Source organism: Dermochelys coriacea, chromosome 4 (assembly GCF_009764565.3).
Source record: "Dermochelys coriacea isolate rDerCor1 chromosome 4, rDerCor1.pri.v4, whole genome shotgun sequence".
Classification (NCBI taxonomy): domain Eukaryota; kingdom Metazoa; phylum Chordata; order Testudines; family Dermochelyidae; genus Dermochelys; species Dermochelys coriacea.
This window is the reverse complement of record NC_050071.1, coordinates 129,437,369-129,509,457: the sequence shown is the minus strand read 5'-3', so window position 1 is coordinate 129,509,457 and position 72,089 is coordinate 129,437,369. Positions and strand designations below refer to the sequence as shown.

The window sequence follows — 72,089 nt, the reverse complement described above, 5'->3', positions numbered from 1 at the left end:
GACTCACTGCTTCTGGGAGTTGTGCCACGAACTGTGGGATAGGTACCCAGAATGCATTGCAGTTGAAATGATTTAGAAGAGTACTACTATGGAGCAAAAGTGTGAGGGTTTTTAAAGTGATTCTGCAGGGCTAGTTTGAAAGCAGTGAATTGCTTGTGCTTAAACAAAGTCTGTCCAACCACTTCATTTCTGTAGGATAGAAATGGAGTTCACCTGTCTGATGGGCACTTTACCTGCCATGGCTTCATCTCAAGCAGGGTGAATGGAGCATTGAACACAAGGCTTCAAGGTCGGGGATGAAGTGCTGAGCAAGTCAGGGAGGGAGGGAGGGAGGGAGGGATGTGACGTTTAAAGTTGTATTTTCATGGGTACTACATATGAGTTTTTGATAAAATACTGAATCAGAATTGTTTCTCCTGCTCTGAATAGCATTGGCTTAGTCTGCTCTTGCCTGTTTCAGGTGCTCTTCGAAGTATTAAAAGAATTAAAAATCTTCAGTCTAGCTATAGACCAGATCTGAAAATAGCTAATTTACAACTTTGGCAAATACATATCTTGACATGTGCAAGCACCACTTGGAAAGCAGTTAATACTGAATCTTGGTAGTTTATCTTGAAGTGGTTTGCAGCTTGGGAGACTTTTCCTTTTTCTCTGTGGTACAAGTACAAGTTAGAAGCTAACTAAATCACAACTAAAGTTCCAGATATTTCATTGGGATTTTGGAACCTCTAAGGCCTTGACTACACTAGGAAATAATGTTGTCAGTTAGCCCAGCTGACTAGCCAATGAATGCAATTTAACTGTAAGCATAGACAAGAACAAATTATGATCAACACTGGATTAGTTGAATCAACCACTTAAATGTTTCATCTGCTGGCATAAGCAAAGTCCTGTGTTTGAATGCTATCTAGGTGATTAGATGCTGAGTGATTGTCGTAGAGCAGGAAAAAATGGTCGAGTGGTTAGGGCACTGGCTTAGGATATGGGAAATAAGAGTTCAGGTCCCTGCTCTGCCATGGCCCTCCTTCATGATGTTGGGAAAGTCATTGTCTCAGTTCACCATCTGTAAAATAGGGATGTAATGGATCCCTATCTCATAGGGAGTGTTTTGAGGATAAAAGTTTTTGAAATGCATGGAGAACTACTGTTCCTTTTGTGGGTCCTTAAAGGAAGAACACACGGAAACTACTGAAGCAAGCATCACCATCATAGCTGCCCCGGCTATCCTCAATGGATGTCCTGACTAGACCGGGCCAGATAGAGGGGCCTGGATGACATCACATATCTACAAGCTCTAGGTGAATCCCAAGCACTAACTGGGATGAAAGGGGATTGGACTTTAACAACAACAGCTCCAGCCCATCTCAGGTAACTTATCTTTCCCTCAAAAGGACAGTTATTACCATCTAAGAGACTATCAAACAAAGGAGGCTTCCTTCTAAAAACTTTCCACATAAAGGGAAAGGGAACAAGGAACAATGTTAAAATGAAAGCCTTATTTAAAACTTAACATTTCAAATTCTGTAACTGTTTTCCCTTGTCTTTATTTTTTATTAAAGATGTAAAGGATTTTTAATGTTGTGTCTGCCATGGTAGTCAGGCTGAGGTCTCCGTATATCCAACCCAGGAGATTGTTTTACTCTGTTCAATGTTGGACAGTGATTGGGTTATGTTAACACCTTTGGTCCATTTATCTCAAATAAATTAGTACAACAGAATTTTTAGGAAGGGGATAAAAAATAAGACAGAGCCATAATGTAAATCCATGGTACGCCCACACCATAAATACTGTGTCCAGTTCTGGTTGCCACATCTCAAAAAGGATACATTGGAACTGGAAAAGGTTCAGAGAAGGGCAACAAAGATGGTCAAGGGAATGGAACAGCTTCCCTACGAGGAAAGACTAAAAAGATTAGGACTGTTCAGTTTACAAAAAAGATGACTAAGGGAGGATATGATAGGCATCTATAAAATCACAAATGGTGAGGAAAAAGTGAATAGAGAAGTGTTATTTACCCTTTCCTACAATACAGAAAAAAGGGTCATTAATAAAATTAATAGGCAGAAGATTTAATACAAACAACATACCGTTAACCTGTGGAACTCCTTTCCATGTTGCTGTGATTGCCAAAAGTATAATGGTTCAAAACAGAACTACATCAGTTTATGGAGGATAGATCCATCAATGGCTATTAGCCAAGATGGTCAGGGATGCAACTCCGTGCTTGGGGCAACTCTAAACCTCTGACTGCCAGAAGCTAGGAGGAAAAGATGATTGGATCACTCCAACTGCCCTGTTCTGTCCACTCCCCCTAATGTGCTGGTACTGGCGACTGCTGGAGACAGGATACTGGGCTAGATGGACCATTGGTCTGACCCAGTATGGCAGTTCCTGTGTTCACTGCCACCTCCATTTTGAAGTTGGATATCACCACTTTCAAGTGGGACCTATTTTGATGTTTTGCCTTGGAAGCTTGAGCAACCTGAGGGGTTTCGGAAAGCTCTGTAAAAATACACTCCACTATAAAATGCCTTTGCACCAGCCCAGACATCTCTGAACATTGCCATGCATCTTCCCCTCATTCACAGTATTCTACCTGTGTATTTAGGAACACATTTCTCCCCTCCCAGGTTAATCCATCATGCCATAACCTCAGAATATTTTACTATGAAGAGAATTCATGGAGCCAGTACATACACACCAGATTTCATAGAATATTAGGGTTGGAAGAGACCTCTGGAAGTCATCTAGTCCAATCCCCTGCTCAAAGCAGGACCAACACCCACTAAATCATCCCAGCCGGGGCTTTGTCAAGCCAGGCCTTAAAAACCTGTAAGGTTGGAGATTCCATCACTTCCCTAGGTAACCCATTCCAGTGCTTCACCACACTGTGGTGGTGATCACTTTCAAGATCACTTGCATCTGTAACCATCCCCTCTGACTTTTATCAGTCAGTTTTATACCAGCACCTATCATTGGAGTATCAGAGTGCCGCTCACTAATTAGCTTGGCCAAGCCGGGGCCCACGTAGATTTCATGGAGCCTTCTGTTCATCTCCCTTTCCTGGATTTGGGGTCTGTTTTAGGAATAGGTTTTGAAGGAGGGATTCTATCAGTCAGAGTTTTCTCTCTAGCTGTTGCCTATGTGTTCTCCTCACTCTTGCATCAGTAGAAGACAGTTTGGGGAGCAAAGAGAAAGAATCTTCCAGAAGCAACCAACCTACTCCTCAGACCTGTCAGTTCTCTCTCCTCTCAGCTATCAACTCTCTTTCCCTGACTGTCAGTGATTTGCCACCAAGAATTCACCCTTCAATCAAATACTTCCTGTTGCTGAATCTCCTTCCTCCCCCCCAACAAAAGTTTGGTTCCCTCCTAGTTACTGAAAAATACCAGCATTAATCGCTATGTATTGGTACCACTTTTTCTATCCAAACTTTCCTGGGTGTTTTATATGCCCATTGTTTCTTAAAGGGAATGCACTCGAGGAATCTCTGTGCTGGATACATCTCTCTAACCTAGCCAGCCTCTTTTTCTGTGAGCTATCTTACAACTTTTCTTATTTCTACCTGTCCCTTATAATCTAAGCAGTATCTACAGTATTACCTGTATATCCCTACCTGGCCCCAATCAAATTTGCAAATCAGTAGAAACTAATAATTGACCAAGAGGCTTAATTTATTTCCCCAATCATCTCTGCAATTCCTCTCCAGCCCCACTTCTAGAAGAGAATGTTTCAAGATGCTTAAAGAGGGGTACCGAATGGACCTAGGGGTTACTCTGGAAATGTGGACATATTTACACAGGGCTCTGACCCTGCAAATTCTTATGTCTGTGAGTAACCTTAAGCTCCGTGTAGTTCTTCACATGTGTGGGTGTTTACAATACTGGGGCCAGAGTGAGCCAGTCATTCACAGTGTAACTCCACTCATGGCAGTGGTATTATGTTAGGAGTGATTTGGCCCATTGGGTTTATAACTAAAAATCGGTATGTATGCCAAATATCCCTGTTCGTGCATCTTCCTTGCTTGATGAAAAGAAATGGTTGGTTAGTTAGTTTCTCCACTATCAATAGCTAAAACATTCAAGCTGATCAACTTGGAAGGGAGCTGTGGCCTCCATTTGAGGATTCCACTGGCTTTTATTTTTTAAGCCCTTGACTATGCTTTGGACATTTCAGTGTTAACAATAAAGAAGGAAATAAACCTCAGTAACTGAGGACCAGCCTATCACATACCCAAATAATCTAACAAAAATCAAACAGCGTAGTAGGGAGCTGTCTGATAGTTTCCTGGATATTTACAATTGCAAGTAACTGGAAGCATAAGTTATGCAAGTGCACTTGAATGTGTAACTATGGGTGCTTGGATCATACCAAAACAGGAGAGTAGCTGTAATAAAGGTTGAGTGTTTTGCCCTCCTGGAAGGATGTGGTGGCCACTGAGCAGGGAACAGCCACACCTAACCAGCTGTGCTGTTTTAACTATAATATAAGGAGGATTGATGTCATCTGTAGCTTCTCTCTGATGATTCTTACCTGAACATGCAACTTGCTGCTGGGGAGTGACTTGTAGAATGTGAAGATAGCAGCCATGAGTTTGCTGCTGCTGCTGCATGGGGTCTGAAGGAAGGGCTTGGCAGAGGGCAAGGTTAGAAAACTGATCATTTTCACTGTTAGCTTTTGTGGGTTTGAAATAGAGCAAAAGAAAGGAAAATGCGTGGGACTCATCCCCACCGTGCCAGAGCAGAGTGTTTGCTCACTCACAGTGGGGCTGTGCAATGCAGTCCACTTGTGATCTACTCCAGGTGTTGCAAACATGAAAGGTCAAGGTGTGGGGTTAGCTTTTTACTAAGCATAAATATCTGAGAGCAAATATATTCCTGTACTCCCCCCCCCCCAGTTTGCTCTTGGAAAAGAGGTGCATGATTGCTTTCCAGGGTCCCTATTTCTAACCTTTGGAAGTACCCAGAAGTCACCTACTACAGGACAGGCCCAACAAAGAAAACAACAGAACGCCACTAGCCATCACCATCAGCCCCCAACTAAAACCTCTCCAACGCATCATCAAGGATCTACAACCTATCCTGAAGGACGAGCCATCGCTCTCTCAGATCTTGGGAGACAGACCAGTCCTTGCTTACAGACAGCCCCCCAATCTGAAGCAAATACTCACCAGCAACCACACACCACACAACAGAACCACTAACCCAGGAACCTATCCTTGCAACAAAGCCCGTTGCCAGCTCTGTCCACATATCTATTCGGGGGATACCATCATAGGGCCTAATCACATCAGCCACACTATCAGAGGCTCGTTCACCTGCGCATCTACCAATGTGATATATGCCATCATGTGCCAGCAATGCCCCTCTGCCATGTACATTGGCCAAACTGGACAGTCTCTACGTAAAAGAATGAATAGACACAAATCAGACGTCAAGAATTATAACATTCAAAAACCAGTTGGAGAACACTTCAATCTCTCTGGTCACTCGATTACAGACCTAAGAGTGGCTATACTTCAACAAAAAAGCTTCAAAAACAGACTCCAACGAGAGACTGCTGAATTGGAATTAATTTGCAAACTGGATACAATTAACTTAGGCTTGAATAGAGACTGGGAATGGATGAGTCATTACACAAAGTAAAACTATTTCCCCAAGGTATTTCTCCCTCCCACCCCACCCCCCACTGTTCCTCTGATATTCTTGTTAACTGCTGGAATTAGCCTACCTGCTTGTCACCATGAAAGGTTTTCCTCCTTTCCCCCCCCTGCTGTTGGTGATGGCTTATCTTAAGTGATCACTCTCCTTACAGTGTGTATGATAAACCCATTGTTTCATGTTCTCTGTGTGTGTGTATATAAATCTCTCCTCTGTTTTTTCCACCAAATGCATCCGATGAAGTGAGCTGTAGCTCACGAAAGCTTATGCTCTAATAAATTTGTTAGTCTCTAAGGTGCCACAAGTACTCCTTTTCTTTTTGCGAATACAGACTAACACGGCTGCTACTCTGAAACCTATGATCAAAGGATGATGACCACGCAGTTTAAGGTGTCGGCTTAACTTCAAGATAGATTGACACAAGCTGCTAGGAGGGAGGCTGAGTCCCCAACACTGGGTTTGCATGGAAAGCAGCATTTTGTGTTTGCTCAAAGGCAGAGAGAAAGGGGGGAGGAATGGTAATGGTTGAGAGCTACTGCAAACCACGCAGGCAAGAATGCTATAAACAGGGTGAACATGGCATCTGTGAGATATCTGACTGAAAGCTATCCTTCAGGCTGGGTACTTTTTAAAACTACTGACCTAAGATGTCAAGGGCCATATTCATCCCAGCCTGCAGCCTTAGAGATTTCAGTGTTGTTACAACTGCAGCTAGTCGTGGCCTTAGGAATCTAGTCCTAGCTGTAGCTTTCAGTTAGGAAGCTGTAACCCCGCAAGTTTCTTAGCTGTGATCTCTAGAAGTAAATTTTCCCCCCCTGGAAGCCACTTAGGGCCCCCATCCTGCACGGGGCTCTGTAAGAACATGGGATCATTCTCCAAACTTCTCCATGTAGCATCCGAGCACTAGTGGGTTACCATAAATAGCCACCAAGAAGGAAAGCTTTTCTTATTAAGGGAAAAAATATATTTTCCATTGAATAGAATGCTAAGAGGCTGATAAGCATGCTGTTGACCAGGCCCTGATGCGTGGCATTATTGTCAAATCAGCCCCGTAACAGGAAGAAATGCTGAATCTCAGGAATCCATCCTGAAACTAGTTACAGCATAACTTAGGGGGCTGCTCCCAGCTGGGATTGATGGTATAGCCAGGGATTTCATTCTTATGATTGTACCTTTTAATTTTCATTTAATTAGCTTTCTCATTTTTGTCTAGTTCCCCTTTCTGAAGTTAAATGCTACTGTGGTTGGTTTCTTTCATATTTATACACACACACACACACACACACACACACCACAAAGATGTTAAATTTAATTATATTATGGTTGGTTTTAATTATATATTTTTTCTGTTTCTGGGGTTGTCCATCACCCACCCAACAGACTATGGGGCTGGTCCCAAATCTTTCAGATCCTCTGGGATCCAAAGGAGATTACAGGTTTCAGAGATTAGTGTCACACTGTCTGGAGTAGTTTTACAAGGGTGACTGCCAAGCTCAGGGCAGACTATCCAGGAACAGGGCAAAAACCAAGTAACGAGCATGAACTCCTAAAGCCCTATAACAGCCTTAACACAGAGACACAGACAATCACCTTGGTCACTCCAGTCTATTTTGCCACCCAGGCAAACTAGTCTTTGTGATAGATGGTACCTTACACCAAAAATCACAACTATATTCAAGTTACTTTGTCTCAAAGGACCAGTCACCTACCCCAGGTCAATTGTATCCCAGATCTCTCACCAAAGACAATGAATGTAGCCAATCCTGTAATAAACTAACTAAAGATTTATTAACTAAGAAAATAAATGAGTTATTTACAAGGTTAAAATTTGTAACATATGCACACAAATGAGTTACAGTCTTAGATTGCAAAAGACCATAGAAACTTCTATAATAAGCAAATGCTAAATGTCCTTTAGGGCTAACCAGGCAAAATAGCTTATGCTTATTGATTCTTGCCCCATTCTAATCCAAGCAGCAAAAAGAACCAAGTTTTCTCCTTGTCAGAGATTTTTTTATCCCCTTCTCCACAGCGTCCAAGCTGATGGGATGAGTTCATGCGCAGATCTCCTCTTCCTGGAGGGAATGAGGAGTGTAATTAACAAAGTCTTTGTTCTTTTGATGTCTCATAATGGCTCATTTGGTTTCAAAGGCCTTCTCACTGGGCAGGACCCAACATCATTTGTAGGAAAACAGCATTTGCATTAGAGAAGGTTTCTTTCCTGTCTGATGAGTTATACAGTTACGGAGGCTTACAAGACAAACATTTGCTATTGCTTGAAAACATGGTGTACAGATAAGTGAGACTACTACATGCAGCATCCTACAAGCTATTCATAAGTTCTGAATGCCAAACACCTTCTTACAAACCTAACACCTATCTTAACAACACTAACATACAGGCGAGCCAGACTGGTTTCCAGCTGTGCAGGTGTCAGTGTTCAGCGAGGCCTAGGGGCCTTGGCACGAGCTGCCACCTGGCCTGCCAGCATTGCAGCTAGAACCAGCTGTCCTGAGGTTTTGTGCCCTACACCAGCCCTCCTACTTCTTGTCATTGCAGCTCCAGTGGTGCCATGCTCCAAGAAACTGCTTGCCCCAGGACTCCTCTTAGAGAAAAGTGCCCCACCCTGGAATGGAATCCATGGGAAAGATGATAATATAGCCTGGAACTGGGTTGCCTTTCCCAGGTAATCTCTGGGGGGGCTGGAGGGAGACAATGTGAATCTAGGTAGTCTAGCCCCACTCCATACATGGCCACCCAGGCCAGGCCCCTTCCTCCACATGGATCCCAACATGCTAGATTGCCCTCTGTGGGGAAGAGGTGACTACAGTACTGTGGAGATAGCCAAGGTCTGACATGGGTCACAGCGGAGAGGGACAATCGCAGGTCATAGTGCCAAAAAACTGGCAGACATTCACACACTGGTGATATATTCTATAATTTGATTTAACCAAACCAGCAGTGTGTGTTCCTGGATCAAGACAATGTCCCTTAGATACTCCAGCCCATAATATCACCCAGACAAACTGGACTTCTGTGATGAAAGGTTATTAAAACTAAAAATCACCACCCATTAGGTTCTTCCAGCCCCAGGGAGCCAGTCACTTACCCAGGTCAATGGATGCTCAGGATCTTACACCAAAGACAACGATGCAGCCAAGCCTTTTGTAAATTAACGAAAGAGTTATTAACTAAGCAAATGACATGAGAGTTACTAAAAGGTTAAAGCAAACAAAATACATTACAACTGGACCAAAGCATGTTGTCCAAAATGATAGCAGGGATGTTAAATCTGCTAGATTTCTAAAAGTCTCTCTGGGTTGCCCAAATAGGAACTCAGTCCTTTTGTTTGAAATTTCCTCAGTTAGAATTCACCAAAGGTAGGGATAGAAAAAAGGTGGCCAGGGGCATTTGTTCTCCCCTTTTATATTTTGACCCTTTTTGCTGAGAAAATCTTGGCTGTGTCTTGGGACAGGCAGTTCCATGGCATAAGTGCTTTGCCATCAGTCCTTCATATGAATTGCAAATTTTGCTGGCAACTCCAGCGTATGTGCCCTTTGAGGCATCTTCAGGAATGATATGCAGAGGCCCATGTTTACAGGTCTTTTGTTATCCCTGAAGAGCTAACCTGTGGGCATTTCTCAGACTCGCATGTTTGAGTTCCAAACATATAGCAAAATGTCATAACTCCACCCACAATGTTGATCTGGACATTTTGACAAGATAATAGTCAACAGATTATAACTTTTCCAGTGATACCTCACAAGGCATACTTTGTGCAAGATTTATCACAATTTTGTTACAGTGGTGACCATATTAGTGTAGATGGTCACCTTTCCCTTTAGACAGCATTGCACCTCCTTCCACAGGGAAAAGGCGGGACCTGTGCACCTCTCTCCACAGATCTGGGGAGCACAATCGGGCTTCCACCTGCTCTGACTCTCTCCACTCTTGTGTATCTAATGCGAGAGCGCAGCTGGTTGGAATCCTCTGTTGCAGTTCTGAGGACTGAGCCCCTTAATGCACTGAGAATAACCCCAAAGCCCCTACTTGGAGCACGAGTGCCTTTTTGTATTAGCATCCCGACTCCTGGAGTCCAGGGGTTAAGGAAAAAGCTTATTAAAAGTGTTTAAAAATGGTGCTAATTAACGTAGCCATAACAAGCGGCATTAGGTGTCTGGTTACTTCTGAAGGGATTGTTGAATAACTATTTCTGCCGACATTCCAATTTGCATAATGACAAGGTGTTGGCATTGTATCCACCATTTATTTGCTATATTTATAATGCCATTATGGAGCTCTCTTATCCCCAGGCGCTATAAAAGGTATATGGAAAATATGATGAATGATGCTGCATGTGTGGAAATTGTTTAGGATATCTTGGGTTTTGTTTTTAATATTTTTGACATTAGCTGAAAACTACAACAGCCCCAGGAGAAGCGTCTGTTACAGACTGTTAAAAGGGCTGAGACCAGGCACTGCTTTACAGTGTGCATGAATCTTTATTTTACAGAAGGGGAGCGGGGGTGATCATGTGTGGTACTGAGCCCCCTTGACTCTTAAAAAGCACTCAGCACCGCACAGGATCGTACCTAAAGCAAAAGATTAATCTGGTATGTCACTCAAACTCTTAACTCTGAATTGTGGTGGTGGTGGTGATGGTCTCCTATAGCACTTTTCATCTGTGAATCTCAAAGCTTTACAGAAGTGGGCAAATATCATTATTCCCATTTAACAGATGGGGAAGCTGAGTCATGGAATGGATGAGTGACTTGTCCAATGGCCATGGCAATGGCCATGCCATTAGTATTTCAATACCTGATTCTCCTCTCACACTGGATTTACACTCGTGAAACTCTCCTTACTTCAGTAGAGTTGGCTCCTGATTTTCACCAGTTGACATAAGAAGAGAGCCATGTCCCAAATCTGGGCTCTGTCATGCCTCAGGAGATGCTAGGAATGAAAACTGCACCAGATGTTTCATCTGCTTCCTGTTGTTTTCTAGATCTTACCTGAATGACATTCCAAGATGCCTTCTACATGGGAGTGACAGAAAGATATTTGCTCATAGGTTACATTAATTTGTAAGTTTCCTGGGGCAAACTTGCATTCACAGAACCCTTTTGCATTATTTACATTAAACAGAAGGACACTGCTTCCTTCCGACCCGTTTTATCTAACCCTGGTTTCACACAGTGTGTGCTCAGCCTGCGGGAAGTGCTGCTGCTAGAGGTCATAGATTCAGTTCTTGCCACTGAATTTTTAGAAATGCTGGATAATTTTTGATCAATTATAACTGTAGTTGCATCTGGGAAAAAATCTAAGGATAACAAACCTTGTGCTGCTCTCTGGAAAGATGAAGAGGGAACTATCCCCTGGACAACACTGTGCAATAGATCCAAGATATTTTTTTTTTTTTGCCACCACGTGAGGTATCAGGTATTGGCTACTGTTGAAGCCAGAAGTCCCCTTGTTTTTTGAACTGGGTCTGATCCAGTATGGTGAACTGTACATTCCCCCTCTTCTGCTGCTCGCTTGTAAGTCAAGGGCAAATGGGGAGTTCACAACTACAAAACTTCATTAAAACAAAAAGCTCACATTAGGTGGATGCTTTTCCTCTGGAGGGGGTGGGGGAGGCACATTTGAAAGACGAGCATCCAAACAGCATGTTGAAATCCTGCATTTGGAGGCTCAGCTGGGTACTTAGGCATGTAAACGCCCGATTTGCAGGCATTGGCAGTGATTTGAACTTCTAAATGCAGGATCTGGGTGTCCTGTAAAAATGCCCTTGTTCGAAAATTGGGCCCAGTGTGTGAAAGTTGAGTTTGACTTAGAGCTGCCCAGGCACACGAGTGAAAACAGCTCTGCTAAGTTGACCTGATTATACTTCCTGTATCACAAGGCTAGCATATCTAAAGATGGGGACTTTTTCAATGGTGACCTAGCCCAGCATCTCACAATATTCGGGGATATCCCTGCTAGGTGTTTGTCAGTTGTCATCTGTAACCTACTCTGGATTTATTTCCAGTTATCCAGCTTCTACCCCAGGCTTCTGAAGAGACTTTATGATATTCTGCCTTCTGTGGCTGATGTATCGGTGTAGCTGGGCCATCCCTGCATGCAGATGCCCCCCCAGCTGCTTTAATAATCCTTGGGACTGTTAGCAGCAAGGGTAGGTTAGAGTAGTCCTGAGGCTGCTCTGACTTATTTTGGGGGACCAGTCCAGCAGTTAACTGGCCCAGGATCAGGGAAGCAGAAAGGGGCTTTGGATCAGTGTGATTTTTGTTGCGCTAAGCAATCATCTCAGACATTTACGTATCATGAGCTTTTGATTAGCGTGGTATATTCAGACAGAGAAGAATATTATTATTGTAAAGTTGGTTTATGGCAAGAGACTGGGAAAGACTGGTTTATGGCAAAGAATCTTGGTCCAGTTCCTTTGAGTCATAGAGTTTAAGGCTAGAAGGGATCACTGATCTGGTCTGACTCCTGTATATCAGGTCACTTCCACCACCCAGAATCCACATACTAAATCGCACAGTTGAAATGAGACGAAAGTTAATGAGACCCTGTAATGGGGTTCTTGGTGGGCCACAGGGCCTAGCGGTTAGTGTCCACTCGATCATGGGGTGGTGGGAGGGGAACCTGGGCCTGCCCGCTCCGCCGGGCTCTGACCCAGGGCCATAGGAAGGTCAGCAGCATTTGGCCTTTGGGAGGGTCTCTCTGAGCTAGCTTCCATGGCTCACTTCCTACCACTGCTTTCTTCCATCAGCTTCTGCTTCCAGGTAAAGAGAAAGGAAAAAAGAAACCAAACTGCCAGCCCCAGCTGGGATCCACATACAGTCCTGTTCCTTCAGGGAGGCTTTGCCAGCCCTTTGTGGCAGGAGTCTTCAGGGTAGGTCTGCACTCCTCCTGCTTCTGAGCTGGGTTGCTCCTTTTTCAGTCCTGTCTCCAGTCAGAGCATATTCCCCAGGGTTGGAGGGGTGGGGCTAGCTGGGCCCACTATAGTCCTTTTACCCTTCCATCCCAGCATGAGCTTTGGGAACATTGGACATAAAGTGGAAGTGAGCCCCAGGATGCTACGCCCTATCTTCCTCCCTCACAAGCAACTCCACTTATATATTTGTCCAGCTCTCTCTCAGAATGAATTAAGTTGTTTGCCCCCACAGCTCCACTTGGGAGTCTGTTCCAGAACCACACTCCTCTGATGGCTTGAAACCATCTTCTGTTTCCAGCCTGAATTTGTTTGTGTCAGTTTATATCCATTTGTTCTTGTGCCAACTTTGTCCTTTGTCCAATAGCTCCTCACCCGCCCTGGTATTTACCCCATAACATATTTGCAGAGAGCAATTGTAGCTCCTGTCAGCCTTCTTTTTGCTAGGCTAAACAAGACAAACTTTTTCAGTCTCCTCTCATAAGCTAAACCCTCCATTCCCCTGATCAACCTAGTAGCTCTTCTCTGCACCTGCTCAATTTAAATTAATCTTTCTTCAACGTGGGTGACCGGAAATGTGCACAGTATTCCAAATGAGGTCTTACCAGTGCCTGGTACAATGGCATTAATACTTTATCTCTACTGGAAATGTCTTGCTTAGTACATCTTAAAATCGCATTTGCCTTTTTCACAACCACATCACATTGTTGGCTCATAGTCATCCTGTGATTGACCCACACAGCCAGGTATCTCTCCTCCTTTGTTGCTTCCAACTGATAAACTCCCAGCGTGTAGAGGAAATTCTAATGATTGTGTGCATGACCTTTCATCCTAGTTCTGCCACTCCATTCCTCAAGGTTATCCAGATCTTCCTGTATAACATTCCAATCCTTCTCTGTATTTGCAATGCCACCAAACTTCATATCATCAGCAAATTTCATTAGTGCTTTTCTACTTTTTGTCCCAAGGACATTAATACAAACATTGAATAAGAATAGCTCCGAGACCAATCCTTGAGGAACTCCACTAGTAACCTTGCTCCAGTCCACTATTTCTCCTTTCAGCATGACCCACTGCCTTCTCCCCATTAGCTAATTCCTTATCCATTTTACAGTACTTGTTGCGAGCCCCATCTTTCCTAAGTTAATGAATACTTTCCTATGTATTTCTTAACTGGTGTCTGTTATGATCTGTGAATGGGTTTAACTCCCAGGGCTTTGCTGGATTTCCCAGAAATTTAATGAGTTCTATATGTGGTGGTTCAGTCTTCAGAGAGACTCCACAACAACCACATCTGCCTCGTTACCTTCTGAGCTCTAGCTCCATGACCAGTGCATAGATGCTTAAACTATGGGTGCTCGGGGTGCTGCCACACCCCCTGGCTTGCAGTGGTTTCCATCATACACAGGATTTACAATTTGGTTCAATTTTGTTCAATTGTACAAATTGGTTCAATTCTCAGCACCCCCACTATACAAATTTTTCCAGCACCACTGGACCAGTGTGAACATTCTAGAGCTGATTGGCACTGAAAAACAATGTCTGAAAACAATCCTTTGATTAATTAAATGGACGGTGTTTGAGCCCCTGTTGTGTTTTCTCCCTGTGGCTATCCTAGTACATGAGTACCTGGGCCAGCAGCCCAGCAGATTTTGCCAGCACAGCAGATTTTGAGCAGGCTTCACAGAGTATTCTCAGAAAACAGATTCCAGATTCATGCACATTAAACCAGGAAAAGAGGAAAAGCATGTCATGGGACTTGAGTAGCCAATCAAAACAGCTCTGATTTTGAATATTGAATACTCCCAAGAAAAATGCTAATGACTGAGCTACCAAGACTGTAACCACTGAACCCAGTGAGATTTCTAATCATCCTGAGACTAAGACTGGCACAGATCCCACTGAATTAAATAAGAAAATGTATCTCTTATTAGTGGTTGACTACTTAAGTTTTTGTAACATGGAGTTTTATATGTGAACTCAGTGAGTGCAACTTGACAGTTTTGCATAAACAGTGAGAGAAAATGTACATCATTAATTTAACACTACATATCACCTGATGATCTTTCTGAACTAATCTGTGTGTTTCTTCTTGCTTTTTCCTCTCTGCTTTTGTGATCAGATAGTGATTGATGGGAGACATTTTGATTTGTGAGCATGGGCACCTGAAATTCTTTTTAAACATTCCAGTTCAAATTTTCAGAGGCCTGCAAAATGGGTGTAGCCCGCTTTCCCTCATCTGGTTCTGTGAAAACATGAACATGCAGCAGCGTGTTCAAGCCACTTGAACTCAAACCCGCAGCATTCGTGATTAGTCTGCCAAACACTTGTTTTGTTGTCTCCCACATAGTCTCACTGAATATAGACAGACATGTTCCCATGCTGAACAGTGCAGATACTGAACCTGGGCATCTATCTGATCGCTTTGTACTACTGCTGATGAAGGTCTGATGAGCCAAAACAGTAGTTTCATATTTCATTGTTTGACCCACCTTTGTTTTCGGACTATGTAGTCTAATTAAGAAAAGGATTAAAGTATTACCAGCAGGCCTGACCCTTATTTAGGCTATTGAACAGCCATCAGTAGTAATGACTTTCACTCACTACCAACCTGAGCCATAGTCAAACCAGTGCCCTAGAGTTGAACGGCTCCAGATTCTATTATGAAAAGCCCCTCGGCCATCCAGTCCTTCACTTGCTATCACTGAAAAAGTGAATTTAGACCATATTTCACCACCACAGTTTCTTATTCCAGGACTTGTTCTTGATCGTGAAAACTTGCCTGGGATGGCAACTGTTGATACTTGTCGTACAACCTCTCAGACCAGGGGTGATGAATATAACACCACACAGTGTGGTTGAGAGAGGAGATGGAATACCAGACCCTGACCTTGGACAAATCACACCTTCTCTGACTTGCTTTCCCCATCTGTAAAATAGAGATGATAACACCTGTGCACCAGATATGTCATGTGAGGATTGACTAATGTTTGTAACAAGCTACATTAATGCTAAATAATATAGAGACACAAGGTGGGTGAGGTAGTATATTTTATGGGACCAACTTCTGTTGGTGAAAGAGAGAGAATTCAAGCTCCTTGGAGCTTGTCTCTTTCAGCAACTCAGGTTGGTCTAATAAAAGATAAAGATATCTCACCCACCTTGTCTCTCTCATATCCTGGGACCAACACGCTCACAACAACACTGCAAAGAAATGATATGGACTCAGTTCTACTCCAAGTTACCTTCTGCAGTAATTTGTTACTGTGCTAATTGTTTTACTTCTGTGGAGGGTTACACCTGGGAACCTGTGAGCAGAAAAATTGGTTTATATTTTATTTTCACAACAGTGGGGAGGCGGGGAGAAGCAGTCTGGATATTTTTTAATTTACAGAAGTCCAGAGAAAAAGTTTATTAGCTCAGGCTGTTGTAGATCTTTCACCCAGCTGTTGGTGTGTTTTACTCTGTATTTGGTACTGAGGATTTAGCAGACACTCAAATGAATAGCGTTGTTAATAGGACCCCCTCCTGGAAGCTCTGCACTGGTTGGCATGGGGCTTCCCTGTGGACAAGGTGGGGTCAGTACAGTCTGGTCCTTAACTGGCAAATGCTTTTGTGGGCGCAGGCCAGCTACATAGTTGCCTGTTACCGCATCTGGGTAGAGGGCAGGAAACAAGCTGGAGCTGCAAAGTTTGGATCCACCTGGGATGTGCATGTGTGTAAATGGGGGGCTTGAGTCCCCCGTTAGTCTGGGGTTGGCGGGGGCTGGCCTGGCTCAATATGGGCCTGAAATAATGAAACTAGATCCCGGGAGGGACCTGCCCCTGGGTGGCCTGCCAGCTGCTGCCCGCGGGGAGCTCTCCTTTGCATGGACCAGACAGGCCGTTTGCTGCCTCCCCTCCCCACGCCTTCCCTCTAAGGGCGGGGGGAGCTTTCCCTCTTCTGTGGCCCCCTCTGCTGGCTGAGAGCGGTCACTGCATCCCGTGAGAGGCTCCTCCAAGGGCTGCCGTCTGCCCCGCCGCCCCACTCCCTGGACGTTTCCAGCCAGCTATGGCTGGGGGAAGATGTAATTTCTCTGTCAGAAACTATAACTTCCTCACGCTTCAAGCGCCAGCAGCGGCAGTAAAGGGTTGTCAGAAACGCTCACTGGGGGGAAGCAAACCAGAGGAAGGCGCTAATGGGATTAGAAAGCTATCGTTTAATACTGTCACCCCGCTGGGGACGGCTGAGCCGAGCCCCTGAGCCCTGGCCGGGAGCAGCCTTGGGTGTGGCCGGGGAAGAGGGGCGCTGCCTTGATGGCTCCCTCCGAAAGGGTTAGTTAATTTCGCCCTCTTCTGAGGGTGGCTCAGCTTTAAAAGTCCTTTTCTAGCGCATCCTCCAAAGACAGCGGGCTGCTTCTCTCTGCCAGCTTGCTCCTCTTCCCCCCTGGGCTGGGACCTTTCAGAAGAGGTGGTGGGTGAAGAAAAGCCACCCTGGGTTGGGGGGGGGGGGAGTGTGCAGGCAGGGGGGAATGGTGGGGGTCCCATGGAAAATGGGGCAAGCCAGTCCATTGCTGTCTGGAATCGGCTGGACTGGAACCGATTAAAGGAGGACAAAATAATAATCTACAGCGCACTCTCCTGTTTGCGTTTCTTAACATTATTCGGTGCCCTGGAAATGCAGCAATCAGCTCCCTGGAGTCAAGGGATTCTAGACATATACAGTTCCCGTCCCCAGAGTGAAGTATAGGATCAGATAGGAGAGCTGGGAGCGAGATAAGAACTTTGTATCCTCTTTAAAGGGAGATTTATAAGCTTTAGTTTACCTGGCAAACTATCTTTAATAGTCAATGCCTTTGCTTTGCTTTGCTTTTCAATTTCCTGGTTCCATGACACAACATCCATTATCTTAAAAAATATAAAACCGGGTAAGGTTTTTTTTAAGCAGGTAATATTAATTTTGAAGTTCAATAAAAAGATAATTTACAGAAATCCACTTGATGTTCCGCTATTTTTAAAAGGTGCGCTCATAATTCAACAGTTAATTTATGAAATGTACATAAATGCATCCCAACCGCCGCCGTGTCTACCGCCAAATCGCAGCCCCTGCAGCCCCAACACTTCGGTTTCTATTTTATATCGCAGAGTTGAGGGGCTATTATTGAGCTCAAACAAGCTAATTCAGAAAATAAAAACCAGGCAAAAATAGCGAATAAGGTAAAGTTCTCTCTCACAGCAAAGAAGAAGAAAGTTTCTTTGTGTATAAGTAACTAAACTAGCCACGTTTAATAGGGGTCTCAAGGCAAAGGGAACAAAAACCTGATCCCGAAAGGCATTGCACCAGAAGGTGAGTTATTAGAAAGCTACAGAAGGGAAGTGATTCTGTTTAGTTATTTGTTTCTCCTCCAAAATGAACTGAAACTTGCCGCCTCACGGATATCAGCGTTAAAAAACGAGGCGCACACAGAGCCTGGAGGACACTGTTTACTTAAAGTTTATTGAGTGATTTAAAGTTGTTAGCAAACAAAGTGCTTTCTCTTTCTCTATAATTTTGGATCCCCATTCTTCCCAGACCTTATACATTAATTATAAAGTTAAAACTTTCGTAACGACCAGAAATATACATAGATGCTTAATGTAAAAAAAAAAAAAATTGCAACCAATAACCGTCTCTCTCCACGTGGGACTGACCCGACACGACTCCTTCTGCGGTCCGTGGACTTGATTTGATTTGTACCTGTTAGTCGGGTTTTTTTTGTTTTTTTGTTTTTTAAAAAAGGATCAAAGTATGTAAAAATCGTGAGATCACGAAAGAAAATAACCCATTGTCTTACCAACACTGTGGCGGAGTGACAAGCCTAGAGTTTTCCATTTTACCCTGAGAGTCCAATGGGTACATGATCTTTTCAAGTGGCCAGACAAAAACAAGGAACCGTGAAAAAAATACAGCGAACGATGATGTACAGCTACTTCTATTTACAAAGAGGAAAGCGGGAGGATTTCTTCTCTTTCTTCTTCCTCCCTGCCAGAAGCCAAGTCCGGACACGGCGTGTATAAAAAAGGGTCGTCGAAATGATTGTAGGGCAGATGAAAAGTTGTTGCTGTGTGCCCCTGGGGAGGAAGCGATGGGGACTGGGGCCAGACGGATCCTGCTCGCCGAGAGAGCACGGGGCGTTCAGATGGGAGCCAGCGGGCTGCAGCCCTTTGACACTGCAGCGCAGGGCTTTCCCCGGCCACCTCGTGTCCCGTCCAGCGGCGCGGAGCGGGGCCGCGTTCCCACGGTGTTCGGATGGTGCCAGGTTCCTCTGCCCAAACTCCCAGCTGGTTCTGAGGCCGAAGCCAAGCGCGCTCCCAAGAGTGCTGCTCGTTTTAAATGATAACCGGGGTGAAAGGAGCCATCCAGCTGGGGGGGGGGGGGCTTTTAAAAACAAAGGGCCGAACAAGAGGTTTGTCCGTCTGGGAAATGCGATTTCATCAACTCTCTCCTCCCCCCGCAGTACCCATTTCCCTCTAATGCCCCTTCCCCCCCCCCCCCCCCAGACTCAAGGGCTAGAGAAAGAGCGGCGAGTTCGTCAGGGTTTGATCTCAGACGGGAGACGGTTTTCGGGGCTGGGAGGAGGGGGGGGTTGGATGTATTAATTAATAATAATAATTAATAATAAGGTAGCGTTGCTTTGCGAAGTCCTCAGTTCACTGCGCTCCGCGGGGCTGCCCCTTGGCTTCTGTAGGAGCCAGGCGCGCAGAGACAATTCAGAGGCGTCTCTTCCCCGTTAAGGTGATTGCGAGTTCGGGGCGCGCCGGGGGGACTCGGAGCGGGCGCGGCGCGCAGGATCTGTCCCAGGGTCTGCTGCTCCAGCGGCTCGCAGTCCCGGGGCGGGGGGAGGTAGGTTTATAGGTGCGGGGTGTAGAAGGCCGGAGCCCCGTAAGTCTGCGAGCCCAGGACAAAGGGCGAGAGGACGGCGGGGCTGGGCAGGAAGGGCAGCTGGGCAGCGCACACCAGCCCCCCGCTGGGGTGCCCCGGGTAGCCCCCGGGGCCGTGCATGGAGAGCGGGTTGCCCATGGGCGGCGAGTGGCTGAGCGGGCTCAGCCCCCCGCCCAGGGCGCCTCCCCCCAGGCCTCCCCCGGCCCCGCCGCCGCCCGCCCCGCCGCCCGTCGGGGCGCTGGTGTCGGCGCCCGGGTTCTGCTTCTTCCACTTGGTGCGGCGGTTCTGGAACCAGATCTTGACCTGGGTCTCGGTCAGGCTGAGCGACAGCGCCAGGTTGAGGCGCTCGCACACCGACAGGTACCGCGTGGACTTGAACTTGTTCTCCAGCGCCACCAGCTGCTCGTAGGTGAAAGCGGTCCGCGCCCGCCGGGGCTTGCCCGACTTGGAGTCCGAGCCCGTGCGCTTCCTCTTGGGCTTGGCCTGCGGGCCCCCGCCGGGGGCAGGAGGCTGGGCCGGCGGCTGCGGCTGGTGCTGCTGGCTGCCTGGCTCCCCGTCCTCCGGGTGGTGGCCGGGCTCTGCCTCGCCGGACCCCCCCCCCGCCGCCCAGGCTGCTGCTGCTGCTGCTCTCCTCGCTGCCCAGCTCCTCCTCGTCCTGCAGCTCGCTCTCCGGGCTGGGGCTGGGCCTGCTGCCGTAGTCCAGGTCGCGCTCCTGGGCCTTGCACCGCTCCCCATCCTCTGCGCACAAGCAAGGAGAGGGGTTAGCTTAGCAGCTCCCAACCCGCCCTGCCCCAGCACCCCGACCCCCACCTACCCAGCCAGCCTGGAGAGGGCCCTGTGGGGCCCCAGCTCTACAGCCAAGCTGAAAGGGGTAGGAAAAGATGCCCCCCCACCCCTAAATCTAGGCTGTTTAGACACAGACCTACCGGGAAGGGAGGTGGGGGGAGCAGAATCCAGGCTTCAGTGGGCACAGAATGCGAATCTGCCCTCCCAGCCTCCAGCCCAAGCTCCTTAGCCCAAGCCATCCTCTAAAGGAGAAGCAGAATTGCTAGAGGGCACTGGGAAGTTGGCAGTAAATTGCCCTGTTTCAAGGTTGCTGCTGGGCCTCAAACTGGGAGGACTTGGAATGGAGGTGTTGTGAGGTTTCCTTCATTTTTGGGGGGTAGGGGAGCATCTGTGGAAAGACCCACTGATACACAGCAAAACCATACATCCTAAGAGAGGCACTTTATAAACCCTGCCCTCACATTCTTTCAGCATGAGGGAGTCTCCCATATCCCCTCCCCAAGGGAAGGAAAGGTGGCAGGCCTGGAGCAGATTCACCCTTTGCAAAGAGAAAGTTTCAGGGAGTGCCCTCTTGACCTGGAAGGTTTGCGTTGTAAAGCTCTCTGGGAGAGGATTTTCCTTTGAATTGTGGGTGGTTTCTATCCCTTGTAGACGCCATCCAAATGTTCTGAGTATTTAGATAATTTAAGCAAAGGGTAAATGGGCATGGGAGAAAAGAAGATATACTAGGCTTGCAACAGTTGCTTTATAGGTCAAGGTTTATATTTTCCTTTTTCGCTGTAATCGGATGGCACAAATATTGCAAACATTCAGAAAAATAAATATCAGTAAGTGTAACTTTTGAAAACGTTAGGGGTCTGTCTATATTGTAACCACTCTAATGGAGGAATCTTCCATCCAAAAGGTTCTCCAAATAGGAAGTCCCGAAGTGCTTTTTAGTAAGAAACCATCTTTGTCTAAAGCTGGGACACCGTGTATAATAGCTTCCACCCCTAAAACCCTAACTAACCAAGCTAAAAGCTTTACAAATATAGAACATCATTTAGTGGACAACAATGAGAAATCCTACTTTGTAATCATTCTTCGTTCATCTTCCGAATTAAAAATGATTGTGAAATGCTAAGAAATAAAATTAATCTTATTATTATTGCAATCGCAGTTAGTATCTTCCATGGCACTTCTTTCCAGAAGCCTCAGGAATGCTAATATTAAAATATTAAAATCATTTGACATTTTAGAAATTGGACATCTCTTTATGCAATGTCTTCGGAATAGAGATTTGAAAAATTAGGGTTTGAGAAATGAGCAATAACTAATATGGAACATTTTGGAAGAAAAGTCTGTGAATGACACGGGGGTTTGCTGCAGGAAGAAGAGAACACCATTGATATTACTTTTTATTTTAGTTATTGAATTATCTGCGTTGATGGAAGATTTGCTGCCTTGTGTGTTGGCATGTTTTTAACCGTTTCTGTGCCTTGTTTGTTCTCGTGCTGTTCCTAAGGTAGAAGTATTAAACTGGAGTAAATACTTGTATTGATTAGCAGAGCAGATACAAACTTAATTAAACTCATTCTGTGTAACGTACAAACTAGTTAACGGTCATTTAATTTATTTGGGTTTATATTATGCTCCAATTAACGGGACTGCAGATGAAAACAAGGTAATTATCCGATATTTAGGGCCGTTGTACATCTGGGGCAGATCAAGTCGTTATGAAACCTGAAATATAATTTGTAAAGAAGCCGCTTCACCCCGTGGATCATGCCTTAGCCATTTCTGACAGCTTGAAGGCCGGATGCTATATTCCTTTGACCATCCCAAACTCCCAGTAAAGTAAAAAAGGAATTTAGGAATACATGCAGGATCGGGCCTCAGGCTGGAGTAAAATAAATAAAATACCTTGTCCTTATCACATTTAGATACTCCTAAACTTCCTGAATCGGTCTGCGTTTTACACCTAGATAACCCAGTATAGCTATTATCTGTAAATCCCCCTCCTTCCCACAAATTAAATAGTGAGTTGATCATTATGACTCATTATGTGTTTGCTTTAGTCATTTAAATTCCATAAATACTAAGGCTGTACCGTCTCTCTCAAACTTTGCCAAATCTTAAAACCAAATGCTGCATATTCAATTACGTGATTATTTTTAATTGAGAAATTTTAAAAAGTGAAAAGATTGTGTTCTGTGAAATAAGCTGATTTCGGCTAAACCTTGGATATTGCTTGCTCTCCACGAGGAAAAAGAGAGGGAGAAGTTTATTATAGTCACCTTAACCCGCAAAACTAATGTTTAGTAATCTGGGGACTTCTAAACAAATAATACTTTCCATCTTGGTGTTAAAAATTAGAAAATGGAAATCTGGAATTATGACAGATATATAGAAATATAACAACATGGGTAAGGGGTTTTTCAATTTAAAATAGTATATGAAGATGGAATAAAGTTCAAATAATCTACATTGAGTAGAAATTAAATTATAGATGGATGCCATTGTATATGATAATTTTGTACATACACCTTTCCATATATTCTTGGTGAAAACACACAGGAATGTTTATGTGTGTAGGGGTAAATATAACTACATACAGTACGTACGTTCAATACAGATGACACAGAATGTATGTGATGATTACTTTAGAAGGGTTTTTTCACCAATAATTTGTAAACATTCCCCAATAAGGGAATATTATAAAATATTCCCGTCAATAGGGGAATATTAAAATATTTTCTAAAACACAACTGCACTGGTAATTGTCCAAAGCAACATCATTCTGGCTTTGCAACTGTTAATGCAAAACAAATTAACTGGAGGTTTCTCAATTATTTCTAAAACGAAATGCGTTTTGCGAGATGAACTTAAATATTTTCTATTTTCAATGTACTTGCACTTTGTCTGGTTGTAGAGAATCAATGATTTTCGGATCATTTTCCCCACCCCCACCGAACTAAACCAACTGCTTGATCTACTGTTACCCAAGGTGATGGTGATGATGGGACCATAATGCGATTAACTTTCATTATTTCTCAGTACTCACAAATCTATTTTTTGGGTGTTTCTAGCTTTACAAAATATTAGCATAGTTACAACTGAAGAGATAAATCGTGCAAAATCCCTGGCAGCTTGTCAGTAAGCGAAGTTTAGTATGGCATGTGTTTCTAAATATATTTACTGTTAGAGAAATGAATGATAGAATTGCATTTCTCTCCTTGCCTGGAGATAAAGTATAAGATTGGTGATAGGCTGACCTCGTCGGTCTTTCTGATTGAACAGACCTATTTAGTATGACAAAAGTCAGATCTGTTTAGACAAATACTTACTTTAGGTGTACTCGGAGTTTTAAAAATCTCTTTGATTTCTTTACGTCTAGCTCCTGCTATTACTTTGATGATTAAAAACAGCTCTACTGTAAAGGGGCTTGTGTTAAAACAGGTAGAACGAAAACCTATTTTATGGCCTAATTTTAATTGATATGGACATTCTAGCGCAGAATTGTAAAGATGCCGCTCTCTCTGGTAATCCTAGTCCAGACATTTATTTTCCAGTCTTTACAGTATCATACACAACCCACTGCTGTCCCACCCCTCACAATACAGAATATCTAGATATATTTTTCATGTGTGCCATCTTATCCCGAAAGTGCTCTAACATCTCCAGAGTCACAGCGTTTAGAGGTGAGAAAGTTGGAATATTTGGACCTGGAAAGAAAAAGCAATCTAGAGCTTGGGTCGAATGCAATTCCCGATCAATAGCGAGCCCTAATAAGTGTAATAGGTTTTAATCGAGTAATTATCCGAATTTTGACCCTATAATTTAGATGTTAGGAGAGAGTTTGCAAGGTGCTTGAAAGAGATATGCACAATTCGATAATAGGATATCGACCCAGGGAGTCCTACATGCCACTCTGGGGCGATTTCCCCCATTATCCAGCCTCTTTACGCTGCTAAGCACATTTTACCTTAAATGTAATCGAAGGAATTTAATTGTTTTTCCAGAGATAACCAGCATTTTGTCACAATTAGTCTGATTTGTCCTAAAAAAGCCAAGGGGAGAGAGAAAATTGAATCTGTCGCCCAGAGCAACGCTCAGCAGGCAGGGGGTGGGGTGGAGAGGGGAGATGGTTCTGAAGGCTGTGTGTGTGTGTGTGGGGGGGGGGGGATACAGAAAAGTCGTGAAAGCGACTTTGATACTTGGAAAATCCAGCCAAAGTGGGACTTATTTGATGATCTGAGAATGAATTTTAAATTCTGTTGGGCCTGCTCATTCAAATGGCCTGCAGCCCCCTCAAATCTTCCCGCAAGTTTGCTTCAGCAGAAACTTGCACATGCCTGTTACCCTCGAGGGCAGAAATGAGACACCAGGTCGGAAGCTGTTATTACGTGATATAATGCAGAGTCCGGTTCCATTCGCCCCCCAAGTAATCAAATGACTCAGGGACGCGTGATGGACTAGGTACATTTAATACAACTTTACCCCTTGAAATGTAACGCTTTCTAGCCAGATCGCAAGCACCAGAGCCCAGGACGAAGACGTTTGACTTTTGCAAACTGTTCCTGCCCCAGATTTGCGTTTGTATTTCCTTGTTTGCAGAACAGCAGCTAAAGTTATTTATCGTGTGTCTGATTGAATCGTCAAGGCACCTGTTCGGGAAAATGAAAGGAAGGCCCAGAGGGGGCATTACTGAGAGTACATGCACATCACAGAGCCTCCAACTTGGAAGTAGTGCCCAGCGTAAAACTTTACGCTACTGAAAGGAGGGCCAGGCCAGAAAAGTTTCACCTTGCATAGGGCATATAAACCAGCAGACATCACATTCTTTAAACCAGTCAGACCTCGCTACACCACTGAAACCATCCACTTTAATAAGTGGGAAGAGGTGCTTATAAAAATGTTACATGTTAGTCCCTCCGCATGCTCCCATCTCACTCTACATTCTTAGCCAGGTGTAGAAGCAACAGGTAAGGAACATTTGCCCTTTACAGCAGACTCCCTGTGTCTACACGTGCAGTTGCGCCCTTTATTGTATCTGACAGAAGGCAGTGGGGACGGTGCGCGTCTCCGAGACTCACCTTTAGAAGCACGTAATCACACTGCATATTAATTTCAGGCGCTCTTTATCATTTCCCCCCGTAGCCGGCTATTTGCTCCAGACACGAGTTAGACACTCTGCGGAAGGTTAACATGCACAACGTACTTACTGAGTAAGTCCGAGGACTTTTTGCACGTTTCAAAATCTTCAGCCAGAGCCTTTTGATCTGCTAGATCCGTTCCTGACTCCTCGGGTTTATCCTCTGCCCCTAGAGTGCATTCGCTCCCTGCGGATTTGTACAACACAGAACAGTGCCTCTTCTTGCTGTTGAATTTGTTGGGATCCAGGATGTCCAGCACCGAAAAAGAGGTGGTTCTGTGGACCACTGGCAGGGCTGCCCCTGCCCCCTCTTGTCCAGGGGTGTTGCTCTGATTGTCGCCTGGCCTGTCTCTATTTCCAGGACACGAATAGACCGGTAGCTCGTTGCTGGAAGAAAGTCTTTGGTCCCCGTGGCTTTCCATGCTTTCCCCGTGGCGGCAGCCGGACACTGGCTCCACTACAATGCCAGCCTGGCTTGCTGCTGGGATAGAGATGTCACCCCCCTGAGTCTTGTCTCTGCTCACATTCATGACTCTTTCCAGAGCCCCTTCCAATTGCAACTCTTTCCTTTCCAGCGAACTTCAGCTGGAAACTCCTGTCTTGCAATCAACTCGGGAGCTGCTTTGTTTATCGTCAGTTTAGCACAGAGGCGAGCTGGTTCCTTTAGGTCTACAGGATTTCACGTGGCTAGGTCCAACCTGAATTGGATTCTCCCGTGGATAAAGGAAGTCAGAGGGTGATGCTCCACTCAGTTGCTCCTTCTTTCTTCTCATCATCCTCACAGAGCTACCCAAACATTTATGTCCCCCGCACCCCTCTCTCTCTCACTCACACACACACACACGCGGGCAAGGCTGTAGCTTATTTATGCATTCATATTTAGCAGTGGGTTGTAATTGGCTACAAATTAATCCCTTGCCCATAATAGTCAGTAATCTCCATCACTGGAGGAGAGAGACACTGAAAGTGTGTGTGCCTGAGAAAGGGGAGGGGGGCGGGAGAGGGGAGAGAGTGAAGGATGGTGTTGGCTGTGATATACTTAGCTGTCAGCTCTGTTTCAGCACACCTCCACTCATCTGGAAAGCATCTAAATAGCCTTATTTGGAGAAGTGGGAGGAGAGCGCTTTCTTTGAAATAATTGCGGGATCAATATAAAGAAGATATTATACACACCGAATGGGATCGCCCCTCCTAATGGTTTAGTTATATGATCAAAAGGATCGTATTTGTGCTCAGAAGTGTGAACAATCTCACCTGTTTCACCCTTCCCCCCCGTGCATTATTATATTATAACAATAGAATAAAATTGTTGTCCGAGGCTGAATGCTTTGGATTATATGGTGGGTATAGGCACACACATGCACACGGTGTCCCCCCCCACCCCATTGATTAAAATTACATATCAGTAGGAAAGTGCCTGGAAAAACCAAAAGCAAAATAATATGCTTAAGCAACACAAGGCAAAACAGGACCCTCAATACATTGTAAATAACTGGGGGAGGGAATCTATTCTCGTCCCACCTAGAAATAATGCAATAAACCCAGCTCATTCTCATTTCTGAGAAACACTCCTTCATTCAAGGGGTTTTGAATGCAGGGAAAAAAGGAAGAAATTAGGAAAGAGTTGCCTCTGAATTACAAAAATCTAATTTCCTTTCCTACCCAGTTTTCTCTCTGTGTGTGCGCGCGCTTTGACCATATCCATTTCATTCTTGCTTTGGGTGTCCAAATCGCTGCTTAGTTTGAACCAGCTGCCAAAAAGAAGGTAGGAAAATAGAGAAAACATAAAAAGAAAATTAGATTTTTTTTTTTGTCTTTGAGGCTGGTGACACATACAAGGACAGGTCCTTTGCAATTACCGCGGGCAATGATCCTTTGGAAAGCAGAAATTAAAAGTTGGGAGAAATAATGGGTAAAACAATCAGCTGTAATTTTGGTAGGGGTTGGACATGATTAGCCCATCAGTGGGCTGGGCCCAGGGGAGTTCCTGGAGCCCACAACAGCTCCCTCTCATATATTATACATCAGCCCTTAGATTTTAATCAGACCCCACAACAGCGTCCTTCCTCTTTTATGACTTTGTTATGCTTTATCTTTAAATTATAAATCACCTTCTGGGGGGAAATGGTATGTATAATCTCGGATCATGTGTAGATAATTACCTCCTCCCTCACTTTCCTGACCTCACTGCCACACAAACACAGCTAGAGCCAAGTTTTAATATACATTGGGTTGTTTTTTTAAAAGCTGCTCTTTCTTTCCTTCTCCTGGGGTTGTGTCTTTGGAGCAATTTCTCTTTCAATACTTCTGCCAGCAGCCAGGGGATATTGTTTATGAAAAGGAGACGGTGTTTTAGATAGACTTTGATCAGATTTCCTATTGTCATCCTCTCCGTTAGTACCTTTTCGGGAGGGAATACGGTTTTCGGGGGGGGGGGGGGGGAAGAAGGGATTCTTCGCTCTCGAGTACATTGGCGTCCTGGTAAGTTTCTGCCTGGGCACCCCCCCCCCCCCACTATCTGGTCCAAATTGCAATTACAACTCTGCGCTCGAAGAGCCTAGCGGGGCCCTTACAACAGGGGGACCATCGACCGGCACTGCTATAAACAACAAGAGCAGGTAAATGATTATTAATTCAATAACATGCACAGGCCCCAGGCTGCACAGTGAACACTTCGAGGAAGGAAGGAAAGTGAATCTGAGCCCCCACTGTCGCTGGAATAAATCTCTCTCTCTCTAGCGCGCTGCTGAGACTCTTTCCATACACGGTGCCTTGTGTTTATTCTTTGATGTACCCAATCAAAGCCGGGAAACAAAAGGCGGTGACTCTCTCGGTACCAGTGTACCGCGGGGAAAAGTTTTAGGGAGCGGGCAGCGCGCGGTTAGAGACACAGCTGGGCCGGAATTCTGCTCCGAATTCCCCCTTTCGCCCCAGAGGAGTAAAAACGAAGCGGACAGACGCCTTTGTGCGCGCGCGCCCCTGGCTTCTAAAGCGAGTGTTATAAGGGATGTGCTATTGCTCCTAATCACAATTGATTGTCAATTAGAGCCTCATTTGTGCAATCTCCATCCATCTGCCATCTCTGGTTATCTGCTCTCCAGAAAGTTAGCACTGATTATGGGGCACGAGATGAGTTGTGACATGTAATATCGCGCTCAGGAGCGGGGCGGGTGACCGCTTCCCTTTCGCTCGGAGACAGTCCTTTCCCTGCCCCTTACAAAAGGACACTAGCCGCACCACAGCCCGGGGAGGGGGGCGCATGGTTTGCAAGGGAAGGTGGGGCAGGGGGACTCGCAGGAGGTGGAGATTAACGCCAATTAAATACCATGTTATCAGACCTCTGCCCCTCCACCACCCAGGACATCCGATGAAGTGAGCTGTAGCTCAGGAAAGCTTATGCTCAAATACATTTGTTAGTCTCTAAGGTGGCACAAGTCCTCCTTTTCTTTTTGCGAATACAGACTAACACGGCTGCTACTCTGAAACCACCCAGGACAGTGGCGGGGATGGAAATGGTTCTTTCTCTAACCCAACAAAGCAACCTAGCGGTTTTACAACTCTCCCGATAGCGATCTCTGTAGTTAGACTGAATTATATCTGCAGGGAGGGGATATTTCTAACGCCGGGAGGTGCTTGTGGTTAGTTAGCACAGAACTGGGCAGCATTTGCTTCCCACGGCAGCTTGGGTGAGATGCAGTGTGCAGACAACCCCCCCCCCCACGCCTCCAACACACACGCTCCCTCCTCCTTTGGCAGGAGGATCGCTCCAACTGCAGCCTGTCTGGGAGATGCTGCTGGTATAACACCGACAGCTGGGGCGGGTTTGCACTGCGGGCGGGTGCCCAGGGACCAGGGAGGTAAGCGTGGAGCCCTTTCAAACCGTGTTTACACCCCAGCTCTTGGGGAGGCGGGGAGACAGAGCAGAATAGCTCGGTGCCAGGGGCGGGGGATCCTTTAGGGGATCCCAGGCCCTGGCTGCTGGGCTTAGGGACGGGAGGAAGAGGGTATCATTTTGCCTGCGAATGACACAGCCCCGACCAGACGATCCCTGGCTGCAGCTGCGCGCTCCACCCGTCTGGTGCCAGCAGCTGGCTAGGGGGAACCCATCACTCTCCGGGGCTTCTCCTCCACCCTCGTGCAAGCCACAGGGGCCAGGCCAGCTGGCGGCAGAGTGAGGCTGGCTAAAGGGAGAGCGAGAGGCTAATACTTTGGGGGAAAGGGCTGCCACTCTCAACAGAGCCACAGTCTCCCAGTCACCGACAGAGGTGAGCTGGGTCTGTCCTGCCCCGTCCTTAGCAGCACCACGAAGGGAGAGAGACGCCCCTAGGCTCCTCTTATCTCAGATCCGCAGAGGCATCGAGCTCCCAGGGACATTTTCAAATAGCTTTTGGATCGAGAGGACGCTCGGTCCCCTTCCTCCCGCCCGCCTCAATGCCCTCTGCCGGCGAGAGCGGCCCCTAAGCAAGGCCCTCTGTCCAGCCCCTTGCGAACCCCGCTGAGATAAAACTGCTCCTTCCTTCTGACCCCTAAGTTGTCTAGGCTCAGACAATGCAGCCTGGCTCCTCGTTGCATTTTCAACTGGAAGATGATCCTTAGACACTGAACAGCAAAGCGAGCTGCCTAAAATCAGAGCCCCCTTGCTGGCCTGTCCGGCCATGGGGCTGGCTGCACGGACATGCGGCTCCTTATGTCAGCCCAGAACATTTGCATTTAGTAAATATAAACCTTTACATCCGGTGCCCCCTTCTGCCTGGATGTGCTTTGCAGCTCTATAGAAGGGACTGGAGCCCTCTGCTCCGTTCGACTCGGCAGGAGTGGGGGCCGCGAACACCGGCCTCAGCAGCCCGCACCGGAGTTTTTAAGCAACAAATTCCATCTTTTTTAAAAAATTAGGTTTCTACAACTCCAGTCAAAACCTGAAGCTTTTCTTTTTTGGCCATTCATCATTCCCTTCCAGCAGCGCGGATCTCAGGGTAATTAAGGGCATTTATCCTGGTGGTAAAACAGTTTAGCAGCCCTTGTTATATTGGGAAGGTCACTTTGATGGATTTCCATGGGGGAAAGGATTGGGAGGGGAGGGGGGAAGGGGGGGTTATCTGATTCGGGGTGGAAGCGGTGCAAGAGAAATCCGTCTCACTTCCCCCGCACTCGTGATCGGTTTGCATTGATCAGAAATGTGCCCTGGGAGCAATGGAAGGTCACTGAGGGTAAAGTTTCAGAGTAGCAGCCGTGTTAGTCTGTATTCGCAAAAAGAAAAGGAGTACTTGTGGCACCTTAGAGACTAACAAATTTATTAGAGCATAAGCTTTCGTGAGCTACAGCTCACTTCATCGGATGCATTTAGTCTCTAAGGTGCCACAAGTACTCCTTTTCTTTTTGAGGGTAAAGTCTTTCCAGTACCTTTCCTGCGTGGATGGAAACACATGGTCCCTGCAACGCGGAGCATCACGTTGGAGACAAGTCCCGTCTGTACAATCCAGATACACCGAGTGAGAAGGAAGCCTGGATGGTCCTTCCACGCCCCCCTACCCCTCCACAAAAGTAACACATGCTGAAGGAAGACTTTTCAAACCCACCTTTTAATTTAAACCGTAAACACGCGCATCTTATCGACAAAAAGAAAAGGAGTACTTGTGGCACCGTAGAGACTAACAAATTTATTTGAGCATAAAGCTTTCCTGAGCTACAGCTCACTTCATCGGAGGCATTCAATGAAAAATACAGTGGGGAGATTTATATGAATAGAGAACATGAAACAATGGTTGTTACCATACACACTGTAACCAGAGTGATCACTGAAGGTGAGCTATTACCAGCAGGAGAGGGAGGGGGAAACCTTTTGTAGTGATAATCAAGGTGGGCCATTTCCAGTTGACAAGAACGTCTGAGGAACGGTGTGTGTGTGTGTGTGTGGGGGGGGGGAAATAAACAAGGGGAAATAGTTTTACTTTGTGTAATGACCCATCCACTCCCAGTGTCTATTGAAGCCTAAATTGATTGTATCCAGTTTGCAAATTAATTCCAATTCAGCAGTCTCTCGTTGGAGTCTGTTTTTGAAGTTTTTTTTGTTGAAGAATTGCAACTTTTAGGTCTGTAATCCAATGACCAAAGAGATTGAAGTGTTCTCCAACTGGTTTTTGAATGTTATAATTCTTGAGGTCTGATTTGTGTCCATTTATTCTTTTAGGTAGAGACTGTCCAGTTTGACCAGGGTACATGGCAGACCAGGCCAGTTTGACCAGGGTACATTGCTGGCACATGATGGCATATATCACATCGGTAGATGCGCAGGTGAACGAGCCTCTGATAGTGTGGCTGATGTGATTAGGCCCTATGATGGTGTCCCCTGAATAGATATGTGGGCAGAGTTAGCAACGGGCTTTGTTGCAAGGCTAGTTCCTGGGTTAGTGGTTCTGTTGAGTGGTGTGCGGCTGCTACTCTGGAATCTTATCGACAGGGTTTCAATTTCAGCCCACAAAAGGAGGCCAAGGTGACTCCAGGAACTTTGGAAACCGACTGAGTTTTGTTCCGTCCTTTAAAATATCTGCACGATTAGGATATTTTCAGACTACGATACATGGTTTTCTAAGAACGAAGATCTAAGCTGCCTACCTACCTACGGCGAATATTAATTCAAATACAACAAACGCAGGGAGACAAATATCGCCTTGCAGAAATGTGCTTTAACCCCATTTCCTGATCGCACAGCTACTGTAAACCAGAGCCCGGGTACTGACAGACCCACGAGAATGAATAGGAAAGAAGAATAAAGGGGGGAGAACAGAGGAAATAAGGGAACTAGGCAGTTAGGGAGATCTGTAATGTCTGTCTCTCCTGGAAGAACTGGAAACGGGGGGGACTGAAACTGGGAGTCAGGACAAGGAAGTGTGTGTGTGTGTGTGTGTGTGTGTGTGTGTGTGTGTGGATTGTACGTTTATCAGAAGCAGCGTCTAATGACACCTATTTCTCGGGCACATAGCGAGATGATCTATCGATACATCCTTTAACCACTATCATTTTCTTTTCGATTTCAAACATGGCTGGTTTCCAAAAAAAATCTTCCCAATCAGGGTCCTCTGCTGAGAAAGAGCACCTCCAGACGGAGGAGTGTTGTTTAAAACTGCCACCTTTCTTACACTGCCATATTTGTACTGGCAGCTCACAGCGAGCGTCTATCCTACCTGTTCTGGCACTATTTGGGGGTGCGAGGCTGGTAGCTTTAAGTATTATTTTATTTATTATTATGGCCATCGGTCTCCAGCCACAACAGTGCGCTTGTTTCAGGATAAACAATAATTAGTTTAAAGACTGTTTGTCTTTCCACCCCTTCCCTGAAATCATGAGAGGTCTCAGGAGTGAGCGGTAATGCTGGAGGAAAGGGGTGGTGGAGGATGTTTAATGTTAACCCAGTTAAAGCCAAAGAATTAATTAACTCCATCCAAGAAAGAAAATGATTATTAAAAAAGAGAGAGAGATTATGAAGCAGATCTTGCCCTCTATCAATACAATGTCAGATCCTCACAGCAGAAGATTTAAAAGCCCAGGGGATTCCAGGTTAGGGTAGTAATGAGCTTAATTGAGGTTAATGCTTCCTGCACAGCTCCTTGATTATTAAATTAATATTATCACACACATGAATCATAATTAGAAGTTTAACTAATGCTCCAGGGGAATCCTCGGAGGATCTATTAGAACAGTTCTCTTTTTTCTCACCGATTCCCTCAGAGTTTCAAAAAAGCCGGGCGGGGGGGGGAGCCCGGCTGCGCTGGGGCCCTGTAGAATTGAGGTTTGTTTAGTCTGTTGCAAATTAAGAACCCTTGGGCGAGAGAAACATCCATTCCCGCCACGAGGCTTTTTGCTCCCGAAATGACACCCAGCGAGAGGTTCAAAGGCAGCTTACCTTGCTCCCTTTCAAGATTTAGTTCAGCAAATTCCTGTTTAAATCCAGCCCCCCTCCGTTAATCTAGGCGCTTATCTCCCTATACCCTGGAGTATATATAAAATACGAATAAAGTGGCTTGTTGCTACTTATTTCGGGGAAAGATCTCATCGGCAGCTCTTATTCATAGACCTAGGGAAAGCTGATCCCTTTTGCTCAGAGTCCGTTATAAACTCACCACCCTCTTCCCCCCCGCCCCCAACGAAAAAAATGCCCGTGACTCTTTGGGGAGTCTTTAGAAGGGGAGTGGAGGGCTGGTCAAGTCTAGAAATACTTTAGTGTTCTCCTTTATAGCGCGCCCCCCCCCCCCCCCGCTAGGCATTTCTGTTGTGATCCTTTTACAAACGGACTCCAATAGGTGGGTTCCTCTAACAGCAACCCCTGCTCAACCTTTCTGGGCTGCATGAAATAAACTGAACTCTCCAGAGGGTTCAGTCTAGCATGCGCAACGGGCATACTTTGTACTACGTAAGTGGCTTTCCTGTAAAGGGAGGGGGTGTCCCAGCCATGCACTGTCTGTTTCTATTGGTGGCATTACTTCTTTTCCAGCGGACACCCCATGTGGGTATGAAGATGAGCAGAAAACCAGCCTCTCTGGGTGTCCCTGTCTGTCCTTATCTCTTCCTCTCTATCCCGAGAGCCCTTTGCAAATACTTCCTAAGCCTGGACAATAATCAGGAGGGAGAGCGGGGGCGGGGGTGTGCAGAGGGAAGCCAACTCCCCCCCCCCCGCCTCCGATGGGCAGGTGCAGCAGAAAATTAGGCGGTGGGGTTGATTATTTATTTATTTATGTATTTGCACGTGGGTTGAAATTGACATCGGTTCCTCTGTAGGGAGCCTGGGGGGAGAACGTTAACTTTGGGGTTATGATTGTGGGAAGCTGGGGGGGGGGGAGGGAAAATAAAAAGCTCAGGACAGAAAGGGGGTGGTAAAAATACCAACCTTAAAACAGCCCTACTCTCCTCCTGGGATTCAGAAACTGTGGACAAAAGGGGAACGGGAATAAATAAAAGAGAAATCAGATGGTTTGCACGTAAGCATCTCTCTCTCTCGTTCTCTCTCTATTTATTTTCTTCTCTGTTGCTGAAACATATTGAAGGGGTAGAAAAAGGAAACATTAAGATCAACTGTGAGCCCTGCCGACGGTTTAACGATTTCAAATGAGCTCTGACTCTGGTGAAAATCTGACAATTACCCATCAGGATGGCAGATGATAGTTAAAATTACCAGAAATCAATATTCTCACCGGGTGTCCCAGCCTGATAAGAGAGACCAAGACAATGTTGACTATTAAAGTCGACAGCTTGAGATATTACACTATTAGTTATGCTATTTTTAATAATCTATAATATTTGGGCTATAATTAATTAATTATACGGGTCAGATAATATCTGGGGCTGGAATGAGGTCTGAAGGGTCTATTAAGGTTGGTAATGAGAAAGGAGAAATCTAATCTAAGGACGAGGAGCCGTGAAGGAACAAATATACAACAGACTTCAGATAGAGAGGGAGAGAGAGAGAGAAGGGATATAGCAGACCCAGTATTCACACCTCTGCTTTCATCTCAGGGTCTCATCTAAGAACATCTCCACTTCTCCTTTTCATGCTGATGCCCCTTTATTTGCACAAAGGCCTGATTTGCACTGAGATGTTACAACCTACAGGTAGTTATTTTAATGTAAAAATGATTAAACATGTACTAAGAGGTTAATTGACATTTTAAAAAATAAGCCTTGCAAGTGTTCCTATGGAAGGAGGAATATGGTGGGAAATCTCTAGCCCAGCAGTTCTCAAACTGTGGGTCAGGACTCCAAAGTGCACCCGGACCCCATTTTAATGGGGTCACCAGGGCTGTCTTGGACTTGCTGGGACCTGGGCCCAAAGCCCGAACCCCACCATCCAGGGCCAAAGCTGAAGCCTGAGGACTTCAGACCTCAGTGGCGGGGCTCAGATTACAGGCTCCCTGCCTGGTGTTGAAGCCCCTGGGCTTTGGCCCCCTCACCCAGGACGGCGGGGCTCAGGCTTTGGTCCCCCTCCTGGGGTTGTGCAGTAACTTTTGTTATCAGAAGGAGGTCGCAGTGCAATGAAATTTGAGAACTCCTGCTCTAGCCACTGGTGGAGGTCGGCTGCTTTCTCTGGATACTGCTAAATCATCCCTGACAAGTAAGACTTTTTAAATATTTTCCCTGGCACCTAAAGAGCCTTTGAAATGCTGTTGGCATGTCCCAGATTGTACCAAATGGCATCTATTTCCTAACAGACACGTGTATATAGTTTATGTATGTATAATTATACACACTTGTGTGTATGTCTGTGTGTGTATATAGCTATACATATATAATGTCTATGTGTTGTGTGTACCCTCACATGAAATGTCTTTATTTCCATCTTTTCAAATTAACTTTATCAGACTGCAAAAATTATAAATCATCTCTTTCCTCAGTGTTATTAACCAATATTCTAGGTGTGACACACAGGATGACACCCATTTTACATTAATTATAGCCATACAAAGAGTGTTTTTTTTATAATCCTTATTTCAGGGGGGTATTATTTATCATATTAGTTCCGCCCTTATTAGTTACAGGGTGAACAAGGTGGGTGTGTTGAACAACTTCCCTGTCAGACAAGATAATGAAGGAACCAAATTTTCCTGGTTAGACAGGGAATTTTCTTTCTAAATAGGTCTCTCTCTACTTTTCCAAACCAACTTTAATAAAAAGATACTCCTTGATCAGGTCTCCTGGAAACTGCAGGAGGAGATCGCTCAGATTCTTCTTAAACTGAATGTGGTAGGTTCTTATGGGTAACTGTTCCTCCATTCCTAAAGCCCTGATTGGTGGAGTCTCTCAAGGCTCAGTACTCTCCCCCGTATTATTCCACATCTATACAAAGTTAGTGGGATAGCTGGTGAGGCAACATGGATAGAAGTGGCAACAGTATGCTGATGACACCCAGCTCTACATCTTCTTTGCATCGAATATTAATACATCATCTCCCAGCTTTTTCAGTGTCTAGCCAAAACCAGTACCTGAACAAAGTGCAGCTGTCTAAAGCTGAACTCAGGCACAGTTAAGGTGATGCTGATGGGCAGAAGCAAGTGCTCAAAGAACTTGACTCCTCTCTAACATTCCCCAGAATTGAAGGGATCTGCCCTCGGATAGTTCAGCTGGCCCATGGCTTTGGGATCCTTTTGGTCTGCTCAATGCTATTGGCAAATAGCCACTGAGGCAAAAAAAAAAAAAAACAACCAAACCAAAAAAGCCAATTTCCATCTGCCAGAAGATTGCACTGCATCCTATCAGAAACAGATTTGGCCACAAAGATCTACATACTCATGACCTTTATCATTGCAACTCATTATATCTAAAAAGCTCCAACTAGTTCAAAGTGCAACAGCCCATCTGACTTCTACATAGGTCACCTGAAGCACACCATTGCATTGACTCCCTATTGAACAGAGTCCTGATAGTCAAGACTCTCCAGGGGTCTGGTTCTAGCCACCTGATAATTTGCCTCTCCTGCCTCAAGCTTGACCTCTCACAACAGCTACATTCCACTGCAGCAATGAAACTGTTGACCAGTAGGAGGAAGCTCATGAGGATGGAAGGCAGAACTTTTACAGGCACTGGATTTAGACTATGGAAGCCCCTATAGTACAAGAAAGAAATAACCCTGGATGTCACCAGTTTCAGAACTAAATGCAAAACTCATTTCTTCAGCTTAACGTTCCTTCATTAACTGGTTCATACAGAACACTTCTCACATCTAAAGCAAACAAAAGCCTATGGACCAATCAAGCTAGGAAGGAAGAGTGAGAAAGAGATTGCTATTCTTATTTCTCTTTTGAAATACTTGGGAAGTGCACAGATGTCTATGGCTTCTGCAGCTTTATAAGTACCTAGATAGACAGGCTTTTCCACTGAGCAACCATGTCCATTAATAAATATAAAGATTCTTCTCAAATATGCTAGTGTCCCGAAAGATTTAATTCAGGGTAAATTCACTCCTGGGTTGAAAACCAGCACAAAGATATTGAACTACTCCAAAATCGAGTGCAAGTGAGACTAAAGTGGTGCATAAGCCAAGAGTAGTCTCTGCAGCCCATTGAGTTGCACCCATAGAAAATAACTAATAAATAAGACATCTTTTATTTTATTCCAGGAAATGATACTTCACCCATTACCACAGGAGCTGAGTTCTGATGGCACAGAATATTATGAAATACTAATTTTTTATGCTGTTGTATTGAACAGGAAATTTAAGCTTATGACTCAATGAATTTTGGATATCCTGAAAAACACACCAGAAGACACAAATCTTTAACGCAAACTGAAGGGGAAGAAAGCCACACGAGGCAGACAGATTCTTCATGTGCTGTATATATTTTTCTGCCTGCTAAAATCTCTGCTCTTGTCTACTATGGCAGCATCTGTGATGTTAAAATTGCCCTTCAAAGGCCTCGTCCTGTGGTTTTATAAAATGCTGAGGCCAAATTTGACCTTAGTTACACTTATGCAGCCTCCTGAGGGAAAAAAATCCCTTGACACTTGGGCTTTACTCCACTGGGCAACAGAAATGTAAGGCTAGTAAATGTAAGGCTAATGTAAATGTTAGTGACTGGTGTATTCTTTACTTATAATAGAAAGGGCGGCACTGCAAATGCATATTTGGCTGTGGGAAGTGATCAGGAAAGCTGCCCCAGCAGGGTGAGACATACAATTCCTTTTCACCTTGTGCATTTCACACCAGTCGTGAATCCCTTATCTGATGCTGTATGTAAGAGGGTGTCACATATATATGGGTTTCCTATGCATGGATACCACCTGTTCAGTTTTTCTTTGTGAATTTTCATGCTCGCCTTTGCTCTAGAATGACTAAAAAGGTAAGGTGCCATGTATTACAGCTAAAACTGACAGTGAACTTCAAAGAGATTGCCAAGCCTGTGGCTATAATGTACTCATGTAGCTAGCTAGCTAGCTATTGTTGTATGTGTTTGTATTGCAGTAATGCCTAGGAGCCCTTGCCATAGATCAGGATCCCATTGTGGTAGGCACGATATAAACACAGAACAAGCACTGAACCTAGCAATCTGTATGCTCCACAATCTTCTGTTGACATCACTGCGTGACTGGCCCATTTAAGGGGAGATGGGGCTTAGCACCACCTGTGATTAATCAGCTGTTTCTCAGCTGAGGCTGTGGGTCTGGATGATTGTCTACCAGTACTTGGTCTTCACAAAGATCAGTAGGAGCTCAGCTGAGCTGGAAAGCTGCAGAGGAAGTAATTTAGTTATTAGGGGAGATTGAAGGAATATGGTTTGGGGGCATAAGAACTGCAGTAAGCAGGTAGGTTCCTATAGGAGTTTTAGGGAATAGACCTGGAAGAGCACTGACTGGGGGAGGTGAGGGAAAGGTTCTGGGAACTGTAGCTTAGGCTGAGCAGTGGAACTATTTTCTGCCTAAGTTTCTGTTTAACTAGCTTATGCCCTGAGGGGAGAGTAAAACAGGCTCTGCCATGGCTTTTGTCCTTTCTGGGTTAGTGAGACAACCCAGTTGCTTACAGAACTCACCATGAGTTCCTGTTGTTCAGGGAACATATGATAGATTTTCATATACAGGCACAACCTGATTTTTGGGCCCCTATTAGAAGCAACCTTAAAAAGCCACATGCTCTTCTATGGCGTGCAGCTGCTCTGCAGGCACAAAATGGCTGCTATGTATGTATCTTATGGGAATACATTTCTTTAGAGGCTTCCAGGACCTTATTTCACTCCAACATGCTGCCTTATTATGTCCTACAGGTAGTGGTTGTGTTAGGGCTAGGGAGAGGGAGGGGTGCAGTAGGGGTGGGTCAGCCCTGGGAACTCAGTGCAGCATGTAGAGTAGCAGCTGTTCTATTGTAGCTTGCTGGATCCCTGGTGGCCAAACACTGCCCTGAATTTCAATTGTGTACACCCCCTGACTTCAGAATCTAGCTAAGGAGTGCTGTGCAATGACCTGCTCCTGGAGGCAAACAAGAAAACCACCTGTGTATCTAGGGCAGGATTTGGGAATATTCTAAGATACTGGTCACACTGAGAGAGCAGTTTAGTTGAAGTATGCACACATCTTCAGAGACAACTTAAATATGCTGCTTCTGGGCCCAGTTCCCAGCAAGTGGGCTGCTCCTCCAGATACAGAAGTAGGCCGTGCACCCTCTCATACAGTCTTGGTGCATTACAAAGCACGCCAGGCTGCACATAAGGTGAAATAGATGAGGAAAAGGTGTGCGCTTTTTTTATTTTTTTAAAGACGGAGCCACCAGGCTTCTTGTCCATGTTCCATTCCAGATTCAAGGGGAGTGCAGAAGTTGAAGGAAGGCCAGCAAAGTACTTCAAGCCCTGACGTGGACTGAGGCACATTCACCAGCATGTAGGTGTCAGGGAAGCCTTCCCACTCTAGAAGTAACCGGAGAAAAAGCAGCCCAGAAGCTGCACACGCAGCCGAACAGAAGAAAACTAAGCCCAAAGGTAGCAATTTGCACTCTTCATGTGGCAGAGGGCACAGCACACTGAGAGTCACTATAGAACTTGGAATACATGCACTGTGGCTAGTATCTGAAATGAAAGGACACATGGAGCAATTGTCTCTAGTCAGAAGTCTTTATGTACCATGAGCAGGGTGAAATAGATTCATTGCACAGCAAAGGTGAAGGGTATTTAACCAGAATGATAGCCATACAATGGAGATATCAGGAGTTTGCTCAGGCTTCCACACGTCACTTAACAGGTATACAGACAAAAATAAACTGTGAAAACATACCAAACCAGGGACCCCTCCAGCAAGGTGCTGGGTTGGCATAAGTGCATTGGTGGCTTGCACATAGGCATGCTAGCCAGCTGTAGTTCGTTGCTTAGCTGTCCTGACCTGACTCTAGTAAAGCATAAGACATACTAACCTCACTGGTATCATTTATTGGTGCTTACCATAGGTGGGATAATCCTTCCAGAGTGATACCCTGCATTGCTGTCTTTCCCCAAAGACTGGGTATGGGCTGGTGGCAGTGCATGTCCTGTTTACTATACCACCACTGGACTAGGGAAGACTGCAGCTCCTGTTGGTTACTTGTCACATACATGTGGAATTTGTGGGATATGACTGGCCACTAAGAGTAAGGGAGGCCTATTGTCACTACAGATCCAGTTCATCAGAGAGTGTCCTGTAGTAACATGTGTAGTTAGCACCTCAGAACATCAGATTTTTCCACTGGATCTAGTTTGCCCAAACATGGTTTGGTTGGCCAGGTGGCCTGCCTCATAGGCAACATCTCTGAATGGTTGTTGGGGTGTTTTGTGCTTAGGGAACAGCTCCTTCTCAAAACACCACCCCCTATTGGAGGCATAGCTGGTGTGCTGCCCTATGACTTGTTAATGAGCATGGTGCTTTATCCTGTTTTGATGTTCACTAATCATGGGCCTATCCTTCCTCCTAGCTTGCATGCTCTAATGTATCAATGCATTTCAGGACTTCAGGACCATAGAACTTCCCCAAAATAATTCCCCATATCTTTTTTTGAAAAACATCTGCTCTTGATTTAAAAATGGTCAGTAATGGAGAATCTGCCATGACCCTGGATAAACTGTTCCACTGGTTAATTACTCTCATTGTTTAAAAATGTTCTCCTTATTTCCAGTCTGAATTTGTCTTGCTTCAGCTTTCAACCACTGGATCTTATTATACTTTTCTCTGCCAGATTGAAGAGGTTGTTATTAAATATTTGTTCCCCATGTAGTTACTAATAGATTATAATCCAGTCATCCCTTAACATTCTCTTTAAAATAAACAGATTGAGTTCCTTGAGTGTCACTCTGAAGCCTGTCTCCCCCCCCCCCCCTTTTTTTTAAAGCATTCTTGTGGCTCTTCTCTGAACTCTCTCCAATTGTTCAATGTTCTTCATGAAATATGGACACCAGAACTGGACACAGTATTCTAGCAGTAGCTGCACCACTCACCAAAAATAGAGGTAAAATAACATCCCTACTACTCAAGGTCCCCCTGTTTATGCATTTAAGGATCTCATTAGCCCATTGGGTCACAGTGTCCAGCATCACCGGGTATTCATGGTCATCTGATTATCCACCATGACCATCCCGGAACTGTGGCCTGCATTCTTTGCTCCTAGAGGTATACACTTAAATTTAGCCATATTAAAACACATTGTTTGCTTGTGCTCTGAATCAGTGACCAGTCCACTCCATTATTTACCACTTCCCCCAATTTTTGGGTTATCCACAAACATGATCAGGGATGACTGTTTTTCTTCCAGGCCATTGATAAAAATGTTAAATAGCATAGTGCCAAGGACCGATCCCTGTGGCACCCCTATTAGAAACACACTTGTTCAACAATAATCCCCATTTACAGTTACATTTTAAGACCTACCAATCCACTTTTAATCCATTTAATATGTGCCATTTTACCTTTATATCATTCTAGGGTTTTTTTAATTAAAATGTTGTGTGGTACCAAGTCAAATGCCTTACAGAAGTCTAAGTATATTACACCAACACTATAACTAGATAAATTCATCAAGGATAGGTCCATCAATGGCAATTTGCCAAGATAGACAGGGATTGTGTCCCTAACCTCTGTTTGCCAGAAGCTGGGAGTGGGTGACAGGGAATGGATCACTTGATGATTTTCTGTTCGTTCCCTCTGGGGCACCTGGCATTGGCCACTATCGGTAGACAGGATACTGGGCTAGATGGACCTTTGGTCTGACCCAGTATGGCCGTTCTTATGTTCTTTATCAACCAAACTTGTAATCTCATTTTTTAAAAAAATATATTAATTTAGACAAGCTCTATAAACCATGTTGATTGACATTAATTATATTATCCTCTTTTAATTCTTTATTAATTAAGCCCTATATTAGCTGTTCCATTATCTTGCCCAGGATCAATGTCAGACTGATAGGCCTATAATTACCCACGTCATCCTGTTTAGACCATGTAAATCTTGGCACAATGTTAGTTTCAGAAGAATGGAAGAAAGCTTCCCCAGTACTCCAAGACTCATTGAAAATAAACATCAATGGTGTAGTGAGCTTCTCATCCAGCTCTTAAAACTCTTGGGTACAAACTATCTAGACCTACTGATTTAAAAATTTCTAACTTTAGTAGTTGCTGTCTGTCCATTTGACTAGTATCTCAGGAGGATGTTATGTTATGATATGACTACATCATCCATTTTCTCCAAATATAGAAAGGAAATATTTATTTTGAACACTCCTGCCTTTTCTTCATTATTAAAGTTAATTCTACCATTTTCACTTAGTAATAGACCAACACTATTGTCAGGATTCCTTCCCCTTCAATATACTTTAAAAACTCCTTATTGTCCTCAGCTTTCCTGGATGGACACTTCTCCTTATGTCCCTTTGCTTACATTATCAATCTTCTACAATTCCTAACTTTGAATTTATAGTGACTACTATCAGCTTCCCCTTTCTTCCATTTGCTACATATTATTATTTTTTTTTGATAGCTTGTGACAGAGAATCAGGGTCCAGACACCCCAAGGGGAGGATAGCAAAATAAGCAATTGAATAATCTGGTTATAGACAATATTACTGTGTATAAAAATGTCAAGTAATGTCTTTTATGAAAGCTTGTAATGTCCTGAACTTGGACATTAGGACCATGTTATATAGGGTGTGTGTGAATGAAATAGTAACGTTGGTGAAACTACAGCATTGCCTCACCACACTGCTGTGAGGTGATCAGGCAGGGAGCATACATCTCAGGCCAGATGTTCACATGAAACTGGCACCAAGCACCTAGCATTGTCAGCCAAAGTTAATGGGAAAACATTGAAACAACTTGAAAATGAAAAGAGAACTACAGTCTGGACCCCTTCTCCCGGCCCCGCATAACCATGAATTACCATAGTTTGAGAAAACATGGAAAAAACCCAGCAAGCCCTGTTGAAAGAGAAGATATTTGAAATGCTAGGCCTCAGTTTCTTGATGTCCTTCATCTAAGTAGGATGCGGTTCATGAAGCACTGGATCTCCTCTAGTACAGAGGGCATGCTGGGAAACTATTCAGAGGTGATAGGTAACTCGTATTAGAAAAGGGAATTTGGCTAATATAGAAGTGTAAAGCCTGAGATTGCATCTTTGTTTTCTGTGTAACTTATTTGCTTTTCTTTTCTATTTCATTTTTGAATTTGATTTTTCTATTAATCTTTTTGTTAATTTTTTACCTCAACCCTCAGGCTGTCAGGGTTCCTTCCCCACTCTGAACTCTAGGGTACAGATGTGGGGACCCGCATGAAAGACCCCCTAAGCTTATTCTTACCAGCTTAGGTTAAAAACTTCCCCAAGGTACAAACGTTGCCTTGTCCTTGAACAATATGCTGCCACCACCAAGCATTTTAAACAAAGAACAGGGAAAGAGACCACTTGGAGACGTCTTCCCCCAAAATATCCGTCCAAGCCCTACACACCCTTTCCTGGGGAGGCTTGAGAATAATATCCTAACCAATTGGTTACAAAATCATCAAAGACCCAGACCCCTGGATCTTGGAACAATGGAAAAATCAGTCAGGTTCTTAAAAGAAGGGTTTTATTTAAAAAAAAAAAAAAAAAAAAAGGTAAAAATCATCTCTGTAAAATCAGGATGGAAAATACTTTACAGGGTATTCAGATTCAAAACACAGAGGATCCCCCTTGGGGCAAAACCTTGAAGTTACAGAAAACAGGAATAAACCTCCCTCTTAACACAGGGAAAATTCACATAAAACAAAAGATAAACTAATCCGCCTTGCCTGGCTTACCTATACTGGTTGCAGTATTGGAGACTTGGATTAGGATGGGTTGGAGAAGATGGATTTCTGTCTGGCCTCTCTCAGTCCCAAGAGAGAACAACCACGTAAACAAAGAGCACTAGCGAAAGCCTTCCCACCTCCCAAGATTTGAAACTATCTTGTCCCCTTATTGGTCCTTTGGGTCAGGTGCCAGCCAGGTTAGCTGAGCTTCTTAACCCTTTACAGGTAACAGGATGTTGCCTCTGGCCAGGCGGGATTTTATAGCACTGTATACAGAAAGGTGGTTACCCTTCCCTTTATATTTATGACACAGGCCAATGTTGTGCAATCTGTGTAGAGTGTGTACTAAAGTGAATTCCTCATCAAAGGCAGGTTTCATGCCTGTGGTGGTGACGAACCAGAGGGGAACAGTCAGTGTCTAGTAGTTAAGAACTTGGGGAGGAGGGAGGGATGGACTTGAGACCAGAAGGGATTGTTGAGATCAAGAAGTAACTAGGTAGATGGAAGCCTGTAAGCTGGCTACTGGTGTCTGAGCACTGAGCCACAGCAGCATAGCATTAAGATACCCAAAGTTACAAGGCAGGAAGTGACAGACCCCCCTTATTGGTTTGGGTGAGCCCCAAAATGTTTCATAGCTGCCTTCATTTCTTCCTCTAAATCATTACTGCTTTCTGCCTTGACTGTGACTTTTTGGGTATCTGGGAATTGTTTAAGAGCACTTTACTAACTATCATTCACATTTTTTTCTGATTAAAGTCTTCCTCCAAGGTGCTTTGTCTCATAACAATAGCTTTGTGAAATTGGCCTAATTGAAGCACCAAGTATACACATTCCTGGTCTGCACTTTATTTTGCTTGCACATTATAGATGTGGGGATTGCTCGTACCAAGGCTACCATTAACTTTTAGTTCTTTGATCAGTTCCTCTTAATTTATCAGGACAAGATCTAATCTAGAATTCCCCCATGTTGGTTGCAACAACTGTTGAGTTAGGAAACTTCATCTAGAATTTTTAAAAATTCTAAATGTTTTAGGACTGGAATTTGAGTGCCCTGCTGGAGGTCTCATGCTGTAAGTCCCCCATGACCATGCAACTTTTTTCCTACACATTAGAGAGGTGTGTAAGGAGCCAGCCCTCCTCTCCCCTACTGTGACATGGCAGTCTGTAGCAGACACCAACCAATCCCCATCTTGTGCTTTATCTGTTAAAACATTGATCCATAAGCATTCAAGATCATTTTCTCCTGAGTTATCAGTGACTTGGAAACCGGTAATACCATTTTTGACAGACTGCCACCCCCTCTTCCCCTTTTGCCCATTTGATCCTTCCTAAATAGGTTCTGATCATTGGTGATTTTTTTTTAACCTGCCAGTCACAGGACTCATCCCACCAAGTTTCAATAATACTAACTAGATTGAATTTATGCTCTAAAATGAAAAAAGAAAGAGTACCTGTGGCACCTTAGAGACTAACAAATTTATTTGAGCATAAGCTTTCGTGAGCTACGGCTCACTTCATCAGATGTAATTCCAGTTCCTCTTGTTATCTAGGCTCCTAGTATTGCTGTGTCAGCAATTCAAGAGTTTCTTTTCCAAGTGCTTTTTGGTTACTTGGTCACTTTGTTCTCATCATCTTGATGCTGTGCTAAATGAGTGCTCCTATCTTCCCTTTCTTCATCCTCCTGTTTTGCTATTAGTTTAACATCCTTGTGACTACTCTAGCCAGCCTGTCCCTGAGGAGAACGGTCCCCATTTCTGCTGAGGTGGAGGCCAGCTAGACTGTACATCTTCCTTTTGCCATAAAAGGTGAACCTATGTTCTACAAACCAAAACCCTCCACCATTTACCAAATTAGTGGTTCACTTTCAGAATCTTTTGCCTTTTACTCGCAGGAAAGGAAGGACCTCAGAGAAGATCACTTGGGTATTCCTCTTCAGCACACTTCTGACTTTCCCTGCAGTGATCTATTATGTGCAAGATTTCCCTCAAAGTGTCATTAGTTATATGAACAATCACCAGTGGATCCTCATCTGTCAACTTCCAAAGCTTATCCAATCTCCGAGTGACATCTCATGCCTTGGCTGTGGGAAGGCAGCGCACTCTGTGGCTGTTCTCTTGCCCCTTGCAGAATGTTCTTGTGCTTCTTCTGAACGCACAACAAGGATCATCCATTTTCCTTGGATGGTTGGGGCACTTTGTGGGCAAGCCCCTCCCACTTTGTGGGCAAGCCCCTCCTTACAGGTCCTCTTTTCCCCCTCCAGCAGAGGGGGGAATTGAACCTGGGTTTCCTAAGTCCGTACTCTAGCCACTGGGCTAAAAGTTATAAGGTGGGCACCTTCTCTTCCTCCTTTGGCCCTTTTGTGTGGGAAGAGGCAGGTACCTAACTAGTTCCTGCAAGAAACAGTTTAGGTACCTAAGCCACCTGAGAAGGGTTCCCATTCATGGAGTGCTAAGCAGAGATCCGCACCTCCCCTGCAGCTGGGACTCGGGTGCCTGTATTTGTGAGAAGGGCAGGGCTTAGAACACAACCCTGTTGTCAGCATCTCTCATTGGCTAGCTTAGGCAGCTCCCCAGCGAATGTGCTGGCTTTTGTGGCTCATGTTCTAAGGTGCCTATCTCTCCCCATTCACTGTATAGGGAGCCGAGGTGTCTAGCTCAGGTCTTTGTGGATCACAATGTTGTTCCCGTGATTTTTCTTGGCTCAGCATGGCAACACTGAAGTCCCTTTGTGGATCTGGGCCTTTTTGTCCCACTGTCTTCTTCTATAGCCATTTACAGTTGGGCAAAGTGAGTCACATGCTACAAAATCAGAACTGTAGCATTTTACAACCATACTTTTACTGACCTAGCATTGATGTTTTTCAGCCTGTGCACTCATTTATGATGGGGAATCGGGTCTATGAGCTTTATAATGGGTCACACCAAAGCCCCAACACTTCTTAATTTGCGGGTCTGAAATTCAGATCCAAACTCTCTGGGGTGTTGAGACTAATTTTATATTAGCTGTAAAATCAAGCTGGGAATTCTCATCTGGACCCTGGGTTTTGGGCCACGCTTACTCATATGAAACTTCAGTTTCTTATGACTTCTGTTGGAAACAGTTGTTTAAATTCAGAATAATTTAAATAGCAATCTTCAGGGCATCTCTCAAGCAGAGTGATTGCTGCAATAAGTCCACAAAGTGCATCCTAGCATGTATTTCCAGGGAAACCTATTGGGCGACTTGACATGCTTCCGCTGCTGAGACTACTCTAGAGGGGAAGGGCTCCTAAGCTAGGAAAATGAGATGCTAAAAGCTGTGTGGAAATGACAAGTCTTTGTACTGAATTCCCATTGAAGTTACCGGAACGCGTGTGTGTGTGAGAGAAAGAGACAGAGAGAAAGTAGTGCAGAAATGGGCATGGCCCTTAATGAACAATATAATTATTTAGTTCAAATACCATTTTTTAGATGGTGTTCCTGTGTGGATGAAAATCTTGGTCTTTTCAGAGACATCAAAGGACCTCTCTTCTAGAGAGGTGTAATAGGATGGAAGATGTTAGCATGGAGGGATTTTACTATTAAATGCCTTTGATTTCATAGCTGTGGAAAACTAGTTACATACAGGTTAGTGGTATACAGGAGTGGGAAGACCTAGTGATTGATGAAAATAACAAGGACCCCAATTTTGTTCCATCAGTTCCTGGCTGTAAGAGAAATGAGTTCTTAGAGGATTATTATTTATTACTCTTTGTAATAAAGCAATGGCTCAGTATTGATGTCGAGATCCCAAACTGCTCTGAGAGTCACAACCACCATCTTAATTGCAACTATAAAAATAAGAGCAAAACAAAACATGACCTAGATAATACTTTAGTCCTGCCATGAGTGCAGGGGACTGGACTAGGTGACCTCTCGAGGTCCCTTCCAGTCTTATGATTCTGTGATACCTTAAACCCACCTGTAACTGTGCTGAGTTTTATTTCTCTTTGAAGAAAATATCCTGTATCAGACAGATCTCTGGGCAAATCTGGAACTCTAGGCTCAGTTTTAATTTAGTTCTTATTCAGCCAAAGCTCCCATTAGCTTTAGGGACCGAGCCAGGCCCTCAAGACTTGACCACAAGCACGCAGTTCACACTGAGGGCTGCTTGCTGCACTTTCACTCTAGCATGAGTAAGGGGAGCATGATTTGGCCCTGGGTTAGGAAGGGCCTTCGATCTCCTCTGCTGTGAGTATGACTGAAGTTAGAAAAGGGCAGCGATGCCTCTGAGGAAAGTAACAGTATTGTAGAAGAGAACTCAGTTCCCACATAGACCCTGTCATTTAGTGTTTCCAGGGCTCAAACACCAGACTCTACTGCGAAGCAGAGCAGCTGTATACGCTCAGTGGAGAGTGCACAGGACTGGGAACCAGTAGACCTGGGTTCTAATCTTGATTCTGCTGCTGACATGCTGCGTGACTATAAGCCAATCTCTTCTTTGTGCCCTTGTTTCCCCATTGTTCTATTTTGCCGACCTAGACTGTAACTTTATAGTGCCTCTCTCACTGGGGCTCCAGTGTCTGCTGGGGTTTCTACTCTAGGTACTTCTAGAATACAAATCAAATTTAAAAAATCACCTGGTGTAGTGCAGGAGTCTGCAGTCATTGTGCAAGCTTCGGTTATTTTCTTGCTGAATCAATACTTGATCTCTTTAGGGAGGATGGCTTTCAATAAAGGTATCATTTAGCCCTCTGCTTTTATCACTGCATGCTACTACTTTTTACTCCTATTGTGAGTTCTGTCTGATGATCACAAAGATCCAGATCAATCAAAATAGATGAAAGATAGAAGCCTAAATACATTGGCCCAGATCCCTCAAAAGTGCTTTTCAAACATTAGATACAGTTAATGGGCACTCTACAGTGACGCTACGTAGACAGAGGCTTAATCTTCACAACAGCCCTATGACATAAATATTACCACCCCTATTTTACAGGTGTTGAAACGAATGCACAGACAGGTGAAGTGTCTTCCCTGAGGTTACTCAGGAAGTCTCTGCTAGACCTAGGGATGGAAACCAAAACTCCTGAGTTTGAAGCCTTATCTGCTGTTGATGAAGTTTGATTGGGAAATATCACAAGGCATGGATGAAAGCTGTAATCGTATTGATCAAGGTGTTATCTAGTCACAGGCTGTGTAAAAATCATGTGTATAAACTTGGAACGTCTTCAGCCAATCCAGGTAAACTATAATTATTGTAAAATAACACCAAAGAATTCTGTAGATCCTCATCCTCAAAACACTAAGCAAACTTTCAGACAAAAACACTTCTGTACCACATTCCACACTATAATTCAATGTCTTCTCCTTTGTGTCACTGCACTGTTTTAAAATCTGATTGTAAATTCCTGATCGTAAAGACTTCCTCTTTCCAATGTCTGCAAAGCGCCATGAACATCTACAGGGTCTAAAGAACAACAATAATAATTAATAATAATTAATAAATAATAATAGTAATAATAAATGGCTCCAATCATCTCTCAATTAATGGTCCCTTCTGTTTTTTGGAGTATCAGATTTAGAACCGGTCTGCATGAGAGGTGAGGGAGCCCCAGTCCCTTAAAATTAATACCACTGAAGGTGGAAATAGTGAAACTGTTCTTGGCAAGTTCAGCCTTCATTCTGCCCCTTTGGGCGTATGCATTATAATTCAGTCTTTAATACATGATTGCATGTTACAAGCATTCCATGCAAACTCCAAGACATGTATGTGTTTTACTGCGTAACCACATGTTACAGTAATTAGTTCCCCTTCCTCCTTTGCAATCTGCTTCTGACCCACTCTTGTGCCTTTTTGAATTTAGATTGTGCGCAGTTTGGGGCAGTGGCCCTGACTTCATGTTAATGTGACATGTCCAGCTGCCTTCTGGGCACTCAGAAATATTTCACTTCTAATAGCCGCACCCTGAAACTGACATGTTTAAATCATTTTGGCAACTTGGTTGCACTTAAATAATTGACAAAAGAAGTCTTTGCACTTATTTGATTTATTTTGGGAGACTGACTGAAGGGCTGTTGTTCGTACACACAAAGGGCCTGATTTAAAGCCCATTGCAACTGATGGGAGTCTTGACTTCAAAGGGTTTTGGCTAAGGACCAAAGACTGTTCTAATTGCATCTTCATTTCACTTTTAAAGGAATCAATTGCGTTAAAGCTGATGACACATGTATCTGTAGTAGACTGACCCAATTATCTGTATGGGTTCACTGCAAACATCCTTGTGTTGCCAAACACAATCCAATTGATGGATGTTTGGTCATTTTCTTTGCACGATCATTTGCCCAGCAGTCAATACTGAGGTTTCTTAAACTATTGACCAGCTAGCTATTGGATGAGGTGGGGTCATGTGACCTCATGACCCAAAATACTGTAGGAAAAGTGGTAAAGATATGAAATCAATAACTTCATTGACACAAATATCTGAGGTGACAAGTTCTTCAGAAGGATTAACTGAAGAGGGCTGCTGAGAATGGGCCAAATCCTGCATGACTGGCTGATGGGATTAAGGGGAACACATGCATGAATGAGGGGAGCAAGATTTGGCCTAGTAGCTGAATGTGCTGGGCTTACTCAGTTAGCGGGAACACTCTGGTTAATACATGGCATGGGGCTAGAAGGCCACGATGAATATGATAGGCTGACCCTGTGGGATTGCCAATAAAGCACTCCTACAAGTGAGGGGGAATATGTGGGTGGGGTGTGAATTTTAGAGGGAAGAAAGATACTGGAGATAAGTGCAAATGAGGTCCTTCTCTTCTTAGATCTGAAGAGGCAGGAGCTGTTTGCAGGCTGAGTACCCTTTTTCCATGATGCTCTGGTATCCCCCTCTCAGTTTGTTTGAGCTGTGCTGCTACTGGCAGTCCCTGTGGCTTTTCATTAGCAACTGCATAGAGGAATCCGCAAGGAGTTGATAGAAGCCTAAGGTATATTATCTGGTGCTGGTTCATCTTCAGTACCTGAGCCTGAAAGGTACTGAGCAGCTGTATCACCTGTTGACTTTGAGAGTTGTGGATGCTCAGTAATGCACAGGGTCAGCCTGTGCATCCCTGTCTCTGTGCTGGCCTTTAATCTTTCTTTTGGCAGTGTCTGTGTCTCTGCGCAAGGCTGGAGGAACAATAGTAAAACCATATATTGTGCATAAGTACATGTTATATTTATGAATTAGTCTGTTAGCCTTCCAGGTTTTATGGCCATATTCAAATAATTAGCACAGACTCATCATCATTACCATATACTGAATGACTTAGGCTTTGCCAGAACTGGGTTTTGCTTCTCATCATTTGCTGACTCTCTTCCCCCTCCTCCCACCCCAAGCACTAAGACTGAAAAAGCAACTGTTTAAGTGGCTCCAAGCTTTTTTTTTTTTTAAAGCAGAATACTGTCATCAACACTGTTATTATATTAAAACTCTGCCCCTGTTGCTTGAAGAATCAGTGTAATAACAATGGTTTAATATCTGTTATTTTACTCTCCTATACCTAAGACTTCATTTGACTGTGAAGCAAAAGGGAAAAAAGTGTGTGTGTGTGTGTGTGTGTGTGTGAGAGAGAGAGAGAGAGAGAGAGAGAGAGAGAGAGAGAGAGCTCCAACAGCCATTTTATTACAGTTGCTAGAAATAAAATAAGGGTAAGGGAGGCTTGGCCACTGGTTTATTGTAGCAGTGAATTAACTTCTTTCATTTTAAGTGTCTGTCACGTTAGTAGAAAAATACACGCCACCCCGCACTGTATACTGTGGCAATGGCTCTCCCTCTTTTTCATTTTAATATTCCTTTCTTTTCAGAATCTCAGCTGGCAGGATGGTATGATCAATATGTAAAGGGAAACCAGCATCGTGCAGCTGACTTTGGTGCTGAATTTGGCACAACTATTTTGCTATTGCTTGGGTCAGCTCACACTGCAATCCCATTTGGATTTAATTGAAACAAGAACCAAAAAAGGGCTTTCGCGTGTGTTCTTTATTTCATGCTGCCACATTGTGTAAAACTGAATAGCAAATGAAATGACTCCCAAATCACTTTTCACTATCGAATTTGTGTTCTGTGAACTGAGATGAACTAACTACACAGTAACTTTGTTTGCATATTTTTTTAAATGTGAGACATTTCTTTCTAAACTGCAGTGTTGAGATGGATCATAAAGCATGCCTAATAGATACATGTATCTCTTAACCAGCTTAATTAAGGAGGGAGGCAACTTTAAAATAGCTTTGTTAAATAGATATGCTGCTTGGCATAAATACAGTACATATAAAATCCAAGCACCCACAAGCCCATATGATTTCTAGCTAGATCTAGAGTAGAGATGAGGCTGACACAGACAGCCCAGTGATGGAAGTGATACAAAAATTAGAACAGAATAAAGAAATCCCGCTCTGGATCCTGACTTCCCCAAAGTATGGTGTGTGTTTCTATATCAATCTAATCTGTAGTAGCTATGGATTTTAAATATTTGGGCAGACTCCATCACCCTTATTCAAATAGAATAGTACCTTATTCTGTAAAAAATCAGATTGATTTTTCAATGGGATTATTTGTGGAGTGAAGCACTATTCACTGAATAAAGGCAAGAGAATCTGGATCTTGGAAATTGCATCGAAAACAGGACATCTATGGCATTAACATTGTCAGGAGGAACACCATGCCTGGTGACACATTAAAGAAAGGAACATGTACCTTTAGCATGTTTCCCTCTTTACCACTTTCAGCCAGAGACACTTTATTGTGCTTTTATGGGAGTTTAAATTTGACATGGTTTATTTTATAGACGTGTTATGTATCCCTCTGAAGGCTTCATTGTGTCCATGAAGCCTTCCTAGAAGTGAGAAGTCCTACAATAATTGTCTCCTTTGGGCTTCTCATTGGGTCCTCTATACTTTTTTTTTTTTTTAATAATATTCCAAAGTGCCTCACCTGTTCTCTATGGTCCTTTACCTGAAATTCAAAACATTTAGTAAAGAAAACATGTACATCAATCAGGAGTCTCACTTCACTCTGTGAAATTGATACTTTTCATAAATTTGAAGATCAGTAGGGACCCCTACATCTAGTCTGACCTCCTCCTGTATGTCTGAGGCCATTAAATTTCACTGTTACTCCAGCACTGAGCCCAATAACTTGTGTTTGACTAAAGAATATATTTTAGAAAGATATCTGGTCTTGATCTGAAGATATCAAGAAATGGAGAATTCATCACTTCCCTTGAAGATTTGTTCCAATTGTTACTCAACCTCTCGCTGTTAAAACTAGTGCCTCATTTCTAATTTGAATTTACCTTCAGCTTCCAGCCATTGGTTCTTGTGTTGTCTGTCTTCGTTAGATTAAAGATACCTTTAGTGTCTGATTATTTTCTCCCCTACTTTATTTAACAACCATATCTTAAATGTATAAAACCACTTCACCTTCCCTCTAATCACTAATCCTTGCAACCCTTCTCCTACTCTCAAAGCCCATGCCAATAGATGGACTTTGTAGCATGCTTGAGAGTCAACATTCAGCTATTTCAGGCCAATTTGTGGAAGTAAATGCCAAAGGTGTGGGCCCTTAAGAATGTTCTGCTGGCAGCCCCTTCTCTTAAAATTCAGGGGCTCCAGCTTGAGTGCCATTACTGATCTCAGTTGAAGCAATACAACATTGAGAGACTGACCCTTCCCCAAGTCAGTGGGAGTTCTGTATGTGCAAAGAGTCCAGGATGAGGCCATTACTATTGCAGCCCGAGCGACGTAGTCTCAGCTGGATGTTGGGGGAATTGTGTAGCTCTGCATGCATTGTGTTGACAACATACGCCTAAGGGGTTAATATAGTTTTATAATGTAACCACTCTTATAGCATGTGGCTCTCTGTCCTGCTCTAATTGCTGGGCCACACAGGGAGACTAATCAGTTAGTTACTAGCTCTGAGCTAACACTACTGACTCTTAGCTCAGGCAGGAGAGGCTCCTGCTTTTAGAACCAGAGGTCCTGGGTTTGCTCCGTGCTGCTAACAGCCAACCCATGAATAACAATAATCTTTCCGACAATCTTGCAGTGCTTTAGTAAGAGTGATGAATTAAACCACCCTGTATTCTTTGGAAATTGGTTATCTTCCTCCTACAGGCAGGGAAACTGAGGTGCAGCGAAGTTAAATGACTTGGACAAGGTCACACAGCAAATTTGGGCAGAGCCATGGGTACTATGATTCCCATCTCAATGTGGTCTACCCTGTGTATAGTTACTTTAAACACAATCTCTATAAAGCCACTTTATTTTCACGTCTGACTGTACTAAACCACATCACACTTACCTCTATTTTCTAACACCACTTTAAAAGCAAAGTTGGGCAGAAAATTGTTTTCCTGTTTTATGAGAGTTTGTGGGGTTTTTCCCTCTGATTTTTTTTTATCCTGATTTGAGACCGTCTCAAATTTTAGTGAACTGATGATTCAAAAATTTTGTCAATCAGACCAATCAATAATTCCTAAATTGTCTTGATTTTGACCTGCTGATTTTTAACCTTTTAGTATAAGCTAACTAAAATTTAGAAACAAAAGTCACTTGAACCATAAAACAAAGTTTCATTTTGAAAATGTCAAAATGAGTCTGACAAAATTGGGACTGTTTTTAAAAATAAATGAATAAAAAGAGTGGGAGATTTGGTGAGACTCATCCTTTCTTACCAACAGTTTCAGTTTAAATGAAGTGACATTTTCTGCTTAAAAAAGTCTTAAATTCTCACCCATAAGCATCCATAATGTTCAGTTACCAAAGACGCTGATGCAGTTAGACTGCTGTTATTAGGGTGACCAGATGTCCCGATTTTTACATTGCTCACATGTTGCAGATAAACATCTAGATATTTAAGGAATAGTGAGGGAATCCTCTTTTTCCACACCCCACTCTTCTGCTGCTATCCTTCATTATCCCCCCCTTCCCCACATGTCCGTATCAAATTGCTTTTGCTCTTCTGTATTCTATAATATTCCAACATTCAATAAATACCATATGATGATCTTCACTGTTTGCTAAGGATGAGATCCTGTTGTAATCTGTGTAATCTGATTAGGGCCCAACTCTATCAGGCTTAATGCCAAGATCCTCAAAGGTATTTAGGCTCCTAATTTATATGGAAATCAAAATACCTTTTGAGGATCTGGGCCCACAAGCCAGAAATTACTCCCAGTGAAGGCATAAGAAGTTTTTGCACTGATTTCAATGGGATTAGGATTGGACATGGCACAAATAAATTTTGTCTATATGACATCACACACACATACTTATGCAGTATCTCTCTCTCTCACACCCCCACCCCACATAATGTTTTCAGTTTTTATGGATCTGTGCTCCATTTTGCAACCTGTATGCCTGTATAACTCCCAGTGTAGTCACTAGGAAATTTGGGTGTACAGAAGGGTGGACTAACTGGGGGCTCATGCGGGCTAAACTCTATAGAATGGCTATCTGAATTGAATCATTTGAGTGTATATGACAACTGAAGTCTTGTAATAAGCACCTCTGTCTGGACATATGACCTGAATCCATTACTTTAAAATAAGATTCAGAAGTCCTAATGTTTCTGCACCACTCACGATTTGCCAATCCATGGTTTTTACATTCTATACCTTAAGATGTAAACATTTAACAGATATATTCCCAAGATTGAGAGACTTCCCAGTGTAATAGCAGGTAATCTGTACAGAACCCAAACATCAAATGATTACCAGGGTTGCTTGAATTACTGTATGCTATTACAGTATTTTAGGAACCTGTAATATCCACCATTACTTTCTCGTGTGCGAGTCCTTAGACTGACTTGCCATTGCCATTTTTCCCTCTTCGGCAAATAAATATTGTAGTGTATCCAATACAATCAGCAGAGTGTAACCAGAGAGTATGAGTTTTTACTACAGATAATTAAAGCCCAATGTTCTCCACTGTAACAATTACAAGTACTTGAGAAAACAAAGACAAGGTCATACTGAGAATGAAGCCATCAATCAGGGAATACACTGCCTTAATAAAACAATAACTGAGTAGTTTAGAAACTAACCTACAAAGGAAGCAACAACAAAATGGGTTCCTTGGACATATGTTTCCTTAATAACATAAATGTGGAACAATAGCACATACTGTATGTGTATCCAATTAAGACCAATTTCTCCTATCTACCCCAGCTTTCTGTGACTTGTGACTAACTCTTTACAACAATATAACTACTTGGATTGCATAAGTGGACTTTTATTTTCCTATATCCAGCTGCAGTAGCAGTGCATTCTCTTTAGAAGTGTTTTGAGCTGGACTGAGACTTTAGGCACGGTCCTGAGTAGGCAGTGGTGCATAAATTGCACCATCCCAGGGGTATCCTAGAATCATAGAATATCAGGGTAGGAAGGGACCTCAGGAGGTCATCTAGTCCAACCCCCCTGCTCAAAGCAGGACCAATCCCCAGGGAACTGCCCTTTGAGACACAATTTCCTCTCTGCTTCCCTCTTGCCCTGGGGTACAGGTAGTAATTTGCTACTGGCCTATACCAGTAGTAAATAGTGGCATAGCCTGATTTAACTGTACTGGGTCAGTGGGTCAAGTAAAAAACTCTGCCCATTCCCCACGCCACTGGCTCCAGAGAAGGGGATGAATTGGGCTCCCAGCACCTGCTTACTCCCATATTCCCAGATCCATATGTTGTGGAGGTGAATGGCCCATGTAGGGGTGAAAGAAGTGTCCTTTCTCCCTAGCATGGATGTATTGTCAAAGTTGCAATCTAGTCCTCTTACAGTTCCCTGCCTGGCATGCTAACCCCACGAGATGGCATCCATCAGAAATGCAGCTTTACAATATTTTTCAAATGATCAGGGTAATTAATAAATGAGATTTACAGCCTTTTTCTCCACAGCAGCTTTAATAATGAGTTAATCCACTGCAGGGGACGGGGGGAATGGGACAAAAACCAACTAAATATGAAGACAATGAGGAATTCCTGAACTTGTTAGAGAATTGTTCCTACCTGTAATTAGTTTTAACTTGTAAATTGCAGGCAATGGTGATCATTACATATTTTAAGCAATCATATCCATTTAACAAGCATCTTTCACCTGACATTAAAATGCATCTTTAAAATTAAGGATCCTCAGCTCGCATAAATCAGCATAACTCCATCAACATCAGTGGAGCTCTTCCAGATTACACCAGCTCAGGATCTTGCCCCAATAACATGATCCTGCATTCTAACGCAAGTAAAACTCCCATAATGAAGTTACTAAGGGTGGCTTTTTTTCTGTGCAAGGACAGCAGGGTAAGGGCCTAATTAATAAAGCTAACACTCTCCCCATTTCATCTATGAGTAAAGTGAGGCACAGAAAGGCTGAGTGACTTGCCCAAGATCACATATAGAGCTGGGGTCAGATACATTTTGACAGGACCATTTTCTGACAGAGAACGTGGTTTCACCAAAGTTAAAATGCTTTATGAAATGGAGTCATAGGTGGGGGGAGACAAAAAGTTCTGACACTGTTGAAATGACCCATTTGGAAGTGACGTTTTGGTAAGAATTTTCTAGAAAAAATTATAAAAAAGCAAAATGGAAATGAACCATTTCAACTGACCTCAAAGGAAACTTTTTTCTGAATTTTCTGTTGTGGAGAATTTAGGAACTTTTGTTCCTAAGTCCTTCAAGCAATGGATTCTCCATCCTTTGCACAGCTCTAGTCACATAGCAAGTCAGAGGCTGAATCAGAAATAGAACCCAGATCTTCAGCGTCCCCGTTACATGCGCTGTTCACTGGAACATGTAGCCTTCTTTTTTTGCAGTGCATAACTGGCAGAGTTGGGAATGTAACCCTGCAGCCCTGACTCTTAATCCCTTGCTCTAATCAGTAAATATCCCCAGGCCCCTCCCACTTTTAGGGCTTGATCCTGCACTGTTGAACTGAAAATGAGAGTTTTGCAGTTGACTTAAAGGGAGCAAGGTCAGGCCCTTAGATATTCCCTCTTTGGGGATAACAGAGAGCATAGTTTAAACACCTGCACAAACCATCTCTTCCAACATTTGACTGGAACACTACAAAACCAGAGAGAGAATGGTTGTCCAAGGAAGGGCCTGTTTCTTCCATACATTTGTTGTGGAATTAATAGATGTCCATCATTTATTTTTATGAACGTAACTGTGAAGTCTCAGACAAAACTGCTTTTACATTTTATACAGCCAACTAGGAAAAATTGTTTGGCAAGCTGCAATGTTTCATCACACACATTTATGCTCATTACTGCACAAAGATGGTTCAAACATGGATGGCAAACCTGAATTTTAAACCAACAGTAATTAATTATTTCAGCTACCTATTAAAGTCTCTTAGAAATAGGGACTCTGTGTATATTCTCATTAATGGATTAAAGGCATAAAGGGGTGACAACAGCAGATTGGGATTTGAGGAAGAGAATCCCTCTCCTTTTGCAGAGTTACAGATACAAATCAGACATTTCTTTTGTAATGCTTTACAGCCTAATCTTGCAGGTCTTCCTCAAGGCTTGGTGGTCCCCTTCACTTCTGGGCTGTAGGAGATGGACACTTAGTGGATACCTGCTGTGGAGGGTCATGGTTTCGAAGTGGAAATGACCTGTCTTTGGCATCATTCCTTGCTTCCCAAGACCCCATAGAAGCCTTCCTGTTGGGGGACTTGGGTTTCCTGGTGGGGAGGATCAGGGCTTCGGGATGGGCAGTGTCCACAATGAGGCAGCATTAAGTTGAACTGCCTCTTCCCCCCAGTCTGTGGATCTGCTTTTGCATGGGAGCTGTACTGCCATGAGGGTGAAAAATGGCAGAGCCTGGGAAAGGGGAGAGAGAAGACAGCCATTGCAAAGTTACAGGGCCTCTGGGCAGATGGCCCTGCCCTGAATGACTCCTCAGAGATCCATGCAAATCTCAAGGGAAGTCTGGGAGGCTCAACCCCTCTCTATTTTTTTTCCATGGGCGGGGAAAAATCTTGCCCCACTGAACGAATGAAGAAACCATGCAGGGCTTCCAGCCTCCTGTCTGGGAACAATCTGGCCCTCAGTCCTTAGTGGAGCTAATCACCCACTGGAGTTACAGAGCACAGTAGAGATATGTGGGTTCAGTCTTCAGTCATCATTGGTATTTCATTAATTCAGTCAAAAGCAGGCACCTTGTAGTGTGCAGAAAGGGTAAAGCTGTGTGAGAAAGTGCAGGTGGTGGAGGCTGCCATGTCCTATAAGACCTGGAATGGCATTTTTAGGCCATTGTTAGTATTTTATCTGCATCGCTATTTGGTTGTTTTGTAACTTATATCAAAGCTGTGTTATTTTTAGCAGCAGCGGCAATGAAAGAACTAAATTAGCATTTTTGTTGGGTTTAAGGGAACGTACTTCATGCCAAACTGCCCAGTTATACCAGAGCAACTCCACTCAGGTCAGTGGGATTACATGCTGCAACTGAGAGCAGGATTGGACCCAGTGTTTATCAATAACGATGCCCTTCTATTCAAGATCAAGCAAACTCAGATTTTAAAAGGCCACAAGTTGGTCTACATTCTTACAAAAGTAGAAAGGTCTACAGTTAATGGAGCCAAATTCAAGTCAGTTGAGTTGCAGGGCACAGCATTAGACCTGAGAAGTTCATACAACCCAGCAACATGACAGCTACTCTGCTCCAAAGGAGCTGTTCATGGAGCTTTTTGTATGTTTCATTGTAATGTATATCATTCCAGCTAATGCCCTCATGCAAAATACGTAATTGTTTCCTCCATGTGAAATGTTACTCTGTGTGTGTGTACACATAAAATGAAAATATTATATATATTTCATTACATTTTATATATACACTTTTTAACAGAATTAATCATGTTAGGACGCAACTTGAAAATATTTAATTGGAGAATCCATATCAAGTTCTGCAACAACATCAATTTTTCAGGAGTTGAATCAAGCTATTTAGAAACAGGTATGAATATTTCAGCCAGTCTAAAGCCATCGAGGCAAAATAGCATGAGGTTTCCTGGTACACAGTAATGCCATCATAGCGTGGCCCCAAATCAGAGGCATTGTTTATTCCTGTGAAAGTATGAGGTAGGAAGGGTTCAAGACACAATGCAACCAAGAGGAAAAATTCTTCTAATAAATAAGCATTGACACCAGCCTGTCAACAGGAAATATGCATATTTAGTAGGGCTGTCAAGTGATTAAAAAAATTAATTGCGATTAATTGTGTGATTAAAAAAATTTATTGCGATTAATAATGCAATTAATCATGCTGTTAAACAACAATCAAAGACCATTTATTTTAAATATTTTTGGATGTTTACTACATTTTCAAATATATTAATTTCAATTACACCACAGAATACAAAGTGTACAGTGCTCACTTTATATTTATTTTTGATTACAAATATTTGCACTGTAAAAACAAAAAAATTGTATTTTTCAATTCACCTAATACAAGTTGACTTTCTTTTTTGGTGGTTTGGATTCTGTAGTTTCTGCATCAGAGTGTTGCTCTTTTACGACTTCTGAAAGCACGCTCCGTACCTTGTCCCTCTCAGATTTTGGAAGGCACTTCAGATTCTTAAACCTTGGGTCGAGTGCTGTAGCTATTTTTAGAAATCTGACTTCCGTACCTTCTTTGCGTTTTGTCAAATCTGCAGTGAAAGTGTTCTTAAAATGAACAACATGTGCTGGGTCAGCATCCGAGACTGCTATAACATGAAATATATGGCAGAATGTGGGTAAAACACAGCAGGAGACATACAATTCTCCCTACAAGGAGCTCAGTCAGAAATTTAATTGACGCATTATTTTTTTTAACGAGCATCATTAGCGTGGAAGCATGTTCTCTGGAATGGTGGCCAAAGCATGAAGAGGCATATGAATGTATAACATATATGGCATATCAATACTTTGCAACACCGGCTACAAAAGTGCCATGTGAACACCCATTCTTACTTTCAAGTGACATTGTAAATAAGAAGCAGGCAGCATTATCTCCTGTAAATATAAACAAACTTGTTTGTCTTAGAATGGCAGAATAAGAAGTAGGACTGAGTGGACTTGTAGGCTTTAAAGTTTTACACTGTTTTGTTTTTGAGTGCAGTTACGTAACCAAAAACAGCTGCATTTGTAAGTTACACTTTCAGATAAAGAGATTACTTGTATGAGGTGAATTGAAAAATACTATTTCTTTTGTTTATCATTTTTACAGTGCAAATATTTGTAATAAAAAATAAGTGAGCACTGTGCACTTTGTATTCTGTGTTGTAATTGAAATCAATATTGAAAATGTAGAAATACATCCAAAAATATTTAATAAATTTAAATTGGTACTCTATTGTTATAAGTGCGATTAATCCTGATTAATTTTTTAATTTATGATTAATATATTTTTAGTTCATCGCTTGAGTTAACTGCGATTAATTGACAGCCCTAAAAATAATCATTAGCATGGCCTTGAATCTCTCCACAGCATCCCGTGGAGTAAGCCTGTACGTTCATAATATGCCATGTAACGAAATAACAGGTCACAACTAAGGTTGTGTGTTACAGTTCTTTGGTGTGTGCATGGAGTATGATAGCACTGCTGAACAGAAAACAGGTATGCTACAGAGAGTATTATAGAGTTGTATCATAGAATATCAGGGTTGGAAGGGACCTCAGGAGGTCATCTAGTCCAACCCCCTGCTCAAAGCAGGACCAATCCCAAATTTTTGCCCTAGATCCCTAAATGGCCCCCCTCAAGGATTGAACTCACAACCCTGGGTTTAGCAGGCCAATGCTCAAACCACTGAGCTATCCTCTCACCCCCCCCCATAAGCAACTGGCAGACTAACGAAACCCTGTAATTTTTTTAAGTTTTGAAGCCATATTGGATGTAGTGGCTGTATCTGACATGACTCCCTACATTCATGTCATGGCTCTTGTTAATCTTCCATTGCAACTAACCCTGGGAGAGACCAAATCTGACAATATGCATCCAGACCACAATGGAAAACACTGACATTGACATAAACGGCTTCTTTCAGTTCCTCAGCCAAAGCCAGCACTTAAAATAATCCATTTTACTGTAGAGGGATTCTCTGCACACAAGGGCTGATGTCTATCTGGCATGAGAGCAGATATCATGTGCCTGCATGAGACATACAGAGACAGAACAGCAACAAACATCCTGGCATGCATATTACTGTGAACATCAAAAGCAACACCTATGGGAGAACAATACTTGCATATGACAAAAGACTGGTGCAAAGCACTGCTGTGAAACACCATGATGTAATGGAACCTATCATGGTTGAACTCAACCAAATAGCAGTAGTTTCTGTTTACATACCAGCAGGTGAATGGTTTGCATGGCCAATTGACTTTCTCCTGCCTTGTCATTGTTGACTTCAACAGTCACAACACCATCTGGGATACTCCAACAATGGGGAAGAATTTGAGCAGTGGATGGCAACAAACTACTTGATCTTTCTCTATGACTTCGAGGATAAATGTACCTTTCAGTGGAAGAACAGCAGATAGATGGTCAAGCTGGTTTCTGCCCAGGATGTTCATGCTGAGATCAAGTTGCAAACCTAACCATCCACTGAAGCAATGGATAGGAACTCAAAACTAGGGAAAGGCCAGCAACACCTAAAGCAGCCACTTTCATGACGTTGACTCATGAAACTCATGTAAACCATTCTCTTGATCTTATCATGACTAAAAGAAGAAGTGGAAGGAAGGGTTTTCTGCAGACAAGGGTAAAGAGGAGACTGAGCAATGACAGAAACTGTCCACTTGATTGTTATGGATTAGATGAACATTAAAACTATCCCTCCTGTCCCTTCACTTCCTTTCCCCTAGATGCAATTTTTTGGTGACATCCTTGTTCTGGTCTATTACTTGGACTTTTCCCACTTGGTGAGGTTGTCTCTTGTCCAACACTTCTAGTCAATTTCTAGTAACCCACATTGCACAAAGGGGTGGGGTTCATTGGGCCAGAAGGGACCATTAGATCATCTAATCTGACCTCATGTCTATCACTGGCCATTAAATTTCACCCAGTTACACCTACAGTGAGCCCAGTAGTTTGTGTTTGGCTAAAGCACATCTTGTAGAAAGGACATCTGGTCTTGATTTGAGGAGATCAAAAGATAGAGAACCCACCACTTCCCTGGGTAGTTTGTTCAAGTGGTTAACCACCCTCACAGGTTTATCACCTGAACAGGATGTGGTTAAAATAAGGCCTAACCTCCACCAAACCTGCACCCAAAACTAGAACTGAAACTTTTTTATTTTCTGAGGTTTGAAGACATTTGGTAGCTTCTGCTTCTCCCCCTGCCCTGTTACGTTCCATTTCTATGTGTGTGTCTCCACTTCCTGAGTCCACTGGGGACCTAGTACTGAGATGAAAATAGTGGGGCAGATCCCCAGCTGGAATGAATCAGCATGGCTCCACTGCCGTTGATAGAACTACACCAATATATGCCAGCTGAAGACCTGGCCTAATATGAACAATATTCATATGGACGTAGCACTATTGATTTGAAGTTCTCCTAGAGCACTATGCAGCTGGGTTGTCATAAATATAAAGGTTATGTATAAAGGGAAGGGTAACCACCTTTCTGTATACAGAACTATAAAATCCCTCCTGGCCAGAGGCAAAACCCTTTCACCTATAAAGGGTTAAGAAGCTAAGGTAACCTCGCTGGCACCTGACCCAAAGTGACAATGAGGAGACAAGTTACTTTCAAAGCTGGAGGGGGGAACAAAGGCTCTGTCTGTCTGTGGGATGCTTTTGCTGGGAACAGATCAGGAATGCTCTTCAGAACTCCTGTAAAAAGTTAGTAAGCAATCTTGCTAGAAATGCGTTAGATTTTCTTTTGTTTAACGGCTGGTAAAATAGTTGTGCTGAATAGAAGGTATATTCCTGGTTTTGTGTCTTTTTGTAACTTAAGGTTTTGCCTAGAGGGATTCTCTGTGTTTTGAATCTGATTACCCTGTAAGGTATTTACCATCCTGATTTTACAGAGGTGATTCTTTTACTTTTTCTTTAATTAAATTTCTTCTTTTAAGAACCTGATTTCTTTTTCATTGTTCTTAAGATCCAAGGGTTTGGGTCTATGCTCACCTATGCAAAGTGGTGAGGATTTTTATCAAGCCTTCCCCAGGAAAGGGGGTGTAGGGTTTGGGAGGATATTTTGGGGGGAAGATGTCTCCAAGTGGTCTCTTTCCCTGTTCTTTGTTTAACACGCTTGGTGGTATAGGGTTCAAGGACAAGGCAAAGTTTGTACCTTGAGGAAGTTTTAACCTAAGCTGGTAAGAATAAGCTTAGGGGGTCTTTCATGCAGGTCCCCACATCTGTACCTTAGAGTTCAGAGTGGGGAAGGAACCTTGACACGGGTAAATAATGTTATCTCCATGTTGCAGATGGAGAAACTGAGGCTTTGTAAATGCTAAGTGAAAGGCCAAAGATCACACAGTGTCAGAATGAGGAACAGAACCCAGCTCTCCTGCTTTTTTGTGAGTGCATCTTGGTAGGCTGTTTGCTAGTAAAAACAAAACAAAACAAAAACAAACAAAAAACACCCACACATCCCCATAGCTGTCACTCTGCATGACCATTTAAGTACAATAATGCACTTGAGGGAAGGTCCTAAAGACTGAAAAATTGGAAGTCACAGGAGAAAATGAACTTCCAGTTACAGCTCCTGCATTTAGCACTCTCACTGGTCAACAATGAAGCTCAACTGCAGCGTCCTTTGCAGTTACTTGTAGAAAAGAAGGCTATCCCTGTGCCTCAATTTCCCCACCTGAAAAATGGGGATAATGATACTGACCTCCTTTGTAAAGTGCTTTGTGAGCTATGGATGAAAAGCACTGTCTGTATAAGGTTATGTATTATTAGCTGGGTTAAAAGCACTGTAGGACAGATGATCCCATCCTGCAGGATGCGTTGAGGGAGAGGAAATCTCTGTGAAGTTCCCCTCACGGAGATCTCCCCTCCCTGCCCACCTTCCAGGTTTTTCCATCATGGTGTGAGAATTTGCCACATAGTGGAATAGGTCACAAGATGTGCCCACAAATCTAGCAGATCTTCAGAGATCCACACAGATCCCAAAGGTTCAGTGACAGGCCAACAGAGCAGCATTGCCTAGGCCTACTCTGGCTGTGGCTGCCCTTAGCCATTCCTGTAATGTGGGATACCCGTTATGGAGGGGGCTATGGAAATGTAATTCAGCCTTTGGCTTGTTGTTGTGAACTCCCCAGGGCCAGTGGATGCGTCCCTCCCATTCCTCCTTTCAGCTGTCCAGTCTCTGCTTCCTTCTGGAACAGCATAGAGCTCCCCAGCTGGCCCGTGGAAAGATGGGGCAGTGCCACACTAGTATCTGAGGGCATGTCCGCACTGGAGCTGGGAATGACACCTTCCAGCTGCAGTGCAGACATACCCAGTTACACATGGGAGGGGGAACTCCATACACAGACATTCTCATTCCTGAATGGCTCTGGGGGTGAGGGGCAGTGACCAATTGGCCCATTTAATTTTATATTGCAAATTAATTTTTTTAGGACCAGCACCTGAGCTTCTTACTCATGCAAAATTCCTATTGACAGTGATGGGAGTTTGCCCTAATATGAACAGAGTAAACACCAGGAAAGAACCTCATAATTTTAGGCCCTGATTCAGCAGAGCACTTTTGTACTCAGGTGCTTTGGTGCATAACAACGGTTTTAAGCATGGGATTAAAATTAAGCATGTGTTTGAAGGCTTTTCTGAACAGGGCCTTCACTCTTAGGCTGTAAGTTCTTTGGGGGCAGGGACTGTGTATTAATATGTTCTGTACCATATTGGATACATTGCTGGCACTTAACAAATAATATATAATTTTCTAAAATTGAGTGGTTTGTTCTCATAATTTAGGGAATTATACATGTGTCATCCATGTTCTCTCTATTAGGAATGAGTATCAATATATTAATGGGTTTTGTGCTCTGTAATGTATGGCTAGTGTCGCCTGTTATCTGGGAAATTAGTGATCTTCTGTAGTGTGTGATTGTCAGCAATACTGACCTCTTTGTCATAATCCTGCCTATGCCTTGGATGCGTATGTCTTCTTTTTTGCAGCACAAACACGAAGCAAAATAGAGACAGATACAGCATGACACAATTCATAGTTTAAAAAAAAAGCAGCTATTATTGTGACAGAACTGATGTAATACAAAAAGGATTGCTTACAGATACATTGTACGTTAATCACATCTTTTCTAAAGTGTATTGAAAATTTCCTGTTAATGTCTGAACTGAAATACTTATGATTACAGGAAATTAAATTACTTGCAACATTCTTTTGCAGCACAGCTCTTTCTCTCACGCACACTGTGTTCGCACACACATACGCACACATAACTATTGTTAATTAAGACTGTCTCCATTATGGGGCTAATTAACAATTAGCATAAACGTAATTAGCCAACGTTGACATTTAACTCATTACATTGTTTAAATAATTTTCGGAAATTGCCCTTAGTGGCATTTTGTCATACTAAAATAATGGCAGCACTTTGTCATGTAAATTAAATGACATTTGTGTTGTTTCCTCTCTACTCATGCATGGAAGATTTTTTTTTTTAAGCTACATGCAGTTCAGAATAGAAGGTAATTTCTAAAACTCGAAACAACGCGTTTCCTTTGGTTTCTCTTGGATGAATGGCCAGAACTTCTCAAGAATATTAGTCCATTACAACTCATAATGTCCATCATATATTGATGTATGAAGATTCTTTTTTCCCTAGAGTGCTCCCTTGATAAGAGTGTACAATAGATATATTATCATTTGGTAACAGTAGATCAGTTAGGTCCTTGGAGTACGAAGTATGGTGTAGCAGCTAGAACAATGCACTGGGACTTGAGTTCAGTTTGTGGTCCAGCCATGGACCTCCTGTGTGTCCCTGGACAAATCACTTAAGCTAAACTGTGTCTTGGGTCACCATCTGTAAAATGGGATTAATATCTTCCTTCCTTCCATCCAGGGGCATTGTGATGATAAAATCTATTAATGATATGAGGAACTCACATGCTATGGTGATGAGGGTCATATAGGTACCTAGGTTAGTCTCTTCTTGGGGGGGGGGGTGGTACAGAAATAAAAGAGAACTTGAGTAAGATCAGCAGTTTTCCTACTGTAGCTCTCAAATCTGCTCCCAGATAAAAATACGTAGTGCTTATATTTTTAAAGCATTGTATAAATATTTAGTAACACACTGATCCTTACAACACCCTTTGATGTATTGTGGACAAGTAAAAAGAAAAGGAGGACTTGTGGCATCTTAGAGACTAACAAATTTATTTGAGCATAAGCTTTCATGAGCTACAACTCACTTCATCGGATGCATTCAGTGGAAAATTTTCAGTGGTATTTTCCACCTAATGCATCCGATGAAGTGAGCTGTAGCTCACAAAAGCTTATGCTCAAAATTTTCCACTGAATGCATCCGATGAAGTGAGCTGTAGCTCATGAAAGCTTATGCTCAAATAAATTTATTTGTCTCTAAGGTGCCACAAGTCCTCCTTTTCTTTTTGCGGATACAGACTAACATGGCTGCTACTCTGAAACTTGTGGATAAGTGTTACAGATGGGTGAAATGAGACATAGGGTAGATCTACCCTGCAATAAAACAGCTGTGGCTGGCCCATGTTGGCTGACTTGGACTATGGGGCTATAAAATTGCAGTGTAGATGTTCAGGCTTGAGCTGGGCTAGCCTGTGAACCAGTCGTAGGTATTTTATTGCAGTGTAGGCATACCCATAGAGTAGTTAAGGTTAGTATTTACAGAACGGATTCTACTGTAGGTCATGAAACTTTGGTTGCCCAACATGAGACTCCTAAGTTACTTGCCATAACTACATAAGCAGTCTGTGGAAGTATTTGCATAAAATAAGGGAGTGAGAAGGGAATAATAATAATTAAAAAAAAAAGGCAGAGAGGAAACCAGGAGTGACATTTACTTAAGTATCATAAAGAGGCTAGTAAGATGAGATGAACTGCAGAAACAGGGTTCAGGTTTCAAGACGGACCTACTTTGATGTTACACCGGGGCTAATGAAACTGGGCCAGGGCTAGGTTATTACCAAACAAACATGGGTCTCTCAGCAAGTAACACTGGGCTCTAGCTCTGGGTTAATAAAGATTTCTATCCTATGGCTCTGCCTGCCTGCAGCTTCATTTCTTGATAATGAAACAAGGGTCAGGGAGACAATTTGTAGCCCTGAATGTTTTTACATCCTATGTGTGCATTACGGGGCTGTGTCCTTGTATAAAGCTCTGTTCTATGCCAATGCTGCTTGGTTCCATAAACCTCATCTGTAGCTAGAGCATAATGTAAATGATTGGGAGGGGACTGCTGGCATGCTAGGGCATGAAATGCAAAGGCAATGGGAAAACACCTCTCTCTCTGTGCATAACAACTGAAGGGCTAGACCTTGGAGACAGGTGAGCTGACCTCCCTCCTCTGCATTTGATTGGGTTGGGACTATTAGCAGCGTAGTATCGAGAAAGGGCCCATGATGTGGAATTTTCTGTCTGCCTCAGTCTACAGAGGTCAGGTTTTTTTTAACCTGTCTGACAAGCCCATCCTTTCCTCTGCACATTTAATACAGGGGGGAGCTGAAGGGAAAGGGCAGTTAAATGGAGTTATTCCTCTGGATGACTCTTTAGGATGTGGAGGTTCCTAGATGTCCAGATTATTTGTGTTTCGTTGTATTTGGAGTTACTCCAGATTTTGTGATTTTTTTAACTGTTCCTGCAGAAGAAAGTGATGATACTTTTTACAAATCTGAACAAATGAATACAAATAAATCAAGGTGTAGGATAAATAAATGCAACTGGCTTCAATTAGAGAAACATATGCCTAAGTCATGCGATCCTACCCTCTATGGACCCTGTTCAACAACTGGATCTTCACAGGCAGTCCCTTGATCCACATTGTGTCTCACTGATTTCAGAAGGACTGTGCTGATCTAGTGGCAGGATCAGGGCCTGTATCAGGAATTTTGCTAAAATGTCAGAGGTGGATAGAGCTAACATCCCTGTAGCAAGATTGCTGCCTTTATCAGGAAACAAATATTCATTGTAAAGTTCTTGCAAAGCATTGAAGGAGTCTTTATGTTTTAATGCTAGAAATAAGACAGATTAAACCTATTCTTTTGCACGTGTGTTTCATTACTTACATTTACATTTTGCCCTATCTCTTTCTGAGTATCAGTGTTAGGCACCCACAGAACTAAACCCTATAATCACAACTATCAAATGTGAAAACAGATTGTTAAAGTATACTCAGAGTTTCACTTTCCAGTGTGCAGTGGGGGAGGAAGAGAAGGGTTGGGACGGAGTAATGTGCTTAAAGGAACATAAGGAAGTAGCTGAAAGAACAGGAAGTTGCTCAGAAGCAGCAATGTGATCAATTAGCATGAACTCAAGCAGCCTCTAATCAGGGACTCATCAGGTCAATAGCCCCATTAGTCAAAGATAATTTCTCAGAGAGCACCCCCTGTGGAGGGACATTCCATTACGTTTCCATGGACCATTCCCAGGTGCACTTAACTCCCTGAAAACTCATCCTTCTATTACAGATGTAAGGGGAACAAGTTCTCTAGCCAGTGGATTCAGCACCAGAAACTGTGGACTAAGAGATTTCCAAAGGCACCCAAGGGAGTTAGGTTGCTAACTCCCATTGGCTTTCCCTTTGGCATTTGTGAAAATACTACTTCTAATCTACGGAATTTACTGGGTCTGCATTTTTACTCCCTTTTTACCCACTCCATAAGAATTTGCCTGAGTCTGTGGTCTGAGTAAAAATGGAGTAATAACTGAGTAAAAACCTTGCTGTTTGGCTATACATATCTCGCTGAAATGATGCCTTAATTAAGAGATTAAATTCCTTTAAGTTGAAGAGTATATAAAGACTAGTTTAAAAAGTCATGATAAAATTATTTTAAATAACTACTAATTTATTTAGTCTGAAATAAGGGAAAACCCAATTACAGCAATAAAACAGATTTTCTTATCAATGTAAAGCTGTATCCATTACCAGTAAATGTTGTAGCACCACGAGATAAAATAGATTGGTGAATGATATATGCTAGTGGGAACTCACTACTACTACTAGCTAGCTATTGTCAACTGGTAGTGCTTTATAGGCATTGTGGTGGAGGAGAGTCTGAAATGTGACACTATGATCATGAAATAGTTAATTACTGTCATAGTAATGCATAGGAATTAATACTTTATTAATACTAGCTCTTATGTAGCACTTTCCATCAGTAGACCTTGAAAGTACCTTACAGACATGGAAAGTGACTTCAATAGGCTTTGGATCAATAGGCCTGTTTATAAATTGCTTTCAATAGGCCTGTTTATAAATTGTAGAGTCAATTGCTCGACCACACTTTGGTTTGCTCGGAAATACACTCAAAAAACCAAATAACCAATGTCAGTCAGGTTTATTAATATGATACAGGAAAAAGATCCGATGCAGAAATGTTGCATTCACTTGATGCAGAAGTTGTGCTCCCCAAGTTATGCATTTCAGCTGGTATTATTTATATGATGATTTTACAAGTTATACATCTCTTTACATCTCACTAAAACCCAAAACATCAGTTTGTCCCAGTTCCCTAACCTGTTGTTTTCTTCCTTTCTTATCTTGTTTTGGAAACTAGCATTCCAGGTGTTGGTCTGGGAAGGTACTTTCCTGGCTTGTACTAAGACATAGAATGAATGTATATTGATTTTTGACAAGTTTCCTATCTGCTTATGCCAAATGCTTACTTCAGCAAGTGCAAGAAGTTTTGGGATCCTTAGCAGAAGTGAACAAGAGCATGATATAGGCCAATTTAGGCTATATCACTGTTACAATATTGTGCTTAATGTTATTGGTGCTTAATGCATACTTGTGTGTGTATGTATGTGTGTGTGTATATATATATATTTATATACTGTTGACTAATATATAGCCAGCATATATTAGTCAACAGGCCCATATATATTAAATTACACAACACAACTGATTATGTATTATGGGCTGGCAGTAGCTCCATCATAATTAAGTTTACAGCAGTTTCTGTTTTTTTATATCTACATATATAACTTATAATTAGGGGCCTACCAAATTCATGGTCCATTTTCGTCAACTTCACGGTTATAGGATTTTTAAAATAGTCAATTTCACAGTTTCAGATGTTCACAACTCTTGTAGGGGGGTCGTGGGATTGCCACGCTTATTTCCGTCCTGCTGTGGGCAAGGGCAATGCCTTTGGAGCTGGGCAGCCAGAGAGCAGCAGCTCCTGGCCGGGAGCTAAGCTCTAAAGCCAGTGCCACTGCTTGTGGCAGCACAGACATAAGGATCACAGGGTTTGGGGGGCGGTTACCATATATCTGGGTTTTCCCGGCATCCTCCTGCCGGGCTCGGGAGATGTCCCAGTGAGTAGCCGCAGAGCTTCCGGCAGCTGGGGGAGGTTCCCAGAGCTGGCTTTGACTGGGCTCTGCGAACAGCCCCTGCAGAGAAAGAGGAAGTCCCGTCCCTCCTGAGCCTGGGCCAGGACTAGCAGCTGGAGCCCAGCCCATGGTAGGAGCCCCTGGCTGAAGCACCTCCATCCCTGTCCCTCCCCTACAATAGCCAGATTTCACGGGGGAGATCAGATTTCACAGTGCGTGATGCATTTTTCATGGCTATAAATTCAGTAGGGCCCTACTTATATTATACGTAATTAAAAACAACAACAACAAGCAATAAAAAAGAAAATTGATTGGAAGTATAACACCGACATTGGTAGGCAGGATCGAACTGGGACCTCTGGAGCTAAAAGCCAGATGCCTCTTAGCTAGCTCTTAACTGTTGCCCCCTTACTAACATTCAGTGGGGGTGTTTTAGTTGCTAGCTCCCAGTACTAAAA

General features: G+C 43.3%; 1 protein-coding gene and 1 long non-coding RNA gene across 2 annotated transcripts; one reads left to right on the top strand and one right to left on the bottom strand.

Annotated features, from left to right (window-relative positions):
• Positions 1–17,670: 17,670 nt before the first annotated feature.
• NKX1-1 (NK1 homeobox 1) lies at positions 17,671–26,460 on the bottom strand. The gene is given in 3 exon segments (XM_038400206.2): positions 17,671–20,095; positions 20,097–20,233; positions 25,486–26,460. Coding segments are annotated over 3 exon segments (1,230 nt in total). The 5' UTR covers positions 25,946–26,460; the 3' UTR covers positions 17,671–19,462.
• Positions 26,461–38,631: 12,171 nt separating this feature from the next.
• On the top strand, positions 38,632–53,143 carry LOC119855018. The gene is made up of 4 exons (XR_005292728.2): positions 38,632–38,702; positions 39,686–39,865; positions 49,121–49,365; positions 51,968–53,143. It is a non-coding gene; the product is annotated as an uncharacterized LOC119855018 (long non-coding RNA).
• The last annotated feature ends 18,946 nt before the right edge of the window (positions 53,144–72,089 follow it).